The sequence below is a fragment of the Perca fluviatilis genome, chromosome 9, assembly GCF_010015445.1.
Source record: "Perca fluviatilis chromosome 9, GENO_Pfluv_1.0, whole genome shotgun sequence".
NCBI classification, from domain to species: domain Eukaryota; kingdom Metazoa; phylum Chordata; class Actinopteri; order Perciformes; family Percidae; genus Perca; species Perca fluviatilis.
Genome location: NC_053120.1, coordinates 6,231,670 through 6,302,776, shown reverse-complemented (window position 1 = coordinate 6,302,776; position 71,107 = coordinate 6,231,670). Strand labels below are relative to the sequence as shown.

Below are 71,107 nucleotides of genomic sequence, written 5' to 3'. Positions count from 1 at the left end.
AATTCACCCTTTAGCGTCTGCGTGGAACGCACCGGGCAGAGCAGCAGCTCGACCTTGGCGCTGTAAGAGGACGCAGTATTCACACAACGATAGAGAGAAGTATGAAAGACCGAAAATCTGCGTTAGGATTGGTTGGGGGGGTGGATGGGTCAAACAACACAGGACTTTCACCCAGGAAACCGGGGTTTGTGTCCTGTCTTGTCCTGTGTCACCGAAACGTACATTTTGTTATCCCACCGAACATCTTTTCCTAAACCTCACTGTCCCGTTCTTGTGCCGCATGTCAGTTAAACGTACGTCCCGACCTAGAGCGTCAAAAAGTGACGCCAAGAGTCCCGACAAAGCTCGTCTAAATATGACGCCCAAGGGTTAGACGCGAGTCCCGACAGCGTCAAATAGTGACGCCAAGGGTCCCGACCCACAGAGTCAAAAAGTGACGCCAAAGGAGACTTTTTGCCAAAGGCACCTGACCAAGCGTCGCTTTTTGACTGGTGTGTGACAAGTTGGAATGTCCAGTGTGAGAAATAAGATATTGAAACCTCTGATCTTAAATGTAAGCACAGTAACATTTATAGCTTTAAGGACTATTTTCTGTTTCCATCCCATTTATTACACCTTAAATTACAAACGTGACTGTAAAGGGTTAAAGATATGCTGCAGGGACTATATTTTGGTGTTTTTGTCTGGTTTGCCAGCTGCCCTGTTGCCATGGACGATATTATCTGCAAAGCCGCCTCGCCCTGTCAGCGCCTGCTGCATCATATTGTGCGGCCTTTTGATGCAAAAAAAAAAGCAGGTCACTTTGAAAGCTACAGGCCCCCCCTGTCCACTGCAGAGGGGTCAGGAAAAAGCAATTTGCATTTTAACACGGGGAACAGTGTGAGTGGAGTGTCGCTGCTGCTCGAGCTCCCTGAAGGGTGGAGCAGAGCGCTCCTATCACGTTTGACACCTCCTTAATAGAGAGGCATGGCCGCGCTGCAGCCTGCCAAGGAGCGACTAGATTAATAATCCTGTACGGATACATGCATTTGATGTATTACATTTCGTTGTTTTTCTATTTATTTGTCCGGACAAGTCCCAACATACAGTCATTTTATCTTTTACATTTTGAACCTAGTTTTGACCAAAACACAGCACCGAATGAATACTTGAGGGATCTATTTCCACTTTGCGCTCCGGCGACCTCTGCAGCTTCCCTGAAGGCTCATTTCCTGCTGCATCAGATGATTTCTGTCCAGGTCAGGACCGAGATTGTAAATGGATGATGGCTGCCGCTTGTGAAGGATACACAAAAATGTTCTTTGAATAACTTATGTTGATGCTCAACCATCAATGCCTCCATTCATTTAGCATGTGATAGCAATATGAAAGATTGTATTGTTTAGAGGGTAGGAATAAACTTTCAGTGTTGTCGTATGGTTTGGAGGACTTATTTAATGACTTGTTGGCGTGGTAGCAAGCTAATAAGTTACAATTCTAAAGCTCAGTATGCTAACATTCAGTAGTTAGCATGTATGCTAACACGCAGGGTGCAATTTGTGAAAGAAACACCATGGATATGCACTTGAATATTCAATGGAAAATCATCTTTAAATGAAATAACACAGCATGGTGTCAACGTAAAACACAGCGCTTTCAAGCCGGAGAGCAGAGCTCACTTGGTGGTCATCTGGCGGTGCCTCTAGCCGGCTCGCACTCACCTATTGGCGGCTAAACAACTGCCGCTGGTAGCAGTCGTCCCGGAGCTCTGTAACAGCTAAATACAACCACCTTTTCATTTTTTTATTTTATCGTTTTATGGCACTATGTGTTCAGGTTACAGCGCTTTAGTTTAAAATACTTCTATTTTAGGAATATAACGGTCTATAGGTGAAGTAGCATTGATCACTTTGAGGGGGGGATGCATTATGTGTGTGTGTGTGTGTGTGTGTGTGTGTGTGTGTGTGTGTGTGTGTGTGTGTGTGTGTGTGTGTGTGTGTGTGTGTGTGTGTGTTTGTGTGTCCCGCACCCTGCTAACAAGTACACATTAACAAGTCAGCATTCAGCTCAAAAGTTCATGATGTCCACGAAAATGTCCACTGTACAGAAGATAAAAGTTTAAAATTGAGGTAACAACATGATGTGTACGCTGTCTCAGGAGAAACTTTACATTTCCTCCTCCACTAGTTGTAATGATTTAAAAACAACAAAGAAGTCTATGCATTTTTCATCCATCCAGCAAATGTGTTTTTTGAGGTGAAACGAGCATTGCAGCCTCCCAAGTTTGCACGTGTGGCTACAGATGTTCGGTATCCTTTGGCATTTCAAACATGTGTCCACTGGACTGTTGAAGGACATTATAATGTCACATATTTCCTGGGCAGGTATGTCGAGCAGAGGGCATTTATAAAAATGTTAAACGACAGTGCCATCTGAGCCAGAGGAGGGACCGGTGATGGATGGCTCGGAGCGCAGCAGGAGTGTTGGAGATCCTGGACGTGACGCTTTGATCAATGTGTCTCTCCACACGGCCAGTCAGGAGATGTAGTGCCTGCCATGTTCCGACCCCATTGGTTAATCCAACACATCATTTGCACGCAGGCGAAGGTTAACGAGACAGAGATAACCCATTAAATGACCAATTTATCATTTTATCGTTTTGCTAACATACACTCCTACACAGACAAACCTGGATATGCAGTCGCTTATAAGCACAAACGCTCCAAAACCTCTGATCAAATGAGACCGTCCTCCCCCGAAAAACGCTCCCAGAAGTCGTTTGAGCAAGCAATAATTACGACCAATATTTAGGTTTCTAGTGGCGGTGCCCTCTAGTGGCTGTGGTAATTATGACAGGAGCAAAGCAGGAAGTAAGGTGGATGGGTCAGTGGGGTTTGAGTCCACCGTTTGTTGAAATAGTTCTTATCACGGTCTCTCCTAGCTGTAGATAGGTGGGCCAATGCATTTTTTGTCTCAGTGCAAGTAATCAGGTTGTTTTTTTGTCTTTTGTTGGCTCACGTTTACTCACAACATGCTAACCAGCAACATAGGATTCCATTCACTACGCTAAGCTAACTAGCGGCGGCGCTGCCGGTGTTGCACCGGACTAAAACGATGCATGCACAAAAAATGCGTTGGCCCACCTATCTACAGCTAGGGGAGACCGTGATAAGCCCTATTTCAACAAATGGTGGCGTATCCCTTTAAGTTAACGAACGTCACATGCTAACCTTCAAGAAGTCAAGTAACCTCTGATTTTAACCCAAACCACAATCTTTTTCTAAACATGACAAAGTTTTGGTACCTAAACATAACCAAACTGAGACAGTGGCAAGTTTTTTTTTTACTTTCCAAATGTCACGTTCCGCGTCCCATGCGTAAACTGGAAGTAAAGTAACGTCTGATTTAAACCCAAACTACCCTGGAAATCCAGAGTTCTCGCGATAGCACAATTGGAATTCGCTCAGCGAGTCACTCTGGCATTCAGTAACGATGCTCATTAACTATGCCCTGGTAGCCGAGCCTCACCAATCACATCAGTGTATCTGATATAGGCGGGCCAGAGGAGAGCTAAACAGATGACGACAGCGCTGCAACGTCTAAGTCATTAGTAAACATTACAAGATGGATGAACACCAGTTGTTTGAAACGGCTTTGGCCGCAACAATAAACGAGTTAGACTTGGCTTTTAATGGCCGCAGAGTAAACCTCTATATATGGGCGCCCGCTCTACCAGGTGAGCTACCCACACGCCCTCTTTTTCAAAACTTAACCAAGTAGTGTTGGTGCCTAAAAAAAAGACAGGCAAGCAGGGACCCCTACTACATATATTGTATAACATTTTGTTACATATTAAACTTGGCCTACAGTAACGTGTATGGCTGCATAAAGCCTTTACACATACCTTTTTATGATGCGTACAATACTAAGCTTTTCAAATAAAAATTGTTGGCATATTCATATATTTACACATCATGTTTTAATTTTAAAATGTGGCACAGTAAATCCTTAAGCTTATCTTCCATTATGGCTAGCTGCAGGCCATGAAGCCTACCATCAATGTTGTGTAGCCTACATTAAAAACAATACTATTAATAATAACATTCATGTTAATGTATATTTTCAGACATTTAATGACGATTGATGGATTGATGGATGGATGGATATTTTTTTTTTTTTTTTAAACCATCTAACAATAATTTGCCAGCCCCCCTGCATTGACTCTGAGGACCCCCCTAGGGGTCCCGGACGCCCTGTTGAAGATCTCTGTATTAGAGGGTATAGGAACAAACGACCCATGTCGTCGGATGGTTTGGAGGACTTGTTGGATAAAACCCTTCAGGAGTTGCTCTGTTGTTTTTTTATTCCTTGTACTTTCCTCCTTGTGTCATTTGTCTGCTTTATCTCAGCTGAGGGATTGAGCTGGCTTTTGGGTGCGTGTTTAGATAGCCTGGACATCCATTATCAGTCCGAGGCAAACCCGATTTAGAACCTCGGTAAAAGAATTACTCAGGGCGAGAGGGGAGCGCCGTGATTCTGTCACCTTCTCTTCCAGCCTCGGCCCCCATCGCTGCTCTTTAATTGGGCTGCTAATCAATTAAGGCCTGTGTGCGAAAAGATCGTCTCAGCCAAGTGCATTAATGAGGCTGACAGTCAGAGCTGTGACACACACACGGAGGTGACTAAACAGGACACACTTTGCCTCAGTGTTTCATAGTCTGCTGGTCATAACTTCACTAAACAAACATGCACAGAAATCACTCTTTTCTAAACGACTGCAGCTGTTTATCCAAACCTGTCTCCTAAGAAATTTGTACGTACCCATACAACTAAACCGCATTTCCAATTACATTTCGTAACATGGTTAATGTTAGGAATTGCAACAAAAATATTTGGTTATGTTGACGCTACTGTAGTCCTGCACTGACCATGAGAGCCAATGAGAGTGAACCAAAACAGTATCTGACACTGTTATTATAAAAACATCAATTAAAAGCTTATGAGACGCCATAAACAATGGTTTATAATACTTACGGACAGGGTTTTACGACTGGAGAACGATCACGGCGGCAACTACGTTTTTCGTCCTACCGATCGTGAAGTAAACAGTAAAAACGAGGTGTTCAGTTACAAACTGATCTATAAGAGGTAACACTGCAAAAGGTGAATCGATTAGTAAACTATTAAATTCATCGCCAACTATTTTGATAATCAATTAATCGGTTTGAGTAATTTTTTAAGGAAAAAATTCAAACTTCTCTGATTCCAGCTTGTTAAATGTGAATATGTTCTAGTTTCCTCTCTCCTCTGAGACAGTAAACTGAATATCTTTTGAGTTGTGGACAAAACAAGACATTTGAGGACGTCGGATCTGTTTCAGAAAGCAGGTTTAGTGAAAACCTGAGATGAGGGAAACTCTGGGTTATCTGTTTCGGAAAGGGAGGTTAATCAAACCTGAGAGAGAGGGGTAGCTCCAGCCCGTTTCACCAGTAATATGATACTTATGATTAAATAGGATATTAATACACTATATTGGAACTTACGCATTGACTCTTGCAGCAATTTTCTCCAACACAAATTCTCTCTCTTTTGCAGCAGCTGCTGTGTTGCTTATTTAACGAAATATATGTTCAAACTCTCTGTATGTGCGCATGAGTATTTCCGCCGACCAGTTTGTTACCATGGTGAATCGTAGTATCATGGCTCCATTCATGCTGCCTTTTTATAGTCAACCTACTCTGAGTTGATTGAACCAACTCTAATCAGCTGTTCTGGAACCGAAAACTCAATTTCCCATCTCAGGGTAAATCAACTCAGAGATCAGGGTTAGACTAAGGGTTTGTTAAACCTCCTTCCTGAAACGGGGCCCAGGGATATTAATTCAAACGTAGTCTCGCATTGCCTGACCTTCCTCCGCAGCGTTGCGGAGGAGGGTCTGGCTAGTCCACACAGCATTCCAGGGATGGGAGAAAAACGTGCTCTGGTTTATTGACCAATCACAATAGTCTTGGGTGGCGCTAAACGCCAGACGGAGCAATGGTACCTCTGCAAAATAGCCTCGGGAAAGAACTTGTTTGGGTACGTTCAAAGGTTGTTTTAGTCGTCCAACAGAAAACTCAGATTGGACAGATAGTCTAGCTAGCTGTCTGGATTTACCCTGCAGAGAGGAGCAGTCCTCATAAATCCACCAGAAATGAAGAACATCCAGAGGAATTTCCGGCTATACCTGAGCAATCCCGGAACTGAAACGTCGTCGATATAGACTAATTCAAACCTGTCCTTAATAGAATAGCATTAATATATATAATATCCACTCAAATAATCACAGTAAAGTTTGTTTGCCAGTTGTACATTATGACAAATATTATATTTACTCCAAAATGCATTTTAAATATTGATGTGTACATTAAATAAAGACTGTTCATTGTACTTCTTGGTGCTCCTGCTTCCCTGGACTGCTGTTAATAAGACTAAGCAGCATGTGAGCGTGAACATGCGCACACGCACACACACACACTTTTGAGCATCCCACAGCTGTATCGTTGCTGCTCGTTTGATCACGAAGATCTAGACTTTGCGTTTGACTTTCACACTTCAGCCGCATCAGGACGTTGACGAGGGTCTGTGACGTGGAGACTGAAGAATCAGCGGCCATTTTCACAGTGATTAAGACCGTTTAATAACTTAATTCTTCCAAATCAAACGGAGAGACGCCGAGCTCCGGCGGCTGCGCTCTGGCAGTGTGCCAGACTCGGGATAAAGCTGTACAGCACTCCACCTTCCTGCTTTATTCTATGAAAAGATTAGAAGACTGCAGAACTTATTGACTCAGATTTCTCCTCCAGGTATAGAGTAATTAATGTAATTAGGCCCTCTATCTCTGCTCAGGCCTCTTATCAAAGCTGTGTCCTTATCGCTCCTGGAAATTTAATTAGAAATAATCTTTCCAATTAATGATTTTGCAAAATTAAAGTTAACTAAACCAGTTGATTCCCTTGTTAATTGTTGGCGAGAGTCATATAAAGAGGAGAGCCGGACACAGCTGGAAGTAATAACAGGATGTACATTAAATTAAGTGCTGTACTTAAAGCGCCAATAATCAATATAGTCTGCCCTGTGTGCAGTTCCAAGTACAGGATTCAGGTTATACTGGTTATAGGTACTTTGGTTTTCCTTTTTTGGGAGGCGTTCCACATTTCAGAGGGAAATAATGTACGTTTTATGAAAGCCTTTTATGGGCCAGGTCCAAAAGGGACCCATGGAAAACCTAAATGGACCAAATACAAATCCAAGTCCACCCTGTTACATTTACCAAGAACTGACCGCACCGTAAAGACCTCGACAGTTAACTTTGCTGCATTTCTTCGATGGCTGGCGTTATGAGTGACTTTGAAGAGTCCGATTTTACATTCAACATGAGGTCATAAAATATGGCTCTTGCCCAGTAAAAATCTTATATCTTGTAGCCGTGCTCTGCAGCATGACGCTGTGGATGGCAACGTTGATTTGTCCATCAGTCCTTCACTTTGATCCTGCAATTTGTCAACAACTACTGGATGGATTGTTATGAATTTTCCTTTAGGGATTCAAGGTCCCTAGAGAATAAATTATTACAACTTTGGCAATCCTCTGACTTTTCCTCTAGCCCAGGGGTCTTCAAGGTTAAGGACCCCTTAACTGAAAGAGAGACGGAGCAGGGACCCCCTACTATATATATTGTATAAAATGAAGTTGCGTATTAAACTGGGCCTACAATAACGTGTAGGACGGCCTAAAGCCTGTTTACATAACTTTTTAGTGCATAAGCTATTAAAAAAAAAATTATTTTCATTAATTTTCATTTTAAAACATACATGTGGCACAGTGAATCCTTATTAACTATCTATGGATGGCCAAAGTGACTAATTTACATATAGGCCACTATCAATATTGTTTATCTTTTCCACAAATAAGCTGATTTATATTTGCTAATATGGATTCATGTAAAGAGATTTAAATAATCAAAAAAACTATTCATTTGAACAATAATTTGGTGCTCAAACAGATGCAAAACAAACAAACACTCTCAGTGTGTGTGTGTGTGTGTGTGTGTGTGTGTGTGTGTGTGTGTGTTGAAGTAACTCCCAGTCCTCTGCAGAGTGCCGCAGAGTGTCAGGGGTGGAAACAGAGAGGTAACCATGGTGCAGAAAAAGAGCAAACAGAAAGCCAGACACCTCAGGAAACTGTTAAAAAAAAAAAAAAAAAAAACACCGCACAAGAAATAAGATCCACTCAGTCATGGAAAAGTAAACTGTAAAATGGAATAATTTTACATGTAAGTAAAGGATTAATGTAGCAATCTGAAAAGAACTTAGAGTATGTTTCATGCTTTATGTGCTTCCCTTTAATGGCTTCATCACTTTAATAAAGGTCGGAGCGGTGTGATTGATGCGTCTGCTGCTCTCAGTCTCCGTGTCTCGGTCTCCAGGGAATCCCGATCGCATCACCTGCATCATGGCTCAGAAAAACACATCTGGAGCAAATTCAATCCCCAGACTTGGTGTCAAGATCATAGGCAGCAAACGAGTCGAGCAGTTAATTGAGGAGGGACAATAGTGAGGATAAGCCCGAAAAGAGGGACATCTGGAGGAATTTCCGGCAGCACTGGAGCAATCCCGATGAATGCATCATGACTTTGCGTAAACATACACGCCACTTTCCTAAAGCCAAATGGCGTGTTATTGTACGCATTTTCAGCTATCCACGTGTATGTCTACGCTGTATACAGCAGATGTAAACACACCCACCACGTGGCCTCGCCACGTTGCGTGTTATCGCGAGAACGCGATGTACTATCGCGAGAACAACGTCACACGCCTGTTAAAAAATAAATAAATAAATGGTTGGGTTTAGGAAAATAACACAGGGAAAGGCTTTAGTAACAAAACCGTGACAAAAACACAGAAAATAACGACAAAAACACGCTTAGGAAAGAAACATTGGGTAAGGCTTAAAAAAAAAAAAAAAAACGGCTTGCGCAGTCGAGCGACTCCTTGCGCAGTCACTCGTTCCTTTATACTACTCGCTACGGCGGAAATTCACTCGCAATGTAACTCAATGGCGGCCGATTTGCGTTGATATACACGCTAAAATGCGATTACGCGTCTTGATAACACGCCAAAACGGCATACAAATTGGCATGTCATACATACGCCAATTCATGAGATCAGTCTGACTGTCATATAGACTTATACACTGACTATGGAGAGGTAGGTCATATAACACCACTTCAAAAGATCTGAACTACCCCTTTTAAGGCCCAGACACACCGACCAGACGGCCAACCGTAGACAGAAAAGGCAGCTGGACTGATCAGTCTCCCCGAGTTGGTCAAAAAAGTGCCTCAGAACACACCGAAGTGATGAGACGTAATACGTCTCCATAACAGCAGGCGCCGCTAATCTGTATTGTCGCCCAAAAATGAAAACCGGCAGCTGATTGGACGAACGCGTCACGTGGGTCTGGTTTCTCCAGAAATTCAAAGCCAGACTGTCATGGTGGCTCGTTCAGAATACGATCTCATATTGGACTAAAATACTTCACTGAAACATGTTTCTGAAAACATTTTAAGCGAGAAATAGACCGTGCAGTTGCTGAATCTGTCTTCATTTCAGATCAACAAAGGTCAGTTTAAAAGATTTTCGTCAGATTTTGAGAGACTCTAGTCACGCTCATCCCGCTCCCCGTTTCCGGGTTAGCACTCTACCAATCAGATGGGTCATTTGAGTCCGACTGCCGGCAGTTTCCGCCCCGCCGATTATACATGTCAAATCGGTCAAAATGAAGGCCGACGGCCCCTCGGACGGACGACGGCACGGGACACCGACCTCGCCAGACTGTCCCACGGCCGATTAGCGGCTTGGTGTGTCTCGGCCTTAACAGATAAAATCCCACTGAGGTCTACTCTATATGGGAGTTGTTCCTTGTTAAAACGGAATCGTTTGTTGTGTATTTTTGTTCATTGTGTCATTTTGAAGCCCTTTGATGCTGTGATTGTGGGACAAAAAGTCTCATTTGTTGTTTTTCAAACTCCTTGCAGAAATACTAAATGTATTGTACTGTCTCAGAAGAGAGAAAAAAAGATGTTTTGACCATACAAGCCATTTTCATCTCGTTTTACATGTAAATGTAAATCTTTAGAGTAAGCAGATACATGTAGTTGAGAAAGAAAGCACAATATTTGTCTCTGAAATGTAGAGAAAGACAAGTCTCTGAAAATGGAAATATTCAAGTAAAGCAACACAACTATGGTAGTGAAGTACATAAAATACAAAAAATATTTGCCCAGTATTTGTCTGAATTATTGAGATAATTACCTTCAGATATTCTGAAATAATTTCATGAAATGAATTTTCTGACAGAAATGTACTTCATCTTACCCGTGTTGCCTTCAGGTCACTTCCAGGAGAGTGTTAACACAGCAGACTTACATCACTGATGGTGCATGGGTTTTCTCTTCATGTTCCTGACGGGCTGTGTGTGACAGCGCCCTCTGGTGATCGCTCCAGGTCCTACACCCACCCAAAGACTCACCCCAGCTCTGATCCTAGAGCAGCCAAAGGACTGCGGACAAACGCAACGGGTTCTTTTGTAAAATATGAACCTAAAAATACGGCTTTCAAATAACACTTTGTTACAGTGAAATGGTCACGAGTGACTCATCGTGAGAAATAAGCTGATACAACCTACCTCACATGCAGATTCTGACCCTCTGTAGCTCCCACACCAAGCAGAAGTAGATATTTTATCTATCGGTTTCTTTATTGGGACATCAGCAGTGGAGGAAGCGCTGTGGAGGAAGGTCTGGCAATGCAAGACTAAAAGTGTTGAGCAAAAAGGAATTGTTCATTTTGGTACAGACTCTAGATGTGCTCCTAATGGGATTCGTCCTGGTAGACGCTCTGATGGAACCCGGGAGAACTTATAAAAATAAATTCCAACTGATAGAAGAGTCTTCTATGAACAGTGTTGTGGAAGTTACCTTTAAAAAGTAGTGTTTGCTCGTTACTTCTTAAAAAAATAATCCGTTACTTTACTTAGTAGAAACTTTTTACTTTACTCATTACTTTTACGTTACTTTAAAAAGCAATTAAAAAAATAATTTGTCTTTCCCCCTTCGCTACAGTTTATATTTTTTCCCAGTTAAGGAAGGCGGTCCACCAGAAGGGCGGGACTTCGCCTCTCTATAATCAAAGATGGCGCAAAAAAAAAAACAAGTAAAAGGAAGATACAAAAACACCTGCCATTACTGCTTATCCCCATATGAGGCTCCAAAGAGAATGAAACAGAGATCTTGGAGACTGAAACTCTTAAGATAAGTGCCAGCATGTTAACATCTTGTAACATCTCATGTAAAAAGACCTGTGCAGTTGCTGTAGTGACTTGAGTGAATTTATTTTCAGAGCGACTGTTTCAGGAGTTTTAAATCTTCAAGAATCAAGGTTGTTTTAGTCGTGTCCAACAGAAAACTCAGATTGGACAGATAGTCTAGCTAGCTGTCTGGATTTACCCTGCAGAGATCTGAGGAGCAGTTAGACCAGAGTCCTCAGAAATAGTTTAGAACGCCAACACAAAGAAAGAGGAAGGTGGCGGCCATCCGGCTGAAAAGAGGGACATCCGGCGGAATTTCCGGCGGCACCGGAGCAATCCCGGAAGTGGATCATACATCTGGCAACACTGCTCAGCGACTGACGACTGACCAATCAAAGCTCTGCAGGCTAAAGAATGGAGACATCATGTCCCTACATAGCTAGCTAGCTAGCTACCTTGCTACATCCACGCAAAGGGGCAACAGAAACAACGCCAGCAAGCGTGGATGAGTTTGTCACAGGTGCACAGGTTGTGATGAGCAGACTTACAGAAATAACTTAAATTCACACCTCTCTTTTTCCTGAAAAACAAAGTTAACAGCGGTGGATATATTATGATTTCAAGATGGCTCCCATTTAACTGAATAAAAAATTGCCTTCGAGTCTACAGACTTTACAATGGGACGAGACCACACACCAAGAAAGGTTTTACAAATATAACCTTCCTGAAGGTTTTTGTGTGTTGTACTTTAAAGGTCCAACGTGTTTCTTCCATCTAGCGTTGAGATCACATATCACAATCAACTCTCTCGCGCCACGCAGTTCAAAGAGCGTATTACAGCTACGGTAGCCTTCACGCTTCAAAAAGAAGAATACGTGTGGTCCTCCAGGTTTCCTTCTTCAAACTTGCCGGGGCCGGGAAGCTACGATACCCAATAGCAGCATTAGCAGCACCTGGGAGTTTATCATGTGACAGCACTATGTCCTGTATGTCCCTTACCGGCTAACGTATTTCAAGATGGCGCATGAATATGGAACGTCTACCCCAGTGAGCAAACGCAAATGTAAAATTTCAAGCCAAAAGGAATACTTGGAATTGATGGTGGAGGTAAATATTCATAAAAAAGGACAAGTTTGTGAACGGGCAACACAGATTTTGATAACAACTAAACACTTTACACACTGGACCCGTGTATAAAAACCACACAGGATCATTCAGTAGTGTACACAAACATGAAACTGAACACATGAAAACACACGACACATTAAAATTGTTTGCTTTTTTTCTTTATTTTTTTTGTAGCCTTTTTTATATTTAAGATTTTTTCCCTTTTTTCTTGCTAACCCTGTTTTTTTGGCACTACATACTTAGGGTGACATGTTAGATTGTTTTTAAAACGTCTATTCAAAGCCTTCATCTTGTGGCAAGCAAAGTATGAATACAGCTAATAAAAATAAAGGTTTATATTTTTCCTTACTTTACACATGAAATAAAAACACTTTTTTGGACCCCCTCAAAAATGGGGGTATTAAAATATTTGACATTTGTATCACAAATCAATGTAATGAGACAGGAAATAAAAACATAAAAACTGTACAAACATGAGAAACAAATTCATTTTTAAAAAATCCTTGTGATCAAATGATGCAAAGAGTACATAATTTTGCTGTGTTAGGTTACTGACCATAGATCTAATTAAAAGAGATGCAGGTTCACTTCTTCTGTTGGATGAAATTTAGATTGACTTGATGTCGGACGTGGGGGACCAGTGGGAAGTTTGGATTCGGATGCACCACAGACCCTAATGAAAGAAGCAAAAAAAGTCAAGGTCAGTGCAAACGAACTTTCTCCGCAGCAATAAAAAGAAGAAGAAAATGTTTATCATGTCTGACCTGGGCCCACGAAGGGTTTGCCAGGCTGGTAGCGACCGTTGCCTTGCTGGATGAAGTTCTGGGGCATCCGGTAGGGCCAGGATGGAGACAGGGCGTACTGTGGGGTTTTATTGTGCTCCCATAACCGCGAGCCTTGGCTCATGCCTACAAACTGGGCCGGGTGGCCTGACTCTGTAGAGACGAGATCAAAGCACACTCAATAACTCGCAAAAGAAGGAGAGGCAAAGTTCAATAAAATCTAATAATAAAAAGGTCATATCGCAGTTTGTGAAGGATGGGGCATCGTGAACCGGTTCCAACTTGGAATCATCTAAAAAATAACCATTCCTATGGAATAGTTTGGAAAATTAGTTTTTCGAATCCGATCATCGTTCCAAATTTAACACACGCAACTTTATGGTTTCCGTAGCGGCCGCCGTACTTCCAGGCGCTTGTTGTGTTGCAGGATCACCGTAAGCGGCACTGTGAAGCATGGCTGTTGAGAAAGTCAGGTAAAAATAGGGCTGGGCAATATATTGATGCTATATCGATATACGAGGCTAGATATCGTCTTAAATTTTGGATATCGTAATATCCTGATATGACACAAGTTTAGTCTTTTCATGGTTTTAAAGGCTGCATTACAGTAAAGTGATGTAATTTTCCAAACACACCAGACTGTTCAAGCTGTTCTATTATTTGCCTTTACCCACATAGTTATTATAACACAACTGATGATTATTTATCAAAAATCTCATTGTGTGCATATTTTGTGAAAGCACCAATTGTCAACCCTACAATATTGCCACAATATTGATAGAGGTATTTGGTCGAAAATATCGGGATATTTGATTTTCTTCATATCGCCCAGCTCCAAGTAAAACCATTGAAAATAATCATTGATTCAAAATAAGTTTCCTCTTATCTGTGAAATAAGCATGAGACCCGTTTCAACTCCAGCCCTCAAGTAATTGGAATCGAGAATCGATAAGAACCGGAATCGAAAGGAAGAATCCCAATTGTTTAAATCAAAACGATGCCCGACCCTAAGTTTGTGTAAACCAACCAGTGTCCCTTCACCAGTGATGTGATGAACCGTGACCAAACATCACAATGCATCTTACTTTATTTAACCCTTTACTGTCTAAAATGATCATGTTTTATTCAATTTAAATAACAACACCTGTTTTAAGTTGATCATTTGCCCTTCACATTCTCCAAAAATGCATCAGGGCTGTCATGTCCAATCTGTTTTACAACAGTAAACAAGATCAACGTATGTAACTACAGTTGAAAAAACAACCATCGCTACGAGGTCAATTTAGTTGGTGTTCTGAAGCTTTCGCTCCAATTAACACCATCTTTCTCAGATGTAGTTTGCATGCCATTGCAGATGTCCAAATATCATTATTTGGAGCACCTTTAAATCTTGAGATTGACTATGAGATCGGGATGACTGCAGATGATGGTATGTAATGCAGGGTACCCCCAGGATTCTCCAACTTAAATGTAAGACTTTTTAAGACCTTTTTAATACCACTCAGGATTAAATTCAATGCCAACTTTATGACTTTGCAATGGAAAAAGCTGTGTGGATTTTAAGCCAGAGAAAATAAGTATTTACCAAGTAACTGAATTGGAATTTATAAAAAAAAATGTTTTTGTTATTTGTGTTTGTACTGTAATAACATAAAATGAATGAATACAATATTTGTTGCATTTAGAGCTCTTATGCTATGAAATTAAAAATAAATTTATTATGATGTTACGGCATTCATTTGTCCTACAAAAGGACACGTTAACAAAATGTAATACTTTTAAGGCCTTCTTTTTAGAATATTCAATTTAAGACATCTTTAATATTTTAAGAACCTGTGGGAACCCTTGAATACTTCTTAATTTCTAAGGAAAGATTAAACAAAACTCTCTAAACTGTGTGTATGACTTGATTTGGGGCCTGACCTAGATCACAGTGAATGTGATAGAGTCTGAGACCAAAATCATTTCATAGTCTAATTAAACGACAGGAAGACAGAATCACACACAGACGGTGCCACCAAAGTTCACCCAGTGAATACCTGACTTGACCACGGTGCCATTGCCCATGAGTGACCCAGGTTGTGCCAAGTGGTTGTGCCAGTGTCCTTCCCGACCCGGCCCGATGCCCATCTGTCTCCCCGCCGGCTGGGCGAAGATGATGCTGGGGTCGTTCAGGTTCATGGGGCTGGGGCTGCCCCCTGAGCCTGTGGGACTCCCGTTCCCCGACGCCGAACGCAGGGCAAATTTCAGGCCGGGCGGGGAGGGGGCGTTGGGAGAGGACGTAGTGAGGACTGGTCCGTGTATGGGCCAGGAGGTGGAAGGGATGTGGACCGGGTGGTGAGGCTGCCCCTGGGACTGGTGAGATGGAAGAAGCCCCAGTGCGGTGAGCGCCCCTGGGTGGTACTGGCCTGGAGGGAAGCTGAAGAGAGACAGGGGGACCTGGGGGTGAACTGGTTGCTTTGGGGGACCCGCGGAGCTGGTCTTAATGTGGGAGGGCTGAGGGGAACTGGAGGACTGGGAGGAACTCTGAGGGACAGCTGCAGGCTGCGGGGAGTAGGGCGGAGTCTGCCGACTGTCGGACTGTTGAGAAGAAGAAAGAAAAGTGGTAGAATTCAGATCAAAGTCACTTTTATTTATATATTCAAATAATTCATTCAACTCTGAAAATTGTATTTCATGAAAAGTTTTGCAGCATCAACAGGATTTTAACAAGGGCCAGTTCACCCAAATTAGTTTTGATTTTAGTTGCCCACATTTCCAGCTAGCAGTAATGAACAGTCTAATTTAGGGATAAACTCCTTTTTTGGGCTCCCACATTCAAAATGAAAAAATATTAAAAACAAAATACTTATGAGTTGCTGCTAAAAAAAAAAAAAAAAAAAACAATAACAAAGAAATGGCTTAAGCCAGACACCCGATCTGTAGAGGGCTGGTGTGATATAATCTATGAAATCTTCAAAAAATGAAATGTGAGGAAATTTGCAAGAAGTGGAAAATGTATATTTCCTCAAACAAAACACCCTTCCTTTGTTATGTTGTGTTCTATAATTACATTGTTAAAAATCTGAAAAGATGGATCATTCCATAAAAGTGTCTAGTCTACCTAAGGATGACTGTTGTTAAGTGATTTGCAAATAAAGGGAAAAAAAGAAGTGTGGACTAAAGAAACCAAACATTCTGCACACTGTCAATCACTTTATTATATTATAATCACTGTCATCAGTTTATTTATATAGCACTTTTCACAAATAAATTTTTTTTAAAAATTTTAAAAAAATCACATTCACAATAAAAGAGAAATACAACTCAACTAACGGTCTTGCATTTTTCAATGTAACCTTTAACTTTTAGGTGCCCAACAAATAAATTCTATTCACTTCCTTTGTATTAGGGTGAACCGACCCCAGTGTAAGCTCACATAGCCAGACCTTCCTTTGCAGCGCTGCGGAGGAGGGTCTGGCTAGTCCCCACAGCATTTTGGGATAGGAGAAAAACATGCTCTGGTTTATTCAGGATTCATACGCATTTTAACCAATACTTTTCCATGACTTTTTGGCAAATTTCCATGACTATGTGTTCCTGAAAATGTCAGTCGACATTATACAATAAGAATACTAATCTGTGTTAAAGTTTACCCTCAGAGGTTTAACTATAAAATGAATGATAATTCATGTGGTTCATAGTGAGATTCATAATATCGCTCCCTGAATAGAATGTTGAGGTTAAGACGACGTGAAAATACATTTAATAATGATATATTATTATGCTGTGTTAAAAAAAAATTCCATGACTTTTCCAAAACCTTTCCAGGCCTGGAATTTGCATTTTTCAAATTCCATAACTTTTCTTTTTTCAAAATGTATAAATCCTGCTTATTGCCATTTCTTGCAGTCGTCTTGGACGGCGCTAAGCGGCAGACAGAGCCACGGTGCCTCTGGGGAAGGAACTTGTTTTGGTGGAACATGTGTACGTTTAAAGGTCATTTTAGTCAGAAAACTCAGATTGGACAGATAGTCTAGCTAGCTGTCTGGATTTACCCTGCAGAGATCTGAGGAGCAGTTAACCATAGTCCTCACAAATCCACCGGAGGTTAGAACGCCAACACAGAAAAGAAAGCGGAAGGTGACGGACATCGGGCGGAATTTTCCAGCGGTACCTGAACTTTCCCGGAAAGTTAACATTGTGGATATAGACTAACCCCAGTGTAATGTCTGTTGTACTCACACATTCAGAGGGCTGTCTGGTCCGTCCGGGACAGTCTGTAGCGGTCTGGGGAATGGGGATGGACTGGGAGCTCACCATAGTTCGTACCATGTGAGGAGCTGGGGAAGAAGACATATAAGCAATTTCATCAATCTCCAATTTACAAAGCCCCTCTAAATTATTTCTATATATGTAAATATCATAAATAAATATGGTGTGTGGTTGTCGACACTCTGGGAGACAGATTTTGTGGATACCTGGTGCTCCGGCGGTCCTCTGTTTGAGGTGGCGGTACTCAGGACAGTCCCTCCGTACGTGACCCATGTCCCCACACTGGAAACAACGTCTGTCCTTCGGCTCCCGATCCTCCTCTTTAACGTCCTCGTCTTTGTCGTTTTCCTTCTTCTTCATCCTGGCAGAAGAAAATGGGAAAAAAGTTCAGGACACGACAAGAAGGGTTGTATAAAACACACATTCAGTACAAATGCATTAATGAGGAAAATAAGAATGGTTCTCACTCTCCTATACATACAGTAACCCTTCTTTTTTTCCCCCGAAATGATAAAGAGGTTAACAATATTCTTATACAACCGAAGACTTTTTTTAAAGTTACATAATAATGCCTTCAGTAAAAATCTGTCAGTATTAATCTTGCAATAAAGATTTAGCCAAAAGTTGAAAAACAAAGTGTACCTTTACAAACAGCTTAACATTACTACAGTATGTTAGCCTAACTTAACCTACGTTAGTCAGTTGGAGCTTCAGGAAAAAGCAAATCTCTCCTGCTGGTGCTGCTCTACTCCTTTCTGAAGTCTTTTCTTCTCAATCACAGATTAACACCGGGAACACACCGCAGGCTCAAGTGTCGCGTAGCGTAGATACGAGCCTGATCTTGTGAGCCTGGCCTTACACACCAGACGCATATTTCTACGTCACAAAGCGATCCTACTCCTCGCGGCGTGTAGCGTGCGTGTGTCTCTCTCCGTGTGCCTGATCGCTGTGAGAAGTCAAGAACCTAAATCACCGTGAACCTAGGTGTTTCATTTTTGTAAAAAAATAAATAAATCCAGCTGCACTGTGGTCCAGTAAAAATAGAGGAGACGCAGAAACTATCGCTGCAGCTCGCGGGCATACGCGGACGCTATGCGCCCAGTGTGGCCGGACAGATCGGATAACATGTGTGCCAATATAAAAGCGCTATATGCTGCTATACGTGACGCTTACGCCTGAGGGGTCTCTCCACTGTCGTCTTTGATAGTTGTGAAATGGTGTATTTCTCTTTCCGTATCCCTCTGTCTCTATTTTTGGGTCGTTGTGTTGCTGTTTGTTGGAAGTTATAATCCTAACAGCTCAAATAAAAAGTCACAGAAGTTAATTTGAGCTGGCGTTAATGTATAAAAATGTATGAACCTAAAAATAAATAGCACATTTTATATTATGCAATTGAGTATAAAAGCCTAATTATTTTATATGAAAAAGAAGAAAGGAAAATCAACTAATAACTTGTTTTCTTCATCACTAACTTCACTTCACAGCTACTGTATGATGGAAATGACAATCTCTATCGTTAGAAAATCCACCAAAAACCTCTTAGACTTGAAAACCTAACTGGAAAGCTACAACAGTGCGGTACACTTTAAATACAGATAAATAAAAGGTACTTTTTCTTAAGTAACTCTTTGGTAATGACACTTATTGAGCTTACTCTTTGGTCAGGAGCCATCCATCTAAACATTACATATATTTCTGCACATCAAAATGTAACACACTTTTACCTTCTCATTTTTATGGCTACATCAAAATTGTATTGCTCCCTAATATGTTTAGTGTATGAAACAGCAGAACTCTGGTCAGTGATGCTTTAAAAAACAGTGTATAATAATGGGTTTTTTTAATAGAAATTATATGAACTCATAACATATTACTTCTCAGTAGTTTCTTTAATTTTTTCTCGGTATTCTACCGGCGCAAGAGAAACAGTTCCATGAACAAACGGGGGACAACCTGCGTCTCTTTGGACAGTCCTTCATGTAATGCCCGATCTTCCCGCAGATCCGGCAGCACCTGTCGTTGGGCGCCAACTCGCCGTCGGTCAACACCTTCGAGTCAAAGAAGTAGTCCTGCAGCAGAACACAAACGGAAACAGCAGATAGCTTAGAAAGGTTCCTCAAGACGCAGAGCAGGCAGCATTCATATTTGTAACCTTTTCAATTCACGAGAGTCAAAAGGGACGTACCACTTCAGTGCCTGGGATGGGGTAGAACGGAGTCCAATCAAACAACAATCTTCCCATTTATAAAAGCCTTTATAATAAAATTTTTTACAAAAAAAAAAAAAAAAAAAAAAAAATCTTTTTTTTAAAAAAAAAAAAAAAAAAAAAAAAAAAAAAAAAAAAAAAAAAAAAAAAAAAAAAAAATATAAAAAAAAAAAAAAAAAAAAAAAAAAAAAAAAAAAAAAAAAATTTTTTTTTTTTTTTTTTTTTTTAAAAAAAAAAAAAAAAAAAAAAAAAAAAATATTAAAAAAAAAACACAAAAACAAAAATTATGATTCAGATCAAAGGGATCTGAGGAGAAAGAACAGATGAGTGAGTAGAAAGGAAGATCCCGTTGTGTAACGTTAAGGAGCAGTTAAAGACGGAACGGATACGCAGCGAGCACCTTCAATAGCGATGCATTTACTGGTCCACTGTTTCTCAAAGGTGGTGAGGCGTTTCCTTTGGCGGATGCTGATGACGTGCTCTTTGAAGTCAAATTCTTCCGTGTAGAAGCGCAGGAGTCCCAACCACAGCTCTCCCACCGACTCGGTGTTCGGCTGCAGCTCTGAGAGAAGCCGACGCTGTGCAGAAGAAACACACTTACATATAACATCTATTGAATGCTGAAATAGCAGAACGTGTGAGAGGAGCAACAGCAGATTTGGACTACAGTCGGATAATGCCAAATGATGCAATTCCATCCCTAGTTTAGGAGACCCTGAAGAATGTAAGTTAAGTCCTTTTTTTTTTTTTTATATTAAACTCACCAGATCATCAAGATCATCACAAAAGAAAGCATTCCAGCCATCTACCATCCGCTGGGGGACAGTGTTCCCATCAAAGATCTAAAAGACATACAGACATAGCTCATTTCATTCAAAGCTAAGCAGCTAAGCACTTCAACTTCCAGGTGGATTTCATTTCTTTTGAGTTTTAAAAGGCCATGGCCATTAATGAGAGACTGGTACCTCCTGCAGGACGGGAATGACTGGCGGCTGCCTCTGCTGCAGGAAGTAAAGCACCATGAGGATGTAAGCATACGATGAGAGGCTTCCTCTGGACGCATCCCCAATGTCGCAGCGCTGAGAGCACAGAGAGACGTGAGTTACACAAAACAATATATTTCCTGCTAAAGGCCGATTTACGCTTCCATGTTGGATTGACGCCGTGGCTACGCAAGTAGGTACATGGAGATACGGACCCTACGCCGTAGCCTGACAGGCACCTCAAAAAATACACTACACGTTAAGGTGACGCACGTCGCTCGGCCGTGGCTTGGTAACGTTGCATTCCCCGACTCATTTCCTCCATAAACAACGTGAAATCAAGGAGAGGGTTAACTTGGTTCTGACCGTGGTCAGAAAGAACAGGGGAGACACTTTGTTTCTCTCACTGTGACTTAGGGCTGCTCGATTATGGAAAAAAATATAATCACGATTATTTCGGTCAATATTGAAATCACGATAATTTAACACGATTAGTCGTTGAGTTCTGGAAAGATGTTGCAATTATTGAACTTAAAAAAAACAGTGGTAAAAGTTTAATAAATCAACAGTAAAAAAAAACACAACTGTGAAATTTGCGTTAATACTTTTCCTATTTAAACTTTATTTTTTTCATTTCAGAACACACACAGAAAATAAGAGTTTACTTGCAAAATGTAATGACCTAAATAATTGTTTTTCTCGATTATTCTGTTTTTGTGATCATTGGGAGCCAAAATCATAATCACGATTAAATTTCGATTAATTGCACAGCCCTACTATGACTCTAGAGTTGCTACTCCCTCCCAAGCTAATCACAGTCACTCTCTCACACACACACACACACACACACACACACACACACACACACACACACACACACACACACACACACACACACACCCTTAAAGAGATCGACACACACACACACACACCAATGCACATCTCGTAAAGCTACGAGCTAAACAATTGAGTATTAATGGTGCACACGCATTTAGTATAAACCACTCGTTTAGTTAACAAGAACTTTACACATGCATTTAGTAATAAGTTTAAAATTATTATTGTTATTGGATATTTCCAGGCAGCGCTCTTGAAAGTCAATTAATTTCGGACAGACGAGCTTCTAACAAACCCCTTGAAGGAAGAACTAGAACAGAGGACTGCAAACTGGACCGTCCAAACGCAATCAGCAAAGGGTTACTGTTATCAGTTCGTCAACTTTCCCATACCTTAGCAAAGACCTTCATCGTGTATCCCAGAAATTGCACGCGTGGATCCAGGGCTGCATACGTAGCCAGCATTCTGGTGTTGTGTTGAGCCTACAGGGATGACCCGTCCAAATTAATTTATACAGCACTTTTAATAAAAAGGCATGTCTAAGCACTTTGTATAACACCGAAGGAAGGTCTTGGTTCACTCACCAGCGTGTTATAAAGGCTAATATCTCCCTCTAAACCACTCTGTCTGTGTTCAAACTTCACAATAGGCACTTTAGCTGTTGTGATAGGCAAGATGTTCCTCAAACCTGTGATGTTCGGAAAATGGGAGATCCCAACCAGTCAGATTCAGTCCTTGACACATTGAAATATCACTGAGTTATACAGAGATCATTAACTCACCTGTATGCTTCTTTAGCACTTTTGCAAGGCCTTCAATGATCTCTTTGCAGTTCAGCCTCTGTTCAGACAGATCACAACTTACATGTAACAGTGGAAGAATATGAGGGTCACATCTCTAACCCCGCTGAAGAAGCGTGAGTTGCATTAAACGTGTGTGTGTGTGTGTGTGTGTATGTGTGTGTGTGTGTGGTTTTTTTTTTAGTCTGACTACCTCTGCAGTCTCATGGCCCTCCAGAGTCATGCAGATGTCAAGGTCACTGTCTCGGAAGCCGAAGCCATTCTTGGAAGAGCCAAACAAGCAGAGCTGAGCTTTATCTGTGGATCCAGACACAGAAGGGATTCTAATTTCCATCCAAATGGAAAACACACATTCTGTATCATCAGACAGTCTCATATAAAAAAGTAGTTTCTCAAATAGTAGCCAGTCTGTTTCAAATCTATGTAAAGCTGCAGTCGGTAGAATGCAAAAAAAAAAAGAAAACTCAGAATTTGATCTTCCTGTAGCTCTCCCTCTCCTCTCTCTGTTGCATGTGCAGAATAGCCAATAGGAACGCTCTCTCGCTTTCTGGAGTGATTGACCAAAGTCTCCAATCACAGGCTAGATTTATCAAAACCTCAAAATAGAGCCCAGAGGAAGTGCAGAAGTCTAGTTTTCTGTCAGACCACTTGAATTACAATATGCTAAGAGATTATCATGAATTCTTTGCCCAACGATGCCACAAAAAAAAAGCAGAAATTGTTCTTACCATCTGATTTATTCATTCTGATCAATTCTACTTTACTGAACTCTTGTGGTGTTCAGCTGCTGTTAAAAATAAATGCAACAATTCCCAAAAAGGTTTCACAATAAAGGCCTTCCAGCGAGGACATTATGTCTCATGAACTGCTGGGTGGCTTTTAACATGAAAAGGCAAAGCATTTTGCGTCAACAGCAACAACTTAACAGAACAGAAAGAGAGTAAACAGAAGGCTTGCCAATTAAATAAGTCAATAAATAAATAGCGGACATTAGAAAAAAGGCCTGGTTCTCTCTTCAGTGGAAGAACATACATAAAGGCTCCTGTCAATACTTGAGAACTTGTTGTCCGTAGTAGTTCACGCTTAATGCTCACCGTTGTACTCCTTCCTTATGAACCTCTCCAGGCTGCAGAGGATCTGCTCCCTCTTCTGCTGCTCAGCATGTGTAGGTGACAATTCAACTACAAACAGCAGAACAGAAATCCAATCACACACAGTTGCGGTAATTAATCGTCCAGGCCAATCAAAAAATAAAATCAATCCGTAATCATTTACTGCTTCCAGTGTTCAGCTTCATGTGAGAATGTGCTGCTTTTATTGTTCTCAATTATATGTGTTTGTTTTTAACATTGGTCAGACAAAACAAGACATTTTTAATGTGGATAAATAAAAACTATGACTAGTTGGAGCCTAGTCTGGCATTACGGATGTACATTGCTGGGATAAAGCCTGGGACATCAGGCCTCTTCAGCCATCTCCGCTAGCGATTTTGCAAGGGAACTGTTGCTGCATCCGCTCTGCCCAGGACGGTTGTAATTGGTTTAAAGAAATACAAACAAGCCATAACTTTTTTCCCCCATGTCCAAGAATAGATAAGAGGTGTAGCCAGACACTTCTCCAGCACTGATAAGGCGCTGTGCTAGACTGGTTGCAGCCCTGCAATCATAGAACATTGATTGTCTAATACTGATCCACTAATATAAAGCAGGTTTACTAGGAGTGGATAAGTGTAAACCTACAAAATTATTTCCTATTCATATTATAGTTGGGAGTAAATGTAATGCAGTTTACTTTTTTATGATTTAATGATAGGACAGCTCAGACATGAAAGGGGAGAGAGATAGGGGGAAGACATGAAGGAAGCCGTCACAGGTCGGACTTGAACCCTGGACCTTCTGCATCGAGGAATAAACCTCTATATATGTGTGCCTGCTCTACCAACTGAGCTAACCGGGCACCAGTTTACTTTTTAATGGTATCACCATAACGCACAAAATCTGTATTTTTTTTTTAAAGTATTTCATGCCAACTCTTCACTTAGTGTGATACCTCAATGCAATTATCAAAAAAATCCACTGTACCTTCAAATTTATATATATTTGTATTGTTTGTATAAACCGTTAAATTCACCTGCCTCATGTATATAAAAGTCTATTTTGTATGTACATTAAGGGCAACCAATCCAAAAAAGATTTAAGTGAAAGAAAGTGCACTATTGACTACATACAGTAGCACAATCTGCAGAGCCCATCAAGGATATCTCTGAAGCGGTCGTTCATCGGAGGCAGAGGCTTCAGCTCAATCTTCTTGAAGTCTTCAGGACACTCGTCCTTCAAGTGACCATCTCGCTTGCAGATGCTGCACACAACCGTTGGAGGCTGGAATGAAACGGCCGATTACACATGACAGCCTTCAATAACACAGAGTAATCGCAAGTATAAAATAGCATGAATTCCAAATTGTTGCAGCCATCCTGCATTAGTTACAGAACATCCTGTGACCAAACATTTGTGTGGGGCAATGTCCCATGTTGCACAGCTTATAAATAAAAAGGTCTTAAGGGTTGCAGTATGCTCTCCAACAACCACTGAAGCCAATGCATGGACTAAGTCCACGTGTGTCAATCAACCAATAAAGACCCTCCCTAAATGTAAACATCTCACCCAAGTGACCTGAACCCATCAATGCTGACAGGTGAGATTATGCTTCTTCTACACTGCAGCGGTAAAAGTGGGAAAGCTTGAAAGGTAAAAAAAATGTCTTCTTTTTTTCAAATTAGCTCTCTATCACAAACAGTTCAGGAGCTATATTAAATAGTAGGGGCGGTACGGTTCATGAAAAAACATCCGAACCGTTCGGTCCGCTTGTCTCGGTTCGGAACGTGTGTGTGCCGCACGATTCGACGCATGCGCAATGTAGCCTCGTGCCCGTATGTGACCTCTTTCCCTTTCGCACGAAAGAAGGGGTGTGGACAAGTTGCCAACAAAACGTACAGCGAAAGACCGTGCAAAACATTTCAGACCGTCCTGCCAACCTGTATACATTTTAACATCAATGTACGCTGTAATGTTTTTTTCACTCTAAAGTCGCTGAAGCGGCTGCAGTTTCAATCCTGTCAGGTCTCTGCAGCGGGCGGGGCTGCTCAGTTCTCCCCGTGACTGACACGCGCGCACACACAAACAAAACACACACACACACACACACACACACACACACACACACACACACACACACACACACACACAAACAGTAGATGCAGGAAAACGGAGATGAGACGTATATAGGAGGACCTGACAGCTACGCTCGTTATTGCAAGTGCAATGATAAGTTAAAGTCCAATAAGTACTTTATCAAACCGTATGACTGTGTGTCCCAGCCCAGGCCAGGATAGGAAATTAACTAACAATGTAAACTGCTTTTATGTTTAACATACTCTGACTTATTCAAAAGATGGAGCTTTAAGAGTTCCTCTCTTTTTCTTTTAAAAGGATACACTTTCTTGTAAGAGCTACACTGAAGTTGGCAGTTTGATAAATGCAAGTTATTTCAATTGATATTCTGTAATATTTCAATCTTCAGTTCCTGTAGATGGCAATACACATTCTCCTTTTTTTGCCAAATAAATGAAAAGCTTGTTGAAATCATCAATGTCTTACCTCTGGCTGTATCAAAATCTCACCTAGCTTTCCTCAGAGATGTTACACAGAGTGTTAAAGATTAAAAGAAAAAATAACAAGAACCGTACAGAACCGAAAACCGTGACCCTAAAACCGTGATACGAACCGTGGGTTTTGTGAACCGTACCACCCCTATTAAATAGTATTGCAGAATTTTATATTTTTGTTAAAACTACAATTATTAATATCTCGAGTAAATCAATGCTTGATTTGATGCTACTGACTTTATAAAAACAACATGTGTACAAAGGGTGAATGATGTTTATCATAATTACCTTCCCACCAGTGAAAATCATCTTGTCAAACACATAGTGCAGATCCTCTGATGGTACTGGTCCGTCCTTATCTGAAACACTGCTTTCCACTTCTTCTCTTCTTCTTCTTCTTCTTCTTCTTCCTCTTCCTCTTCTTCTTCATCATCATCATCATCCTCCTCCTCCTCCTCCTCCTCTTCTTCTTCTTCTTCTTCTTCTTCTTCTTCCCCCTCCTTGTCACTGTCCAGCAGGCCGTTGGGGGAAAAGGAAGGTATGTTGCCCTCATTGAGAACCATGTCCATGAGGCTGGCGTCTAAAGTCTTCTCATCCTTCTTTCTGAACGAATCTGATCCATCTTCATCTTTGCTGTCCGGCTCCTCGTCCTCCTTAAACCCCCGGTGCCCCCTCGGAGCGCACGGACTTCCTTCACCTGTCCCGTCGTCTTCTTCCTTCTTGTCGACCTTTTTCAATTTTGCACGTTGCTTTTCTGCCTTCTTGCCTCTCCGGCGCCCCCCAGTGCCCCTTCTCTGAGGGCAAGCAAAGTATTTGTAAGCCGTACGGAAGCGCTCCTGGATGTACTCAAACACCATTTGGCTGTTCAAGCTGCGTGCAACATTTCGCTTCAGGGCAAAGGGATCTAAAAGAAGAAGAAAAGAAAAAAAGACGTACAGAGTGAATTTCGGAAATTTCTTTAGAACTGTAAGATGAGTTTTCCCAACATTGTTGGCTCTCACACCTTCAATAGCCAGCCTGCGGCGAGGCCAGTTCTTGCCTTCCCTAGAGAGGAGCTCCTTTAGGCGGATGCTGATGATGTGGTCTTCAAGAGCAAACTCCAGTGTGTAGAAACGTAAAAGCTCCAACCACAACTGGCCCAGCGACACATCTTTACCCAGGTTCAAGGTTAGGCGGGTCTTTAAAAGGACAGCGACAGAGGGATAGTTAAAAGCAGGCCGACAAAGCAAGAAAATCAACACTGCCCTCCATAAACATATGCCTGGAAATCGGAATCACAGTCAACTGTTCTCTTACGATATGACTGTGTGCTGTAGTGAGACTCACCAAGCCTTCTGAGTAATGAGTATCATCGGGCTTTTTCTGCTCTGGTTTGGGTCTGCCTTCTCCTCTGGCCTCGTTTCGGTTCTCCGTGGAGGTCGGAGGTCTGCGCTCCCACCGGACAAACATGTCCAAAGCGATTCCAGTTAGGTGATACTCGTCCACGCGTTTCACATCAAAGCCTTCGATCTGAAAGAGGAAAATTAAGTCAAACATAGTCTTGATTTGCCAGATCTTCCTCCACAACGCTGCGGAGGAAGGTCTGGCTAATCCACACAACATTCCTGGATGGGAAAAAAAAAACGTGCTCTGGTTTATTGGCATTTCTTTAAACCAATCACAATCGTCCTGGGCGGCGCTAAGTGCCGAGCAGAGCCACGGTGCCTCTGCAAAATAGCCTCGGGAAGGAACTTGTTTTGGTGGAACGTGTGTACGTTCAAAAGTAGTTTTAGTCGTGCAACAGAAAACTCAGATTGGACAGATAGTCTAGCTAGCTGTCTGGATTTACCCTGCAGAGATCTGAGGAGCAGTTAACCATTATTCTTCATAAATCCACCGCAGTTTAGAACGCCAACACTAAGAAAGTGGAAGGTGACGGACATCCAGCCGAAATGAGGAACATCCGGTGGAATTTCCATGCCGGAAATAAAACGCTGTCCATACAGACAAATAAAAAAATAACCGTTAAGCAAAGGTCTTTCTATGTGGACCTGTTGATGTAACTTTTGGGTATGGTTACAGGTTCAAGAGCACATACCAATGACACAAAGCAGTGATTCTGGCTGTGGAATGCTTGGAATGAAGGCTTAAAACTTTTAAATAGAAAGAGCAGCAAAACACAGTTTTTCACCTTGGTACCGATACCCTTTAAAGATGCAGTAGGTAAGTCTTATAAAACTAACTTTCTGTCATATTTGCTGAAACTGACCCTATGTTCCAGTAGAACTACATGAATTATGTAAAATAAAAAACAGCTCCTCTGCCCCCACCTACAGCCTGTAGTGCCATTGGCAAAATTCCACCGCTCCCGGTTGATTTTCTCCAATCAGGGCCACAGGGGGGGGTCTATCTGCCTGTCAATCACTGCTCAGGCACGTACACGCATATAAGAGCGTTCTCCCCTCCCCCCTCCCCGCGCACGAGCTGCAGAAAGGTTTCCACAAACTCCGGTGAATATTGGAGTGGCTTTTCAGAGGTGGCGTGAGCTGCAGGATTTTAAAGATCTGAAGAACGATGCAGATGTAGCCACATTTCTTCTCGACCGGTAACATAATTACCATGAATGATTTATCTTTCACTTGGTTATTAGTAGTCAAAAGTTCACAAAGCTACGTTGGTGAGGATGATAGTAACGTTAGCACAGTGGTCGGTCAGATGTGATGCTGAAATGGCTAACGCTAGCCTGCTAGTTAGCATCGTTTTACTGTTGGTGAGTAAAGTTAACGTTGTGTTAGTGTTTAGTTATTGAACATGTTGTCTGACATGCCGGCCGGCAGTTCTGTCAAACTCCGTTGTGTGGGCGGGGCTTAGGAGACGTTCTGGGCTGCAGCAGAAAGGGGGGAGGGACTGAGAAGTTGTCGATGTTCAAATTTGTTAGCAAAGTCCTGGCTCTTCACAATCTTACCTACTGCATCTTTAACATGCAACTTCAGGAAACCTTTGTTAAGTGTAATTACATCTTTCCACACAGCATCTTATATTTGTGATCATCCCTCTGTGAGCACCTCATGGCACAAATAGACTGGAGGTCCTCTGTTGCTAAACAAATTAATGGGTTGTAGCACCTTCAAATCGGTTTTCCTCAGTATTTTGCAAATGAAAGGAGGATTTTTCAGCCATGCATTTTTCTTGAGAAAAATGGGCCTGCTCACAATAACACCCACACTTTTATTACATCAACATTTTGTGTTCAACCTGTGTTTTGCAACACAGACCTGCGCCGTTTTCATGACAACATGACACAAGATGCAGACGAAGAATGCAACTCATCCTCTTAAATTCCCATTAAAAGGGCAGACACTGTCTGATTTACATCAGGATGTGATAAGTTTTAAATTTCAGCCTTTTTTGGAGAAGGATAGGATTTTTGTCAGGATAGCACTGACAAATAACATGCGGAGGGGATTTTTAAACTTCCATAGAGTTAATTGAGAATTAAAAAAATTTTAATTTATGAGGAAAATGTTATAAAGTATAAACAAATTAAGTATACTACTACAGCAGATATATGATAAATGGGCAAATCATTAGTTATAGGAGATGAAAATAAGCAGTTTTGGGGTATCTTATTTAGAAGAATATTTTAGAAAGAAGATTCAGAGTCTGTGTACCAGGGTTCAGGTGTGTATTTGTCGGAAGGAAACGGGATTTTACAGGTTCAAGTGTACAGGCTATATGTATGATAATGATTGAGATCATCGTAAAACAAGTTCGATCAAAACAGGTCTGTTCTCCATGGCCAACCGTTGACATCTCGCTACTGTAGCATATAATGCCCAAAAAGAGATTTAAAAGAAAGAAAAAGGTTGAACGATTTTTTTTCTATTTTGTTTAAACGGAGATTGGACATTTTTCCAGTGAAAGTGGACAAGACTAAGACAACAGAAAACCTTCACCTACCCAGCGGCCCAGGTAGACGGGGAGGATGGGCTCTTTCCTCTGCTGCAGGAAGAAGATGACCATGAGGGCGAAGGAGTACGAGGGGATGCCACCTTCAGCCTGGCAGTCAATGTGACACAGCTGCAGAGATAAACAAAATGCTTTCTGTTAATCTGCACTTAGGCCTTAATCCAAATTTTGTATTTTTGGCATTTTGGACCTAGAAGTAATATAGCTGGTTTGTGCAGAGATAGAGGTGCTTAATTTTAAAAAGAAAAAAAATTACACGAGCATTGCGATCCGTCTGCTTTAAAATCCAACGTGTCGGATATCAGGATATACTTTCTAGACAGTGGGACTGGTATATTGGGTGTGTCATTTAATAAACATACTAATTAGTAAAAGTAAAAACTATTTTTGAAAATACAAACCTGCTGACAGACACATGCTTTTGTACTACAAAAGGGATATCAGTATGCGGAGCAACGTGCACAGAAAAAACAAGCTGTTTATTGTTTCTTCTTTCAGCTGAGGATTTAGTGTCAGCCTTACCCTTGCCCAGTAGCGAAAGGCCAGCACCAGCGGGACCAATCTGGGTTCCAGTTTAGAGAGGGCTGCCAGGTGATTGGTGGTGAGACAAGCAACGTCATTACCAGCACTCACTTTACACAACAGGCCGCTGCACAGGAACAGAGGCGAGGGAAGACGACAGAGAAAAGGTGGATTAAATTCTTACATTTATATTGAACAGAACCTCCTGCTGCAAGGGCTCATTGAGGGATACCATATGGAATATGTTGTGTTTAACGTGTAAAACACTGGAGGTAGTGAGGAATTGCTGTTTCTTTTTAGAGGGATTTTTTTTTGGGAGGCACTAAAGTTGATGACAGGCTCTAAATTAGTGCTGCAACTGCATGCCTCAGATGTCAGGAGAGGGGGAGATGATTTGAACTGTAACAATGTGCAGTTACATAAGGACACTGAAATAAGATCCTCTGAAGCAGCTGACTCTTGAGGTGCCAAGTTGCACTTGTATAAAGATTTCCTTGTTCTAGTCATACGTGTAAAGTCACAAACAAATGTTTAAAAAAATATGAAAACTACATCCTATACTATCACTACTGTTATCTTAAACTCCCTTTCTAAACCTGTATGACAAATAATTTGAACATCAATAAGAGTAAACAAATATAATATACATATAAAAAAAATCGGCAAAACAAACTGCATTGATGCATTTAAGGTAGCACTCACTTGCTAACGTCCCGACAGAACACAGCAGGAACTTTGGCATGAAAATCGGACTCAACCTCAGAATATTCGGCTAGAGAAGAAAGACAGAACAAAAAAACTAAAACAGCGAATGACCTTCAAGAGGGCTGCACAAACACAAATTCATTGCAGGACTTTTACATAAAAGTGGAACCGCACACAAAGAAGCAGTAACAATCCAAACCACGTGACGTGGATGAGGTCCTCAAGGAGAAACATTTTATTCAAATTCAAGACCAAAGCAGATCAGGAAATTTCTGAGCAATGTGCTTCTTGAAAAATGAAAAACGTGAACAGACATGAACCTACAAGATACACCTGATAATTCCAGACAAACCCGGATCAGTAGGTCTATGCACCTTAGTAACAATTGATCATGTCTCAACTCATGGAAAATTGAACATGCACCGAGCACTTTAGTGTATAGGACAATAAACTAAACTTACGGCTCTTCTTAAGGATTTCCAGGACTTGAATCAAGACCTCAGGTTGTGTCATCTGAACAGACAAAGGTAATGAGAGGAAGTCAACTATAAGGAATGTCGTGTGTAGTTAGTCTTTTGTAAATAAATTAAAAATAAAAATAGCAGAAGCAGACTTACTGAGGAGGGGTGGGTGACATCAATGTTGATATCACTCTTCTTGAAGGCAAATCGGGTTAGACATGAGCCATAGAGACGGAGAGCACAAGCTGGAAAACCAAAGACAAGACATTGGAAAATACATACAGAATATTTAACACTCAGAAACACTTTTAAAAAATAAATAAATAAATAAATAAAAAACAGTGGTGGAATGTAAGTAAGTACATTTACTCAAGTACTGTACCTAAGTAGAAATTTCAGGTACATCCCACATTCTTCTTCTACTCCGCTACATTTCAGAGAGAAATCTTGTATTTTTTACTCCACTACATAAATCTGACAGCTTTAGTTACTTAACAAATTAAGATTTTTGCACACGAAACACATGTAGTTTATAAAATATGTTTTATTATAAATTGAACTAGCCAACAATATAACGGCCTACAAGTCCAGCTGAGATGATGAGACCATTAAACACTTAGTTGATTATCAGAACGGTTTTGATTGTTTTTAAGTTTCTAAAATGTGAGGATTGTTCTGCACTGAGTACTTTAAATACTTTAAGTACAATATTACTGATGATACTTACATACTTAAGTAACATTTTGAATGCAGCACTTTTACTTGTAACAGACTATTTTTATACAGTGTGGTATTAGCACTTTTACTTAAGTAAAGGATTTGAATACTTCTTCCACAACTGACAAAAACAGAAAAATGATAGCTGCTGGTCGGGGTCGAGCATTTTAAAGTTGCAAGGAAGGTGTCCAAAGGACAATGGCTGATTTTCTATAAGACGTGGCATTGCGACCAATGGGCTTTGAACTCACAATCTTCTGGTCCAAAGGCAAACGCTGATCTCAGTGAGCCATTTGGGCTATATTTTATTATTTTTATTATAACATGACTTTCCTTAACTGGACCGAATCAGGTGTGTTAATGCAGATACACATTTAAAATATGCAGGGGGGTCGTCCACAGCACAATGCCCGATTAGATACGTGTATGCTCATCTTGCAACACCATGGGCTCGAACTCGGAACCATTGAGGCTGTAGGCAGGTTCTGATCTCAGGGAGCTATTATCTGGGTGATGGCACAAGTGGCATCGCAGGAAAGGCTTGCGTGAAAATGCAGAATTTGAAGCTGCTGTAAAAAAATTAATTTCTAATTAGAAAATTCTGAGAATTTGTGTACTTTGTTAAGACAACATAGAGATGCCTGTAATTTATTTTCAAAAAGATGACTAAATGCCAAACTGATGTTTAAAGATACTCTATTTCGCATTGACTGCAATGCTTGGATGGGGACACAATTCAAACATGAATTCTGAAATTTTGCACACCAAATCTACAGTGATCTTCCAATGTTGTAAATTTTTTCCATGAACGTCAAAGATTTAGTTTGGAAGAAATTGCAGTATTTGTTTACACTACTATATGTAGTCAAACATTTTAATGCATTGTGGGCTAAATTTTTGATAAATAAAAAATTTGAATGGTAAGGACAGTCTGAAGATGAAGTTGCCCAAATGTGGTGTCGATTGAAACAAACATGTGGGAGGAGATAAGTTTAAGAAGTTTTGCAGTTTTTGCAAAAAGTAGAGTGATGGACTTCAAACTTGCTACAAGGTAACAGCAGTTACAGTTTGGCATAAGTTGCGACGTTGTAGCATGTACGGCTGATTTGTTATACATTTTTAAAGTTTAGAATTTTAGATGGCTGTTGTAGCGCCACCATCAGGACAATTAGCACACAAATAACACTTAAGTTTAGCATAGGACTGGACTTATGTGCAAAGTTGGTTTTGTGCATGGGAACATGGATTTCTGAAGAAGAAGAACACAATAAAAAAAAGGCTGAGTGGCATCACAGCATACAACCTGAGAGGTGCTTCTTTATGATCTCTTCCATCCTGATGACCACGGCCTTCCGAACCTCAAAGTCCTCCTCCGAGATGCCGTGCTGCCTGGCTGTTTCTAGGACCGCCGCGTCCACGGCCCTCAGCTGGGCAGCGGAGGCGCGCGGCAGGGCACGCAGCTCATTCTCCTCCTGTTTCTCCTGATACAACAGACAGACAACAGAGGATGCAAAATACTTTCATTTAGAACAGCATGAAAAACCAAAGGCACCTTTTGTTGAAGAAAATATTAAAAATCCTTTATTGATGCGGCTAATGCATAGCAAAATGTAAAAAAATACGCACACGGTTGGGGAACACAGGCCTTCTTCAGGGTGTAGAGGGGGCAACGCGTATTTCTTACCTTTACCTATGCATTAGCCGCATCAATAAAAGGCTTATTAATATTTTCTTCAACAAGAGTGCCTTGGTTTTTCATGCTGTTCTGATACTATTGCACCAAAGAGCACCTAGTTAGACTTTTTTTCAACCACCCCCAAAAAGCAGCACTCCTTTTCTCTGTCTTCCCACATGCACATACTTTATGCCCAAGTGCTGGGATGAGTGACAATACAGACTTAAAGTTCCCGTACCATTATGTTCTTCTTGTGTCTCTTCTCCTTGATGTGTTTGTGGGCTCCTTGAATGTTCTCGATGTGCACAGAACACAGCTTGCATAAGTACTGATAGTTTGGGTACTCAGGGGACTGCTGTGGAAACAGGAAGAGAGGCAAAAGCAAATCGGTTTATGCAGGTTCTCTCGCAGTTCTTCGGTTGAAAATCTGGGGATTTGTAATTTTTACATGATCATAATCACATTCTTTAATCCCACCTGCTCATGCTAGGTGGAGATACAAACACGCAAAATCAGTAGCACAGGAAAAACACAGGTTGACCAGGACTCCATGAGCAAACGTGAAAGGGTAAAAATGGGAGGAATGGGTTTGCATTATTATTTTGAATTTATCAAAATAAGCCCAACGTCTCCTTCAGTGCATCAGCCTTTCATTTTGTCTCTACACAAAACAGCTGTGCAACAACTTTGGCTCTAAATATTCTCATTTGGGTAGTTACCAAATAAGTATTACCATTCAACACATCATACAGAATGGACCTGTCAGTATTTTAGACATAACTCGTTTATCTCAACTAGGGCTGCAACTAACGATTATTTTCATAGTCGATTAATCAGCCGATTAATCAATTAGTTTTTTGATCTAGAAAAATGTCAAAGCATGGTGAAAAATGTGGATCAGTGTTTCCCAAAGCCTAAGATGACGTCCTCAAATGTCTTGTTTTGTCCAAAACTCAAAAAGATATTCAGTTTACTGTCACAAAGGAGAGAAGAAACTAGAACATATTCACATTTAAGAAGCTGAAATCAGAGAAATCTTCATCAACTAAACACCAAGAACTTAATCAGTGATCCGCTCGTGTGCAGTTATTGTTCCGCCAAAACATATTAGATCTCAGTTGTTGTTTTTTGGTGTGCAGTTGATGTTAACTAAGCACCGTTTTGGGCTAAGCTTTATAGTTAACTTCATACAAGAAACAAAGTGGAAAACAAGAACACAGTGTTTCCTCTATGTTGATTTGCAAGTGGCGGTCCGCCACGGTTAGATTTCTCCCGCCACAGTTACAGAAATGTAAAAAAATGCGTCTATCAGCAGTGAATGTTAGAGAGTCGGAGAATAGAGCGGACACGCGCTTCACAACGCTGAGTGCCACTCAGAGAAAAGGGAGAAAGAAAAAAGAGACAGGCTGTCCGGAGGACCTGGTTGAGATGGCACTTGTGCATCCTTGAGAACTGTAAGTCGTATAGCCTAACTTATATTGTCAGGTCATTTAAGCCTGTATTAGTCTATAGTTCTTGAACATTTTTAGTTTCACCTTCACCTGCTAGCTAAATAGCACGTGGCTGTTAATTCACTACAACGCCCTTGATATCATAGCATAGTAGAAACCGTGATTATTTCATACATGTCCCGAAACATATTGGGGGAAATTCATTCAACATAATTCACAGCCAAATAACAATTAAAGTATGTTATTTGAACATTTATAACCTAACCTAACCTGCACTGCCTCCGTTTTGGTGTCTGCTGCGGTGCGCAGCGCTGCTCGGACCGTGTGCCTCTGCCCTTTTTTCCTCCATAAACTCCGCTCTCAGCTCCTCTGCCAGTTGCTGCATGAACTTCCTCCGGACAATTTTACTACTGGTGCGCTTCTTGGAGAGGATGTGTGCAATGATTCCAGCCAGTTCGAGGATGTATAAAGTTTATGAACATGTAAACAGCCATACGTGTACCGCGCCTTTCACAGAGTGAGCGCCCGGTGCTTTTCTTCTGATTCAGAGAGTCAAGAGAGTCCATCCACGCCGTAGTAGCCTACATTACCGACTCTGGCTTTGCCTTCACTCCATCGGTGATGTCCACACTTGTTACTCGCGACCGCGAGTTACGTTTCTCTGACAGAGACTATGGTAGTTACTAAGCAACCAAGATGCATCTTCAACCATGCAAAAGATTAAAAACAAAACCGCGAGTGTATGACCAAAATAGGTAAAAGTGATTGTATTTGCTTTGACTTTCGTGTAATGTATATAGCCAAAAAATAATATACAGGCTCTTTTAGGAAATGTCAGGTACCAGCAGGATTGTATTTTTTTATTTAGCAAAGTTATTACACATATAAATTTCAAAACAGTCAAAATGACCATCCTGGCCGTTCTAGTGTTAAGGAACAGGCCACAGGGGGACCAACTAGCAGCATATATGCTACTCAGCATTAATGGGCCACCCTTTCTGAATTCCCCTATAACCGAGCCTTGGAGTTATTTTTCCAAAAGCCAAGAAAACGCACAGCAAGGCTGCTAACTTTGCCACTGAGGCAAATATGCAATTAGTTTCATTATGAATGGTTTCATACTATAGCTTACTTTCGGTTCCGACAGATCTGCCCCCACTGCTAAAAAAAATCCTAGAGGAAACACTGAGAACATATTGTTTCGCTCTCAATTAACTCGACGGAAGTTTAAAAAAATCCCCTCCAGGCATGTTTTATGAAATATAAAAATACTCTGCTGGGAATAGCAATGTGTGTCGGATTTAGTTTTTCCACAAGTTAAATTACCTCGTTCAAAATTCTTAAACAATTACATCTACTCCTTTACCCTCATTAAAAAGCACAGAAACTTGGCTGTTTAGTTCAGTTGGTAGAGTGGAGAGGTTGATTCCTCGATGCAGAAGGTCCATGGTTCAAATCCGACCTGTAACGGTTTTCCTGCATGTCTTCCCCCCTCTCCCTCCCCTTTCATATATCTCTGCTTTAGGGTCCAATAAAGGCAGAAATGCCGAAAAATAAAAATAAAAAGCACAGAAACTATGAATTTACAATATGAGGGTCCGTGGTTTTAGTATACATAGAGTAGGTAGACTTCCATCCATTGTTGAATTCTGATCACATTTAAAACTATCTTGTCAATGGACAAGAACAATAGATGATGTTTGATCAAAGAATGTGTTTATCCATGGATCTATTTATCAACCTATCTATTACAGATGTAGCAGACCCATAATGCAGCATATAGATGAGCGGAGCCCTACATTTATTGTATGTCAGGCGAGACTGGATTGTTTCCTTACTTTCAGCAGTCGGTGGATGTAGTCTCTGTAGAGGCGCTCCTCTGCCTGTCGGAGGCCCAGCTGTTGCTCTGTCAGGGGCCCTTCCTCCACAGTGGGCCTCACCTCTTTGACGGACTGATGCATCAATGCAGCAGCTTTCACCCCTACAAACAACAGAGACAAAGCACTGTTTACCAGAGCTACATTTGGTGAAGAAGACAGAATCATCTCAGGAAAAAAAAAACATGGTGCAAACCCACCATGAGACTTTTCCTTTGCAGGAGCTACAGTGGAGCTCTTGGCTGGCTCTGTGGGGCCTTTCGCAGGTGTACCGGGCACTACACGAGAGCTGGTCCCTCGGTTTGCTGAGAGGCTGTTGTCTGGAGAAATAGACACCCTGGAGTCAGGAGCCTGTGCCACCGGCTTCTGTTGTGAGCTTGTTGCTTTTCCTTTCCCTCGCTCCCCAGAACTTGTTCTTCCAGTCAGTCTAGTCAGCCTGGAGGACCGTCCTCTCCTCTTGTCCTGGGGGACGTCTGTGAAAGTCTTGCCTGGCCCGCGGCTTCCCTGACTGCCTATATTATGGTCATCCTTTGCAGCAGTGAGGTTGTCTTTGCTGCGGGCTGCAGACTTGGTGCCCTCTCCTCCTTTACTTAACTTCTCACTGGACAAAGGTTTGGCTCCTCTGGGTTGAGACTGTTTGACTGATTTCACTGGACTTTTGGACTCCTCCATCCCTCTCGCTCTTGTCCCTGGTGGAGTCAACACCACGCTGAGGATGACCAGGGAGGCAGGCCACCTAAAGTCTAGGTAAAAAAAAAAAGAGAAGAAACCAATATTAGGTGAAGCTACCTGACCAAATATGTGCAGACAAACTTTGAATGTAACTTACATATATTTTTTAAAGTACAGAACTTTAGTATGTGACAAATTTATATGGCGTCAGGATTATGTCCTATCTCACGTGCGCAATAAAACATGCTCACGATCATTTCACACGCGCAGATATTACATTTTGCGTGCCAATTCAACAAGAGACTTGTAGAGGCAGCTGCGAGCGTGAAACAAAACACAGGGAGAGGGAAAAGAATGGCACCTGCGTGTATAGAACAAACATCACACGCCTGCGAAAATCTATACTGTGAGCGCTGGAGGGCATACACGCTCTCGCTGGTAAACCTGCCCTCCAGCGCTTGCAAAGCAGACACTCGCGGGCACGTTGTGTATGCTCTGTGCTCATGCTGCTAAGTTTCGTACGCGCAGGTGCCTTTCTTTTTCCTCTCCCTATTTTTTCTTTCATGCTCGCAGTTGCCTGTACAGGGGAAGGTCAGCACCAGCTGCAGTCTGTCAGCGTGTACAGAGAAATTAATCTTTTTAGATAAAACAGAAGTTGACAAAGTTTTCCTTTGGGGGCATAATTTGAAGCTGATAATGTGTAATAAATTGCAGTATATCGCAAAATATCGTAATAATATCCTATCGTGACATAGGTATTGTGATATTTTCGTATAATGGGGCCTCTGGTGATTCCCAACCCTAATAATGAGTACTTTAAAGGAATATGCCACAGTTTGTTGAAATAGGGCTTATCACGGTCTCTCCTAGCTGTAGATAGGTGGGCCAATGCATTTTTTGTCTCAGTGCAAGTAATTAGGTTGTTTTTTTTGTCTTTTGTTGGCTCACTTTTGCTCACAACATGCTAACTGGCAACATAGGATTCCATTCACTACGCTAAGCTAAGTAGCGGTGGCGCTGCCGGTGTTGCACCGGACTAAAACAATGCATGCACAAAAAATGCATTGGTCCACCTATCTACAGCTAGGGGAGACCGTGATAAGCCCTATTTCAACAAACGGTGGCGTATCACTTTAATGTTGGTACTTTAAGTATATTTTGATTCTAAAATGTTTGTAATTTTAAAAAAGATTTTGAATGCAGGACTTTTACTTGTAACACAGTATTTTTACACTCTGGTATTGCTACTTTTAACTTAAAGGTCCCATCTTGTAAAAAGTGAGATTCCCATGTCTATTTTGATTATAAAGCAGGTCAAGGTGCTGTATAATTACTGTGAAAATATCAAAATGCTCAATCCACAGAGAAATGCACACTGCCCGTATTCAGAAACGGTGCCTTTAAACAAGCCGTCAGGACTTCAGCACGGTTGTGATGTCAAAACTATACTTTATAGTTAGAAAGTGCCGCTACGGTGGCATTACAGTCCTCCCCGGGTGCAATGACTGAGACCCACAAATGTTGAAAGACCAGGAAACGCTGAACAGACTGGGCTTTTTTTCGGCAGGGGGGCTTAAAGAGACAGGCGCTAAAACAGAGCGTTTCAGACAGAGGGTGAATACAGGTGTATTCAGACAGCCAGTATGAGAAAAAAAAATTTGGCATGTAAACATGTTCTAGTAAAACCCCAAACATGGAGTAGGCTAGGAACCTGAACATTGGCATAACGTTAATTAGGTTATAGGACCTTTATGTAAAAGATCTGAGTTCTAAATACTTCTTCCACCACTGTTCACATGTACAGAGCCAGAACAGACAGAGCAAGTGATGCCGATGTTGTGTCAAAATCGGTTGCCCCTTGGTATTCCGTACCGCCCCCCTCCGTAGTCGGTGTTATTTGGGAAATACCGTTAGTTAGCTAGAGTTAGGTTTTGGTTTAGGCGCCGCAGCAATGACTGATTGGGAATGAACTACCGTTTGTTCCAGGTAGCTAGTTCAGGGGAATCGAAACTGATGGGAAAACAAGACTTCGACACAACACTGGGACTTCATGTTAGCTCAACTTTCAATACAGAACCGAACAGATTGGGTCATCATCACAGATATTATCGACTAAAAGAAATGCTCACCATTAAAAAAAAAATGGTTTTTTTTTTTAAAAAAAAAAAAAAAAAAAAATGCCCCCCTTTAAAACCAAAAAACCGTCCCCCCTTTCGCGTTGACTTCCTGCCGTTAAGCTAGCTAGCTAACTAACGTTAGCTGCTGTGCCCCCCGGTCGTCCGGCTGAGCTAGCTAACGGGAAATAAATAATACTGGCACCCAGTTGCCACACAGCAGCAGCAAGTCATTAAAAACAACGGCTTCAACCATTACAACACAGAAGAGCGCGTATTAACTTACATTCGAGCTCTAAAGTTGATTCCAAATTATTGTTTAGCTGTCTCCATGATACTGTACTAAATATTTTTCAAATCCCACGGCCCTGGTCAAAACAGCAACCATTGACGCCATGTTAATACGTTACCCCGCTGCATTGTGGGAGCGCCAGTAATGATGAGATGAAGAGGGGCGTGAAAGGTGCTGCGATCAAATACCGTTTGAGAACTCTTTTACTGTATTTACAGTATTTTAATTTATTCAAAATATAAATATCACGACAGTAGTACGGTGACACATAATCTAAATGATAATAATAATTGCAGATATATTTAAAAAAGGGGATACGAAATAAAATATTTTGAGAAAAGGGTATAGCCTATATAATGTTACAATTAGCGTTATTTTGCATTGGTATCATATATATATATAATATTTATATTTATATAGAGATTGTACTCTATATAAATTAATAATGTTACAATTAGGGTTATTTTGCATGGGTTTCTATTCATATATATAATATTTATATTTATATAGAGATTGTACTCTATATAAATTGCCTTGGCCAGACAATGCATTTTTGCTCGTTTATCTGTCTTAGTTAAGTAAAATGTTTTCAATGCTCCCTCATAATTAGGCTATAGTGTTAAAGTTACTCCCAAGGTTTATGCAAAGCAAGGCAATTCAAAATATATTATAATCTCAGAGCTGTCGTCTCTTCTCTTCATAATCCTGTTGTATAATTGCCTGATGTAGATGTAGAAGATCTGATGTAAACTTGAAAGATTGGAAATGTAGCAGATGTACTTTTACAGAGTTGAAACAACATTGTATCCACAGATACAAAACAAACGAAATATTGTTTTATATCTATGATTGTATCTTGCACCGAGAAGCATCTGTCCTTTTACTCAAAGATTAACACAGCCAGTTGTTGAAAAGGTCCCCACCCCCCACCCCCCTCAGATACTGAGTAGTGCAATGCACAAATTAATAAATATAGAGTAGGCCATTCATTTAAACCAAAACTAAATTTCAGACCACAGGATAAAACAAAAACATTCCTGTCTGAAATATGTGTAGTTATCCTAACGTGGCGAAGCATAAATACCCTACATTTGTGAAAACTTTTCTTGCAGAGGAACATGCCTGTAATTAATATGCAGATTTTAGGTTTTGTTTTATATTTTTTGGCATGTGTTCATTTGTTTTCCTCCAGATTAAAAAGTAGGCCATGGTGTGCATGCCTTAATTTCCTTAATGAGCTGAGAGTGAGAGGTGGACAAGTTTTTGTTTATGTTCCAGCTCTACTGTATTCAATGTGCCTTCAATATAAAAGCCTGAGACACCTCATGTCCAATGTCCTGCACTGGTTGAGATGAAAAGGACTTTTACAACTTTTTACAGGGTTTTTGTTTAAGTAACAACAAACGAAATGAAAAAAAAAAAAATTGTAGTGCTTTTAAAACAAAAAAAAAACTAAAGATAACGTTAGTCGAAATTAGAATTGTAGTTTACTATTTCATGATTTTCCACTTAATAGGGCTTTGTCACATTTTTTGAAGTATTTTGTGGTAAAATTTAAAGGAAACATATATTCATAATTTTGATTTACTCAAGTTTTAATTTTTTATTTCATTTTTATAACGAAATGTATGACAACAGATAGACAAACTCGTCAACAAGACTTTTATTTTGTAAGTGACGGCCGGACCAGGAAGTGTCGTCCTTCTCTGTTGTAACTTGACCGCCGGACCGGAGAGGAGATCCCCAGGAGTTTGAGAAGTTTCCCAGCTGTTGCGTTGGCTGTTTGACTGTAAAGATGCTTCCCAGAGCGCTCGCCGTGTTAATTACTTTATTCAGCCTCACGGAGGGCAAACAGAAAGACTTATATACTTTTAAAGTAGTGAACAGCAGGGGGAAGTTAGTGTCCCTGGAAAAATACCGGGGTTCGGTAAGTCTGGATCTGAACAGATGAATATTACAGCGGTATAACGTTATATATGCTAGGTGATGTTAGAGTCTTCACTGTAACCGGAGTCTCTTTGCATGTCACCCGGTCGCATGAATAAATGTCGCATGGGAATGTTTATTTGTTTCTACTTCTCCAACTTAGCATTTTGTTAGTAGCCTGTAACTAACACAGTAGCCTAGTATACTGCAGCGGATCACTTTGACTGTAGCCTGCTCGGGATGTCCCATCATGTAGCCCCGCTAGCCTACGTGGCAAGAGGCCTGCAGAGCCCCCTGCAGCTGCAGGAGCGTATAGGGTTTTCATTCAAACCAGGTACGGATCAGTAGACCGGATTAATCTGCTGCAGTATTTGTATTTTCAAACATTTTGATATAAAGTTCACTGTTGTTTTAAGAAAAGTTGCCATTGTGTTTGTGAAAGATCCGGTTTGTGGATAGGATCTATTATGCACTAATGCTGCACGATATGAGGAAAATATCTAATGGCGATTATTTTGACTGATATTGCGACTGCGATATGATTCACGATATTGGAGGGAATGATCGTTTTTGTATCATTATTCTCATTGAGGTGTGATTTTTTTGCGAGGATCTGTACCAAACAAATATTTTTTTCTTTAATCTGTAGGATACAATTTGTAGGCCCAGGACATCTGTGCAGCACCACAGTACTTTATTTTAGAATGGTTTGACACATATTTTGCCTTTAACAAATATTGCGCCCCCCCCCCCCCGCGATTTGGATATTGCAGTAGTTCATATTGCGATTTCAATAAAATCGCGATTAATTGTGCAGCCCTATTATGCCCATAACTCCATGATTTTTGAAAATTATTTTTAGATTCATCACAATTGAATTTCTTGATGGTGACACTAGATGTCAGCACTAGTCTGTCATCTAACTCTAAGAAAGCATGCGCTTATCTTTCCAGTGATGAGCTGCTCTCCCGCCCTTTGCAGAGACTCTTCCTGATTGACTGTGAGATGAAGCACCAAGCTGTAATAACCTGCACTAACAACTGTTTCTGTGCTGTGTATCTGTACAGGTGCATGCATGTGACCACTTCACTAACACTTAACATGAAAAGGTAAACAACAAAAGCATTGATCTCAGCAGACATGCAACATCTCATTTGGTAGAGAAGTATTTAGAATCAGAAAAGGATTTATTGCCAAGTAAGTAAGACATACAAGGAATTTGCCTTGGTTGTTGGTGCATATATAAAGATATTAAACATGAATATGAAATAAACAAACAATAATTACAGAAACAAATATGTACATATAACTGTTGCACATACAGGAAAAATAGGCTGTATGGATGAGTGCAGGATGTGCAAAAAGGTTGAGGGATGTGCAAAAGTTCAGCATATATAGAATGTGCATGATAAAACTTTTCGTCTGGACTCGTGTTAAGTCACTCTTAAAGACTAGTCTCGCATTGCCAGACCTGTCTGCACAGCGCTGTGGAGTAAGGTCTGGCTACAGCACAGATGCATTCTGGGTTGTGTGCTTTTCTTTAAACCAATCACAACCGTCTTGGGCGGCACTGAACTCCGGACGCAGCGACGGCGGCTCTGCTAAATAGTCTCGGGAAGGAACTTGTTTGGTTTTGGTGGAACATTTGCACCCCGCAAAAGAAAATGCCACATGCAATATTAAATGAAGTTAACTGTTGACACAATACAGGAACGTGAGCTATTTAAATTAGCTGGATACATGGTTAAACCTCATTTGCGCTTATCAGTGTATCGCTGTGTGTACTTCGTCCACAGCAATCCCACCAATCGCTCCAAAAACGTCTCAGTTAGAGAGGAATTGACCTAAACATATTCTTTGTAAATGTTTACAACAATTCCTCGACAGAACCAAGCAGGCCTGCCTTATTGCATGATCCAAATTGTTTCTTAAGTTGGCATTTTCAGTGTGTAACTTACTAGGGAAGGGATTTTAAGATTGGCAACACATAGAGAGTTTTATCATGAAAATATAATTCCTTTGATCCAGGCTACTTTTACATAGATAAATCATATCATCATATTGAACATGTTAAAAAACTATCTTTTTAAGCTCCATCCGTCGTGTACGTGTTGTTAAATTAAGATCGACCCTGGTATGAAAATATATTCTGTCCTTCCTTTCATGGCAGTATCTGAGGCTACATTTACATTGCTACTTTTTCGTTTTTGAAGCAGAGTTTTGAGCCAAAAGCGATCACCGTGCACACAAGTGTTTTTAGCTCCAGTAGAAGAACTAATCTACGTTTAAACTAACACGCCCAAACCTCAGATCTCATCAAAATGCTCGTATATACCGGGCATGCGCATGCCGGAGTAAAGAGGAGGCAACATGTATACTCTGCCCATTGTTGGTAGTTGCCATGGTAACTTAGTAGCTTCGTCTCAGAGAACAAGGCGTCATAATCCAATAAGGCGGTGAAACATTGGCGTCAGTGTCGATGGTGCCAACAGGCTCCGTTTGCAGAGAGTCCAAATCAAAACGGGGCCAGAAGGGTTTTCGAATTTCTCCACTATAGGGGCTCTGAAACGCCAGAGCAGCATGAATGCGAGGTGTGAATTTAGAAAATGATATACGTTTTTAAACCAAAACGTAGCAATGTCACTGTAGCCTGAGATAAACACAAGCTAACAAAACTAACAGATGATGTGCACACAGAGCATGTTCTGTACATCTGCTCTCATTCAGCTACAGTATGTGAACAGCTGTCTACAGTCTCCCATTTGCTGCTGATCACTGTTTTGTGACTGCCGGGGCTGCTACAGTGTGATCCTGTGGTTGTTTAGGTGTCCCTGGTGGTGAATGTAGCCAGTGAATGTGGCTTCACCGAGGAGCACTACAAAGACCTGCAGCAGCTCCAGCGGGACTTTGGGCCATATCACTTCAACGTGCTGGCCTTCCCCTGCAACCAGTTTGGGCAGCAGGAGCCCGGCAGCGACAAGGAGATCGACAGCTTTGTGCGCAGAGTCTACGGGGTCTCCTTCCCTCTGTTCAGTAAAATCGCTGTCGTCGGAACCGGAGCCAACAACGTCTACAAGTACCTTGTTGGTGAGTGAGATGCAATGGTGTTGGTGTGAGTTTGTTCTTGCAATCACATGAAGATGTTTTCTTTATTAAGCAAAAGAGTCCGAAATGATCATTTATTAATTCAATTACAAATTAAAACATTGGATCACATCATTAGGGGAAAATGTTAAAGAAAGGAGAACATCAGCTTATTGGGCCTCCACGATTATCACGAATTTCATAAACTTCATATTCTCCTCGCGTGTTGTCGTAACTCTGTCTGACGCACCCACCGCTAGCCTAGCTTAGCACAGATCCTGGAGGTAACGGGCTCCATCTAGCCTAGCTTAGCACAGATCCTGGAGGTAACCGGCTTTACGCATTGCTAGCTTAGCAAAGATACTGGAGGTAACCGGCTCCATCTAGCCTACTGCTACCAATAAGTCACAAAATAACGCCAACATGTTCCTACTTACATGTTGTGATTTGTATAGTCACAGCGTGTACGAATAACAAGGTCACATGACACACAGCCATCTTCTAACTCTCCAGGCGAACTCTCTGCTCCTCACCACGGGGCTTCTAAGGTGCTGCAAGCAAATCACTCCGCCCAAGTAGCAGAAGTAGCAGTGCTTCGCCTTTCTGAGAATATAGTTCCCAGTATGTATATGGTTAGAAGATGGCTGTGTCTCATGTGACCTTGTTATTTGTACACGCTGTGACTATACAAATCGCAACATGTAAATAGGAAAATGTTATGATGGCGTAGGATGGTGTTATTTTGTCACTTATTGGGAGCAGTAGGCTAGTTGGAGCCAGTTACCTCCAGGATCTTTGCTAAGCTAGGCTAGCGGTGGGGGCATCAGACAGAGTTACAACACGCACGGAGATGAGAAGGGTATGTATGGACTTATCTAACTCTGGGGGATACGGTGAATAAGCTAAAGTCCCGATAAGTCGGCGTGTTCCTTTAAATATTCAGAAATGCCATTGGTAACAGCAATCTGATGGTGGGAAGGCAGAACGCTCAATGCATTTCCACGTGATTCAATAGAATAGATTGAAAAGCTGTGTTATTGCAAAGTCAGCTGTACAACCTGTAAAATTAGCAGCAGCAGGAGGAATCGTAGCAGTAGGAGGAGTGTTAAAAGTATAATAAGAGGAAAAATAAATAAAGGGAAGAAAGAACAATAGAAGGGAAGAATAGCAGGGAGGAAAGCGGAGAAGAAAAACTGATTTCAAGGAGAAGAGACTCAAGAAAGGAGTAAGTGAAAAGAAATGAAATAAGGAAAGTATAAAATGAGAATAATAAGAATGAAGGTAAAAATGTAAGGGAGGATAAATGAAAGTGGGTAGAAATGAAATAAAGGTATAAAGGAAGAGACCAATTAATGAAGTGAAAAAGTAGGAAAGAAGGGAAGCAACAAGGTAAGCATAAAGACCCACTGACACAAAGAAGATCTCCATGTGGGACACGACTCGATCACTTCTCAAGGCATTGTGGGACAGCAAGGGGAGCGGGACTGACCAGAGATGCAGAAAAAAAGGATGGATCAAAGTTTTAAGTTCTAAAATTGTAATTGTTGGCAATTAGGGGCAACATTTGCCTGGAAGCTCTGTGGAGATTTGTAAAAGAAAAAATAATGTCATTAAAACAAAAACAACGAAAAGAAACAAGTTAGGAAGAAGAGGAAGAAGAGAATTCAGAAGTGTTTCTGGGTGGGATCTTAAATGGAAAACACTGTAATGTACCCCTGAAATAATGTTTTTAAATTGTGAAGGCTTTCACTTCTTTTTCTTCTTTCATACTTTGCAGAGTCTGCTGGAAAGGAGCCTGACTGGAATTTCTGGAAGTATCTCATTGATGTAAACGGCAAAGTGGTGGATGCATGGGGGCCAAAGGTTTCTGTCAAAGAAATCCGACCCAAAATAGCTGAAATGGTGCGGCAGATCATCCTAAAGAAGAAAGAAGAGCTTTAACCTCCTGTTTAAAAGACCTCTTAGTGTTAGGGTTAGATTTAAATTCCCTGGTACATAACCCAATGAAGAGATAAACTGAACACATTTATTTTGCTTAGACAATCAGACTTTGTTAGAATAAACCATTAAATTCACGTCACATAGCGAAAGCAAGTTCCACTTGCTCTCTGAAAGCAGTGATGAAACACCACTAGGTTTTTAAATTCAATGTCAAATTTTATATCAGGTGGATGACATTTGACGCTGCGGCTTTAAGCCAAAGAGCTCCGGTTTACCGTCATGTGGGTTATGAGTTTGTTTTTTACGACAGAGCATTAGGGCCACATGAAGGGAAAAAAAATTAAGGAGGAAGATTTATTTATTTATTTTGCATTGTGAGAATAAAGTCGAAATGTCTAGAATAAAGTCAACGTGACAATAAAGTTGAAATACTTTTTCGAAAAATAAAGTAGAAATGTCGAGAATAAAGTCGAAAATACCATTTTGAGAATAAAGTCGACATGTCGAGAAAAAAACTTGATATTTCAAGAATGATGTCGGACTTTTGAGAATACACCAAACTTCTAGCTTTACCTATAGTCTTCTACTAAATGTATTGTGAAGGCCTATATGAACTCGTGAAATTAAATAACAAGGAAATTCTTTCTCTTTTAGCGCATTAACACAGTATGGTGATCAGTAATAGGACTTTGAAGAGATTGTGCCAAATATTGCGTCTGTTAAGAAGGAGAAACCACACAAACTTGGAAGAGGTGGCCGTATTCCTGCAAACTGAAATAGCTTGTAATGGACAGATGCATTTATTCTTGTCATTTCGACTTTTTTTTCGAAATGGTATTTCGACATTATTCTTGTCATGTTGACTTTATTCTCGAAATGCAAAATAAATAAAAAATCTTCCTCCTTAATTTTTTTCCCCTTGATGTGGCCCTAATGTTCCGTCGTAGGTTTTTTATTCATTGTGATTTGTGGAATAAACTTTTACTGTGATGAGAGTGATATCTTGCTATACTGTGTTTGTTACACTGTTTTAATTAGTAGACATTTTCAGAACACTTTTTTGTGTACTTTTACTTAAGGCACACAGACCTGTGTGATTTCACTACATCTATTTACTATATAAAAAGGGTTTTTAACGCACTATAATGTAGTTATAAGCATATTGAAGTTTTTTTTAAGTTTATAGGTGTAGTTGTCAACAACCTGTGAAATATCCAAAACTTGATGATGTTAAATAAATATAGAATGAATATATACACTCACCTGAAGGATTATTAGGAACACCCTGCTAACACCGTGTTTGACCCCCTTTCGCCTTCAGAACTGCCTTAATTCTTCATGGCATTGATTCAACAAGGTGCTGGAAGCATTCTTTAGAAATGTTGAGAGGATAGCATCTTGCAGTTGATGGAGATTTGTGGGATGCACATCCAAGGCACGAAGCTCCCGTTCCACCACATCCCAAATATGTTCTATTGGGTTGAGATCTGGTGACTGTGGGGGCCATTTTAGTACAGTGAACTCATTGTCATGTTCAAGAAACCAATTTGAAATGATTCAAGCTTTGTGACATGGTGCATTATCCTGCTGGAAGTAGCCATCAGAGGATGGGTACATGGTGGTCATAAAGGGATGGACATGGTCAGAAACAATGCTCAGGTAGGCTGTGGCATTTAAATGATGCCCAATTGGTACTAAAGGGCCTAAAGTTTGCCAAGAAAACATCCCCCACATCATAACACCACCACCACCAGCCTGCACAGTGGTAACAAGGCATGATGGATCCATGTTCTCATTCTGTTTACGCCAAATTCTTGTTAGGTGTAGCAGGGAGGAGTAGGGAATAGTGGACCCAAAATGCAGAGGCAGGCAGGCAGGAGAATGTAGAGGTGGAGGGTTTAACAGTCCATAAAAAACAAGAGCAAAAAACCGGACACCGGGAGACGCGACAGGAACACACAAACACAAACAATGATCTGACACTGGACAAGGGGAACACCAAGACTAAATACACAGACTAAAGAGATAACACAAGACAGGTGACACAAGGGCTGGGAAACAGGTGAAACACATTAGGCAGGGCAGAGCAATCAACAAAAGGAGGGAAACACAAGACAGGAAGTAAAGTGGACAAGACAAGACAGAAAACCAGAGACTTCAAAATAAAACAGGAAACAGAGCACAAAACAGACAACCAAAATAAGACAAGACACCAAAACCATAACAATTCTGAGTTTACTATCTGACTGTCTCAACAGAAATTGAGACTCATCAGACCAGGCAACATTTTTACAGTCTTCAACCGTCCAATTTTGGTGAGCTTGTGCAAATTGTAGCCTCATGTTCCTATTTTTAGTGGAGATGAGTGGTACTATGTGTAGCCCATCCGCCTCAAGCTTGTGCGTGTTGTGGCTTTACAAATGCTTTGCTGCATCTCTCGGTTGTAACGAGTGGTTATTTGAGTCAAAGTTGATCTTCTATCAGCTGGAATCACTTGGCCCATTCTCCTCTGACTTCTAGCATCAACAAGGCATTTTGGCCCCCCAGGACTGCAGCATACTGGAGGTTTTTACTTTTTCAGACCATTCTTTGTAAACCCTCTGACATTCAGTTTGGAATTCAGGAGATTGTCTAGACCTGGACAACACCCCTAAATGCATTGAAGCAGCTGCAATGGTATTGGTTGATTAGATAATTGCATTAATGAGAAATATCACAGGTGTTCCTAATAATCTTTAAGGTGAGTGTATATTATAACAATAAAACAGTAATACTAATAATGTACACAATGTCTTCATAGGAGAAGTTTTAATTGTTGATTTTATACATATATCAATAAATACTTAAAATATCCTTATATCCACTTTTAACCACATTTTAATGTGTTAAAACTATTATAATTATTAAAGTCAATGACACTTAAACAGTAAATTTGTAAGTCATTTTTATTTTTTTTAAAACATCTCGTGCCATAACTACCTATGTTTTAGATATCTTGACTCACAGCTCTCAATTTGCCTGTAAAGTTGAACATTTAAAAAACATTACTGATACAGATATGCCTTCATATTAGTGTGTGCTCCAGTAAATCTGTGTTAACCCTTTAGATTTGCTCCAGGACTGTTAGAACATTGCCACAACTTTAATTATTTATTATTAGCACAATAATGGTCCTCTGAAAACAAAAACACGATTCAACAAGTAAAGCCAGTATGCCGGGTATAACCATTGACTGTAAAAAATAATGAGATAAGGCCTTCCAGTCTGAAAAGCAGAATTGGAAATGCTGGAGTGCCTTAAAGCTGCATTCTCTGTAACTTCCAGCAGGGGGAGTCTCCTTCATCTCTCTCTCTCTCATCTCTGTTTCTACCAAAGTCTATGAGAAAATGAGCCTACTTCTCACTTGCTTTATTACCTCAGTAAACATTTTCGTAACTTTATGGTCTCAATAGTTTTGAGTCTTCTTCAATACAGCATGGTGTTCATTTAGTAAATTATGATCCCATTTATTTTAAAATCTTTGATATAGCAGGGGATGCTTTAGGGGCATGGCTACAAGCCAACCTGTCAATCATGATAGAGGCATAGCAATGCTAACCATGGCCATTTAATGTACACAGTGTACATTAAAATAGAATGAAATGAACTTGTTTTTGGGTGTTGTCCGTGCTTTCGTCTTAAACTTTGACCCTCTCAGTTAGTAAGCCTAAGACGTAAGTAAAACAGGACAAGAATTTCCTTGATGCAATAACCCATTATTAAATTGTGATTGTCCTGACAGGGAGAACAAATCGGTCATGCTGCATTAAAGAATGACTTTGAAATTATACTTCAGAATCAGTTTTAATAACAAGGCAATTCTTTCTCTTTTAGCACATAAACACTAGCCTGGATGCCAGCCGAACTTAGCCCCGCCCACAACATTCAAGGTCGGGAAGTTCACATTCTGACTACATTCTTAGTATGACTATGTCAGGCTACATAAACACAGTGTAAAGGCCAACAGGGTAGTTAAGCACTTACGTTGGTTGATGACACGGACGGCAATAAAAGTCATTTAACCATCAGTTCTGGCCTTCTCAATATTGACTGGATGCTACACACAGTATGGTGATAAGTATTTGGACTTTGAAGAGATTGTGCCAAAAAGTGCATCTGTTCAGTACACTGTTGTACACAGTGTACATTAAAATAGAATGAAATGAACTGGTTTTTGGGTGTTGTCCGTGCTTTCGTGTTAAACTTTGACCCTCTCAGTGTTTGTTTTCACTTCATCAAAGTTAATTGGAACATTTTGGTTGCCTAAAAATGTCTTGTTCAGCGTTCTGCCAACCAAGCTAACTTAAGGTAACTTAAGTGGTTAGAGCTGCAGTTGTTGTCGGGGTGACAGTGGTTAGGGCAGCAGTTGTTGGGCCAGCAGTAGTTGTCTGGGCGGCAGTTGTTACCAGGGTGGCAGTTGTCAAGGTGGCAGTATATATAAGTTGTTGTTGGAGCAGCAGTTGTTGTCGTTGGGGGAACAGCAGTTGTTGTCGGGGTGGCAGTTGTTGTCGGGGTGCCAGTTGTCGGGGTAGCAGTTGTTGTCGAGGCAACAGTTATTGTCTGGGTGACAGTTGGAGTGATCTGTTGTTGGGGCAGCAGTTGTCTGGGCGACAGTTGTTAGGACAGCAGTTGTTGTCAGGGCTGCAGTTGTTGTCGGGGCAGCAATTGTTGCCTAATCAGAAGAACAATCAGACTGCTGATGAGGTTTTGTTCCCAGAGTGAGATGTATATAGCTTTGTATGGGTACAGGTGTACAGACCATGTGTTTTGTCATTTTTGGCACTCTGCTATCCTCAGCCTACTGCAAAACACAAATGTCATTTTGCATATTTTGCATTATTTCCTGCTCTCAGTGAAGATTGATGAAAGTTTGATAACCGGTTTGTGGTTTTAAGACATGCGTTAGTAAGCCCAAGACGTAAGTAAAACAGGACAAGAATTTCCTTGATGCAATAACCCATTATTGAATTGTGATTGTCCTGACAGGGAGAACAAATGTGTCATGCAGCATAAAAGAATGACTTCGGGGAAAGGTTACCTCCCCTTTCTCTGCTTTGCCCGCCCAGAGAATTTGGCCCACCCATGAGAGAGAGAGAGACATCAAGGCTTTCAAACGAGAAAAGTGGCAGTTGGTCAAGGCCACACCCCCACCCTCCACCTTGCCCTCCCCCCCCCCAATAGCTACAGTCACAGAAATGGCACATCCTAAGGAAAGCTCATTGTGGGACTGTCTCTAGTGGCTGTAATTCTGCACCAAGCTGAATTTCGGGAAAGAGACTTCAGATACAGTATTAGGGGACCACTAAGGTCTAAAAGAGACTTCAGATACAGTATTAGTGGACCACTAAGGTCTATATAAAAGAGACTTCAGATACAGTATTAGGGGACCACTAAGGTCTATATAAAAGAGACTTCAGATACAGTATTAGGGGACCACTAAGGTCTATATAAAAGAGACTTCAGATACAGTATTAGGGGACCACTAAGGCCTATATAAAAGAGACTTCAGATACATTATAAGGGGACCACTAAGGTCTATATAAAAGCATCCAAAGAGCACCATGTCATGGGACCTTTAACTGTGTAGCCTTTACTGAGACTAAATTTAAGCAATAGGTTTTAGTAAGCATTTTTAAGTAATTAGAAGGACAATCAGATTGTTGCAGGTTTTTTTCACAGAGTGAGATGTATATAACTTTGTATAGGTACATGTGTACATATAGACCATTTGTTTTGTCATTTTTGGCACATTGCTATCCTCAGTCTACTGCACAAGTCATTTAGCATATTTTGTTGAAATACAGAGCTGTGTGCAGTGGTGCGATGCCAACCATCTCATTCAACCATTTCAAAAATGGAGGAAATGGGGTGCACAGTTTTGAGACGCTATAAACATATATATTAAAAAAAATGTAAAAGTAGATATGGTTTTATATACAGTGTGATATGCAGTGAAGTGAAGTAATGATATTGCACAGTAATGAAATTGCAAAGAATTGTAAATATTATCAAAAGTATTAAATATTAAACTAAACTATTTAGGGCCAAAATACTTTTCTGATCTGCTGCTATACATTATGAACCACCCAGACCTCTCAGGTCGCCGGGGACCCAACAGGGGGAAGCAGCGTTCAGTTTTTATGCTCCACATATCTGGAACAAACTGCCAGAAAACTGCAGGTCCGCCGCAACTCTTTTCTTTTAAATCAAGGCTGAAGGCCTTTCTTTTTGATGCTGCCTTACTTTCAATAATTGTTCATTTCTTATACTGTACTGTAAATTTTATTCTTGCATTCTAAGTTTTTAATTTAATTGTTTTTAACTGCTCTTTAAAAGGTACAATATGTAACATTTCTGCTTTAAAATGTCTAAAAATGACCATACCTATGTTATATATTTTTATGAGTTGTGTTCTTACACTATCCCAAATGTTTCCACCAAATGTCAAACCCAGAGAAATCTGTTATTTTATTTTCAAACACGGCACGTTTGATTTTTTTTAATCGCCGTCAGTGGCGTCATATAACCTTTCACCCTCCAGTTACTCTAACTTCCGTCAGAACACTGGCACCAAGATGATACGTTCAGGAGTAATTGTAAATCATACAATGTCACAGAAAAAAAATACTTGTAAGAGTAATACTGCTTTTTTTTGCCTTACAGCATCATTTTGTGATTAATTACATCCCACTTTTTATCACAGTAATACAACAGAGACCTTATCTATTTTGAAAGTTCAATATCGATACCAGCTTGACGTTACTACAATGTGCTAATGTTGATGCTAAAGCTTTGTGGGTAACATTATGAGGTTACAACATCGTTCAACACGCTAATAAAGTTATTTTTAGTATGACTGTTTCGACCACAGCTAACAGGACTGAGCTAACCCACGAATAACTTCACTAGTAACGTTAACGTTAGCTGTTAAGATAGACGATTAATCTAATGCTAATTTAGTCAAAGTAGCCGTTGTTGGCGTCCCCCAGAGACATGGGCTCGTTTCCCGCGAATTACGTTTGCTTTCCCCGTTATGCTTTCCTTAACCCAGCGGCGGAGTGGAACCAAAACATCTACCGGAAAATTATGTAGGCCACCGGCCGGCAGACAGTGTCCGTCCGCGGGCAGATAGCGTCTGTCCGCGGGCAGCCAGCGTCCGTCCGCGGGAAGCCAGCCGGCAGCCAGCGTCCGTTCGCGGGCAGCCAGCGTCCGTTCGCGGGCAGCCAGCAGCCAGCGTCTGTTCGCAGGCAGCCAGCGTCCGTCCGCGGGCAGCCAGCATCCGTTCGCGGGCAGCCAGCGTCCGTCCGCGGGCAGCCAGCCGGCAGCCAGCGTCCGTTCGCGGGCAGCCAGCGTCCGTTCGCGGGCAGCCAGCGTCCGTTCGCGGGCAGGCAGCCGGCAGGTTAGTCCGTCCAGACTTTCCCGATTGCCACTCCGCCTCTGCCTTAACAACCGTCAGTTGTTGTCTGGCGTTCCCCAGAGACCAGGGCTCATTTCCCGGGAGTCATGTTTGCTTTCCCCGTTCTTCTTTTCCTAAACCCAACCCCTTTCTTTTTTCCTTTTTACAATTCAAATATCGTTGTTTATTATAATCTATATATCTATAATATATGTTATAAAGGTGTTGCATTGACGTTTGAGAATGTGCTGCCTGATGTCCGCCACCAGATGGCGCGCCCACGGAGTCAAACGTTTAGCTCCGCCCACATTTGGCCCAACCCCGATCTGCGTACTGCAGTCAGGTGCAATTGCGTGGAGAGCAGCCAAGTTGTAGTTATGGTCAGACATGGTTCCAAGAAACGAAGAAACCCCCCCCCCAGAATGCTGTAATAGCTTACTTTTGACACTTAATTTTGACCATACATTTAGTAGAGGGGTTGTTACAGTAGTTTATCACATTTCCAGGACTAAAAAGAAACTTTTTACCGGAGCCTGCAAAAAGTGCTGCCACTCACTCCGCCATCTTGAAACACTTACGGACTATCCATCCATCCATCCATCTTCGTCCGCTTATCCGGTGTCGGGTCGCGGGGGGAGCAGCTCCAGCAGGGGACCCCAAACTTCCCTTTCCCGAGCAACATTAACCAGCTCCGACTGGGGGATCCCGAGGCGTTCCCAGGCCAGGTTGGAGATATAATCCCTCCACCTAGTCCTGGGTCTTCCCCGAGGCCTCCTCCCAGCTGGACGTGCCTGGAACACCTCCCTAGGGAGGCGCCCATGGGGCATCCTTACCAGATGCCCGAACCACCTCAACTGGCTCCTTTCGACGCAAAGGAGCAGCGGCTCTACTCCGAGCTCCTCACGGATGACTGAGCTTCTCACCCTATCTCTAAGGGAGACGCCAGCCACCCTCCTGAGGAAACCCATTTCGGCCGCTTGTATCCTGGATCTCGTTCTTTCGGTCATGACCCAGCCTTCATGACCATAGGTGAGGGTAGGAACGAAAACTGACCGGTAGATCGAGAGCTTTGCCTTCTGGCTCAGCTCTCTTTTCGTCACAACGGTGCGATAGATGGAATGTAATACCGCACCCGCTGCGCCGATTCTCCGACCAATCTCCCGCTCCATTGTCCCCTCACTCGCGAACAAAACCCCAAGGTACTTGAACTCCTTCACTTGGGGTAAGGACTCATTCCCTACCTGGAGAAGGCATTCCATCGGTTTCCTGCTGAGAACCATGGCCTCCGATTTAGAGGTGCTGATCCTCATCCCAACCGCTTCACACTCGGCTGCAAACCGATCCAGTGAGTGCTGAAGGTCGCAGGCCGATGATGCCATCAGGACCACATCATCTGCAAAAAGCAGCGATGAGATCCCCAGCCCACCGAACTGCAACCCCTCCCCACCCTGACTACGCCTCGATATCCTGTCCATAAATATTACAAACAGGATTGGTGACAAAGCGCAGCCCTGGCGGAGGCCAACCCTCACCTGAAACGAGTCCGACTTACTGCCGAGAACCCGGACACAGCTCTCACTTTGGTCGTACAGAGATTGGATGGCCCTGAGTAGAGACCCCCTCACCCCATACCTCCGCAGCACCTCCCACAGTATTCTCCGGGGACCCGGTAACGCCTTCTCCAAATCCACAAAACACATGTAGACCGGTTGGGCATACTCCCAGGCCCCTCCAGGATCCTTTGAGAGTGAAGAGCTGGTCCGTTGTTCCACCGACCAGGACGGAATCCGCATTGTTCCTCCTCAACCTGAGGTTCGACTATCGGCCAACCCCTCCTTTCCAGCACCTTGGAGTAGACTTTACCAGGGAGGCTGAGAAGTGTGATACCCCTGTAATTGGCACACACCCTCTGGTCCCCTTTTTAAAAAGGGGAACCACCACCCCAGTCTGCCACTCCTTTGGCACTGTTCCAGACTTCCACGCAATGTTGAAGAGACGTGTCAACCAGGACAGCCCCTCCAGACCCAGAGCCTTGAGCATTTCTGGACGGATCTCATCAATCCCCGGGGCTTAGCCACTGTGGAGTTGTTTGACTACATCAGTGACTTCCGCCCGGGAAATCGACGACAATCCCCCGTCATCCTCCAGCTCTGCCTCTAACATAGAGGGCGTATTAGTTGGATTCAGGAGTTCCTCAAAATGCTCCTTCCACCGCCCTATTACCTCCTCAGTTGAGGTCAACAGTGTCCCATCCTTACTGTACACAACTTGGATGGTTCCCCACTTCCCCCTCCTGAGGTGGCGAACAGTTTTCCAGAAGCACTTTGGTGCCGACCGAAAGTCCTTCTCCATGTCTTCTCCAAACTTCTCCCACACCCGCTGCTTTGCCTCTTTCACGGCAGAGGCTGCAGCCCTTCGGGCCCTTCGGTACCCTGCAACTGCCTCCGGAGTCCTCTGGGATAACATATCCCGGAAAGACTCCTTCTTCAGTCGGACGGCTTCCCTGACCACCGGTGTCCACCACGGTGTTCGTGGGTTACCGCCCCTTGAGGCACCTAAGACCCTAAGACCACAGCTCCTCGCCGCAGCTTCAGCAATGGAAACTTTGAACATTGTCCACTCGGGTTCAATGCCCCCAGCCTCCACAGGGATGCACGAAAAGCTCTGCCGGAGGTGCGAGTTGAAAGTCCGCGTTGGACAGGGCCTCCTCCAGACGTTCCCAATTTACCCGCACACACGTTTGGGCTTACCAGGTCTGTCCAGAGTCTTCCCCACCCCTGACCCAACTCACCACCAGATGGTGATCGGTTGACAGCTCTGGCCCTCTCTTCACCCGAGTGTTCAAACATACGGCCTCAGATCAGATGAAACGATTATAAAATCGATCATTGACCTTCGGCCTAGGGTGCTCTGGTACCAGGTACACTTATGAGCATCCCTATGTTGAACATGTTGTTCGTGTTATAGACAATCCATGACTAGCACAGAAGTCCAACAACAAACAACCACTCTGGTTTCGATCAGGGAGGCCGTTCCTCCCAATCACGCCTCTCCAGGTGTCTCCATCATTGCCCACGTGCGTTGAAGTCCCCCAGCAGAACAATGGATTCCCCCACTGGCCCTACGCAGGACTCCACTCAAGGTCTCCAAGAAGGCCGAATACTCCGAACTCCTGTTTGGTGCATATGCACAAACAACAGTCAGAGTTTTCCCCCACAACCCGCAGGCGTAGGGAGGCGACTCTCCGTCCACCGGGGTAAACTCCAACGTAAGCGCGCTCAGCCGGGGGCTTGTTAGTATCCCCACACCCGCCCGGCGCCGCACACCCTGAGCAACTTCGGAGAAGAAAAGAGTCCAACCCCTATCCAGGAGTACGGTTCCAGAACCGAGACTGTGCGTAGAGGTAAGCCCCACCAGATCTAACCGGTAGCGCTCCACCTCCCGCACCAGTTCCGGCTCCTTCCCCCACAGAGAGGTGACGTTCCACGTCCCCAGAGCCAGCGTCTGCTGCCCGGGTCTGGTCCGTCGAGGCCCCTGACCTTCACTGCCACCCATGTGGCAGCGCACCCGACCCCAGCGGTTCCTCCCACAGGTGGTGGGCCCATGGGCTGGAGAGATGGGAGCCACGTAGCTTGTTTGGGCTGTGCCGGCCCGGCGGGCTCGTGGCAAACCCGCCACCAGGCCGCCGGGCCGACGCGCCCGTCTGGGCCTGGCTCCAGACGGGGGCCCCGGGCTTCCTCCGGGCAGGGTCACTCCATTTCTACCTTGTTTTTCCATTGGGGTTTTTGAACCATTCTTTGTCTGGCCCCTCACCTGAGACCACTTTGCCTTGGGAGACCCTACCAGGAGCACAAAGCTCCAGACAACACAGCCCTCAGGTTCACAGAGACACACAAACCTCTCCACCACGATAAGGTGATGGTTCACGGACTAGAGGAATATAAATAAGCCAGGAATGGACGCGGATTGAGTGTTTAGGACAGCATACAGGTAGGGAAGCGTCATAATAATTTTTTTTTTTTTTCAAATAGCATGAGCACTAAGATCATGAATAATGCTTTGGTGCTTATGATTTCAGTAAAATGAACTAAATGATTCAATTGCAGAGAATTTTACCAATCAAACGATATACAGCATGTCCATATTGACAAAAGTATTGAACTTTTGTGGTTAAATACTATTATGTAACACATCAGAACACGTCTGTTAACCCCCACCGGCCCGGTGGGGGTTAACAGGTTAAAGGAGAATTCCGGTCGATTTCAACCCGTAGCTCTGTTGTTTGTAAATCAGGAGTACTGTCAGTAGCGAGAAAAAACGAAAACAAACGGTGCCGCCCGCCTACACCGAGTTATCCTCCTGCTAGATTTTGCACCCAACAGTCTTAAACAAGGCTTAAACAGGGCAAGTTTTAAACGTGTTTTTAGCCTCTAAACATGTTCGAAATCATTACTAGTGCTTAGCCATGTGCAGTTATTCCTTCCGAGGGAACACAGCGAATTTGACTGCAGTAGATGTGACAGAAAGGCATGAAAGTTGTGTTAATCCTTACCTCTGTTTATGTACTGCTTTCCGGTCGAGTCCCCACCAATCGAGTGCCGATCTCATACAATCCAATATTCCAAAATGTATTTTTTCCACAAAAAACGATTTGCCGAGGTCCTGTCCATAGTAATGAGTATGTATCAACAGGCTGTAACCTGACACAGTGACGCAGAGCTGACCTGCAGCAGTTCAAGAGTTCAGCAGCTCATTTGCATAGGTAACCTAGCAACGGCGGAGCCTGTCTGTTGGCAGAAGCAGGAAGGAGCTCACAGAGCTGACAGACGGAGCTTGGAGTTAGATCAGGTCTAATATGAGAAAATGGTTCGAGTTTGTGCCTTTCCAAATTTCGGCAACCAAATGAAGAGATATTTGAGCTTGAGCTTTCACCGTCTACAACCTCCGCAGCCGGGAGATTTTACCGTTATGGCTGGTTGCACTTGATGTGTGGTGCTCGTGTGGATACTGTATCGCAATGACCACGAGGAAGAAAGCCTGTGCTGTAAGGAATGGGATCTCATCCAGCCTGGTCTGGATGGGTCAACGGACATTGTTTCGCCCATACAAAGAGGTTTCCCCATCTGATCTATAAGGATGATCTAACCGGACACACCTGATGGCCAGCTGTCTAATGAGTGAGTACAACAGGCTTTCGTGACTCTGTCTAGCTTAGGAACATTTGTTTTTAGTTGTAAATACACATTCAAAACACTAATCAAAACACACCTCTTCAGATTAGCTTTCCACATACAAATAATCTTACATTTCTCACCTGATAGTTACTGTTTTTATTGTTTTTAATTGCTTCTAAATATCCTTGTTGTATGTGTTTGTTTTATTGCTTATGTTTTTAATGTGATATATGTTCTGGTTTTTACTGTAAAGTGTCTTTGAGTACGATGAAAAGCCCTCTATAAATGAAATGTATTATTATTTATTATAAATAAATGCCTCACTTCTTTAGTGAAATAACCAAAGCTCTAGTAATACTTGGTATTGCCATTACTAGGAATAAACAAAGCAATTGCACAGTTCTATTAGGAAAACATAAGAATATGTATATTGTACAAGTAAAGTTGAATAAGTAAATTGTAAGAATAAATAAATTGTAAGAATAAGTACATTGTACAGTTCTATAATATATTTCTGCACCTGTCTGTTACAGTGGTTTTATAATAATACACATTACATTTTTGTGCTTTTGTGTCTTTACTTCAACAACAAAAAGGAAATTACAATATCACAATCTAGACACAATCAATATAAAGTATGTACAGTACAGTGTGTGGTTTTATATATAATCATGCTGCAGCATAGTCTGAAGTGTACAAAGAAAAAATAGTTCAGTAATCTTTTCCTAGGCCTAGAACATGCTCTTATAATGTGACCTGGCTTGAGCAACCAGTCCACTCTTATCCAGCAGAGGAGCTGGGGCTATGTTACAAAGCAGTCGCCTTCTTCTCTGTCCATGACGGGGTAAGGGTTTTTTTCTTCTGTGGACTTGAAAGAACTATTTTGAAACTGGCTGGATGACCAGCTTGACGCCTTCTTGGGAGTTGACTGTGGCACTGCAGCTAATTCTGTCTCTACGTCACTGGATGGTGTCCCCTAAATAAGTAAGAAGGAGAAAGAGCATTGTAGTCAGACTTAATGGCCAAAACAGTAACATTGAGGATGCATATATCATAATCAGTGTCGGGTGTAAGGCAATTACAGTAATATATTATTTTTTGCTGTAACGCAGTAATATAACTCATTACTAATTACATGTCGGTAATATCATACATGGGTCTCAGTAACGGGAGTTACAACATTTAGTTTTTTTCAAGAATTCACCAACACCGTGAAACATTTCTTCACAGAAAAAAAAGTGAGAATTACAATAGCCTTGGAAAGTATAAATCATGAAGACGTTACCTCCAATTTGTCTCAAGCTGGTCTTTTCGCTTTAGGAATGGCATTTTCCTTCAGATACCGGGATTTGACGCTCTTTTCGGTGAAGTCAATGTTCGGTGCAAACACGGTAATCTCTCTCATGTAGCTAATGTTATCAAGGGAGCTGAAGTGCAACCAGCCATAACGGTAAAATCTCCCGGCTGCGGAGGTTGTAGACGGTGAAAGCTCAAGCTCAAATATCTCTTCATTTGGTTGCCGAAATTTGGAAAGGCACAAACTGGAACCATTTTCTCATATTAGTCCTGATCTAACTCCAAGCTCCGTCTGTCAGCTCTGTGAGCTCCTCCCTGCTTCTGCCGACAGGCAGGCTCCGCCGTTGCTAGGTTACCTATGCAAATGAGCTGCTGAACTCTTGAACTGCTGCAGGTCAGCCCTGCTTCACTGCGGTGTCAGGTTACAGCCTGTTGATAAATGCTCATTACCAAAGAATTTCTAATATAGGAAGAAGTTCCACTCCCTCGGTACTTCCGGCTTCTGAACTGGTTGCAGTTCCACCAGAAATCCATATAGGGGGCGCTCACAGGCCAGTGCAGAATGAATGGGACTCTATGGAGCTATACCCCTCAAAACTCACTTTTCTCAGGATATCATTTTTTGTCTAGTAATTTGAATGTTGCATTCGAAAGGGGAGGCAAAGAAAATACACACTGCTGGGTTTTAGATTTTTTTAAAGTAGCTTTTCTGTTCTAAAAAGCCTTTTAAAATGTCAATGACGTCATACACATATACGGCCGGAGATACTGCTTTACGGCAAGCTCTGAGTCGCTTCCTTTGTTCTCTCGAGGCATCGACAACACAGCTGACAGGTTAGACTCTCCCTGTTAATACACATGCTAGAAAGAGGTTTGCTAATGTTTTAAAAGACCACACCGAAATATTCACTCTGACATTCAGGCTCTGCTTCGGATGCCGTCAAGCGGGATCTCCGATCGTAATCAGTCCTTCACTGACCAATCAGCATTCATTAGCAGAATGCTAGCGTGTTATGGGCTACAACGACTCACCCTGTAAGAAATCAAAAGGCCATAGGTACTCGTTCATTCAACTTTCGACCTATAACCCATGTTGAACTTGCAAAATCTACAATCAAATCTGAGGTTTCTCAACGACAATCGGGCGAAAAAGACACATTTAGCCGTCTAGCTCCATAGGGTTCCATTCATTTTGCACTGGACCGCGATCACCCCCAGTGGAACTCTGGTGGAACTGCAACCAAATCAGGTACAATGGGGCTGGATAGGGAGTGGAACGGCTTTCCGTAGACCGGCTTTGTCATTACTATGGACAGGACCTCGGCAAATCGTTTTTTTGTGGAAAAAATACATTTTGGAATATTGGATTGTATGAGATCGGCACTCGATTGGTGGGGACTTGACCGGAAAGCAGTACATAAACAGAGGTAAGGATTAACACAACTTTTATGCCTTTCTGTCACATCTACTGCCGTCAAATTCGCTGTGTTCCCTCGTAAGGAATAACTGCACATGGCTAAGCACTAGTAATGGCATTTCGAGGCTAAAAACACGTTTAAAACGTGCCCTGTTTAAGACTGTTGGGTGCAGAATCTAGCAGGAGGATAACTCGGTGTAGGCGGCACCGTTTGTTTTCGTTTTTCTCGCTACTGACAGTACTCCTGATTTACAAACAACAGAGCTACGGGTTGAAATCGACCGGAATTCTCCTTTTTAATGTTTTATGTTAAGCACTTTGAATTGGCCTGTTCCTGAAATGTGCTGTACAAATAAAGCTGCCTTGCCTTACCAAAAAGGCCTGCACAAACAAATGTTAAAAAAAATACTGCAACACTCGCAGCACTATCACCAGGGTGGGGTAATTATGTTGTTTGGATCCAAACCTGCAGGTAAAACAATAATTTGGTGAGTGACTTGTCAAGAACATTCAAATATATGGCTACATTTAGCACCTGCAACCCATTTGCTTTGTCAAGACTATGTGCAGTGTTGGCCATCTTACTTTAAAAAAGTAATTAGTTACAGTTACAAATTACTTCTCTCAAAAAGTAATTAAGTTAGTAACTCAGTTACCACATTGTAAAAGTAATTAGTTACTCAGCAAAGTAACTGTAGCTAAGTTTCCATCCACTTGTCAATCGAATTATCTGAAGTTCGGTAAAAAAACTCATGCAAATAAAGCTGGTGAAAGTGTGTTTCCATCCAACAGCTTTAAAGCAAATAAAAACCTGTGCGTAATGACGTCACATGCTGTTTTGCGATTAAATTGGTATATCGAATTGATTTGAGACATTTTAAGGTGTTTCCATTCATTTTTTTCACGTTAAGCGTTTTAGAATGTCCCTGTCGTAACTGTTAGTCATTTCCTTCGCGAGCTCCTGATAAATGATGGCGTTTCTTAGATTTTTGCTATCTAAAATAGACCGAACGTATTTCATTTGAGTCGATATTCATGAAATTCAGTCGGATTTGACTGTTTCCATAAGGCATTTTTCATTCAATATCACTTAAAGTGATGTTTCGGAGTAATTTCACCCTAGAGTCCTTTGCACCATGACCTTGAGCCAAACAACCCCCCAGAAGCTTTTTTCAGCTGGGTCTAGCATTGGGAGAGTTAGCGTAGCAGCGTTATCAGCTGAATAGCTTAGCGCAGGGGCTAATGGACCCACGTTTGTATCTCGTAAATGACCCCACTAATAATGCCCGAAATGATACCAAACGTCTACAGTAGTACATATAGGTTATGTACTCATAAAACAATCTACTCTAAGGTGCTGGAAAGGAGGGTTCGGCCATTAGTCGAACCTCGGGTTGAGGAGGAACAATGCGGATTCCTTCCTGGTCGTGGAACAACGGACCAGCTCTTCACTCTCGCAAGGATCCTGGAGGGAGCCTGGGAGTATGCCCAACCGGTCTACATGTGTTTTGTGGATTTGGAGAAGGCGTATGACCGGGTCCCCCGGGAGATAATGTGGGAGGTGCTGCGGGAGTATGGGGTGAGGGGGTCTCTACTCAGGGCCATCCAATCTCTGTACGACCAAAGTGAGAGCTGTGTCCGGGTTCTCGGCAGTAAGTCGGACTCGTTTCAGGTGAGGGTTGGCCTCCGCCAGGGCTGCGCTTTGTCACCAATCCTGTTTGTAATATTTATGGACAGGATATCAAGGCGAATTCAGGGTGGGGAGGGGTTGCAGTTCGGTGGGCTGGGGATCTCATCGCTGCTCTTTGCAGATGATGTGGTCCTGATGGCATCATCGGCCTGTGACCTTCAGCACTCACTGGATCGGTTCGCAGCCGAGTGTGAAGCGGTTGGGATGAGGATCAGCACCTCTAAATCGGAGGCCATGGTTCTCAGCAGGAAACTGATGGAATGTCTTCTCCAGGTAGGGAATGAGTCCTTACCCTAAGTGAAGGAGTTCAAGTACCTTGGGGTTTTGTTCGCGAGTGAGGGGACAATGGAGCGGGAGATTGGTCGGAGAATCTGCGCAGCGGGTGCGGTATTACATTCAATCTATCGCACCGTTGTGACGAAAAGAGAGCTGAGCCAGAAAGGCAAAGCTTCGATCTACCGGTCAGTTTTCGTTCCTACCCTCACCTATGGTCATGAAGGCTGGGTCATGACCGAAAGAACGAGATCCAGGGTACAAGCGGCCGAAATGGGTTTCCTCAGGAGGGTGGCTGGCGTCTCCCTTAGAGATAGGGTGAGAAGCTCAGTCATCCGTGAGGAGCTCGGAGTAGAGCCGCTGCTCCTTCGCGTCGAAAGGAGCCAGGTGAGGTGGTTCGGGCATCTGGTAAGGATGCCCCCTGGGCGCCTCCCTAGGGAGGTGTTCCAGGCACGTCCAGCTGGGAGGAGGCCTCGGGGAAGACCCAGGACTAGGTGGAGGGATTATATCTCAAACCTGGCCTGGGAACGCCTCGGGATCCCCCAGTCGGAGCTGGTTAATGTTGCTCGGGAAAGGGAAGTTTGGGGTCCCCTGCTGGAGCTGCTCCCCCCGCGACCCGACACCGGATAAGCAGACGAAGATGGATGGATGGATGGATGGATGGAAGTAATTATTTGGATGAATACTTGTTACTTTTACTTGAGTCATATTATTCTAAAGTAACAGTACTTTATTCTACAATTTTTGGCTACTCTACCCACCTCTGCTTACGCCACCTTCACACTGGCAGTTGAAATCAGCTCTGTAATTATGGGATTAGTTTTGTGACTTTAATTCCAAGCAAACCTTCTCAACTATCAAACAAAAAACACTAACTCAAGCAAAAAAACTATAAAGATGAACCAGTTAAGCAGTGCTAACATTGCATTTGTACTGTACAGTATGTGTCGACCTCTAGATATAATACATTATATTCACAGCTTCTACATTGTACAACTTAACCAATACCCTAGCACTGTGTATTATCAACCACAACAATTAGTAGTTAGCTGGATAATAATTTTTCCTAATAGACTAATAATATAGCTACGTTACTAACCTAAGGTTACATGGGAGAGCATCGTAGCTCTGCTCGGGTCCTGCAGGTCTCAACAGAGAGAAGATGATAATTAATACAGCTCCATTGAGTAAGGCCTCACGAAAAATACATGATTCCCATGGTAAATTATCTCAGTAAGGTAGCCGGTGGCTACAAGTTTTAGATAACGTTAGCAGTATAGCTAACGTTAAATGCTAACTTAAAAAAGCTTTACTAGCTAGCTAGCTAGTAACTTAACACAACGAAACAACAAATGTCTAGTAGCCATGCTTGCAATGTAGATCACAGATAATATATATATGATCAATACTTACACTTTATTTTCTTGTAGTAATCCCCTGTGGAGTGGCTTGTGTGTCCTCCAGACCAGACTCTGAGTCTCTAACGTTAGTTTACCTGCACTGAGGCTGAGCTGTCACTCAAACTTTCCCCTTAACACTCATTAGCCAATGGGGACGCACCCCTGTAAGACCCGCCCACGCGAGATGTTTGTCTCAGAATCGCAAGCAAAAACTCAGGGAGCGCAAAGGAGAAAGCTGGGAGCATGACTGCAAATGTGATGGAGAGAGCAAAAGACTGATCATTGAGAAAGAAGCAGAGGGAACTGTAAACAAAAGGACATAATATCAAACAAATAAAAAACCAATAGTTTACAACTACACAAATGTTTTGTTTGCAAGTTTTAAGTTTTACCATTGAGGTGAAAATTCTTTTGCTTGAGTTAGTGTTTTTTGTTTGATAGTTGAGAAGTTTTGCTTGGAATTAAAGTCACAAAACTAATCCCATACGTAATACGCGATACGGCCCCAGCTAACTGGCCATCACCTCCTGTTAGCATTCCGCTGACCGCTATTTTTTTTTACGTCACTTGGCTGCGAATAACTTTACATCAGAAATGTTTGAAGACTCTATTTGTCCGTTGTTTAGTTCCAAAGAAACACGACAATGTATAAAAGGCTCCATTATCTTGTACCTCACGTTATGGCTCCGTAACAGACGTTTTTGAAAAAATAGGCAAACGATTGGGTCATAACCAAGTGACTTACTGTCGCACAGTAGAGGAATTACCGTATAGTACAGGAGAAGCTTGCAGGCAGTTTCGACTTACATTAGCTGTTTAGGTTTAATTACTAATGTTAACTAGCATGTTAGTTAGCAATAATTGTTATCTCCTTACATATACCTACGCTCTCCGTCTCTGTAAGATTGGAAATGATTGAAATTTCTCTTGGCACAGCTACCAGAAGACTTACAACTTTCAGACACGTTGCTCACGTCACATTTACGTTGTCTCTGTCAGTTGGAGGCTGCGCAGTAAAGCAAGAGATCACCGGAAAAGTGATTCTAATAGCCTTCACTGGTCTCCATCCAGAGCAACGGGGTCTATTGGTCCATTATATATATGTCAATGACTACACCGCTGAAAAGTGTCGGAAACAAGTAGAACCAAAATGGCGGAGAGACTAGAATGACTGATAAGCGTCTGAATATACGATTCTGTATGACCTCTCTGATGAGGGTTATAGAGATATAAATAGAAAGGCTGCTGCGTGGAGAAAAGTTGCCCAGGACGTTGACATGTCAGGTCGGTTAAATGTAATATAGCGTCAATAGTTCGATGTTTGTTGCTAGCTAACCAATTAGCATTAGCAGGTTTGTTTATCAATACCATAGCAACGCTAACTTCCGCTGGAATTGTCGGATAGGAAACGTCCGTGGCCTGTCGCAAGAGTTACATTTTTTGAATGCATCCGGATGACCAATTGACTTTTTTTTGCACCGCACTCGTTCGGACCCGGAATTAATTGTCGCTCCCATCCCATCATGAGCTCACAAAAATACTCCCGTCATATCCCGATCATGTGACTTCCCCCTGCAAAATCCAGAGAGAAAGACTCTCGAATCCCGTCCCGCTCCCGTTTTGGTCCCTTGTCTAAAGTCATCAGACTCTGTGTGTGTGTGCGTGTGTGTGCTCTGCTGCGCTGATCTTGTTGTGTGAATGCAGCGCTGCAGAGCAGTTTGTCTCTCACTGCTGGGTGGGTTAGGGTTAGGTAGTGACAATTTTTCGAGACTCCCGCGGGTCACGGTATTCCCAATCAGCAAACGTATTGTGAGTTGTAAGTGGTTCTCTTTTCTAAAACAAAATGCCTCACATTTTGGGCGCACTCACCACATTGCAGCGTCATTTTTTATTTAATTTCCGGCTCCATCCCGCTCCCGCCTGCTCCCGTTGATTTCTATGCTCTATCCATCCCTATCACGTTACCGACTCCCATACCCTTTAACTACCCTTTTTCAGAAGGGTAGTTACCCTTTTTCAGAAGGGTAACGAACCCTTTTCAAAAAGGGTAACTACCCTTCTGAAAAAGGGTAACTACCCTTTTCAAAAAGGGTAACTACCCTTCTGAAAAAGGGTAACTACCCTTTCAAAAACAGTAACTAATCATTAACTACCTATTTTTTTGTGTACCTTATTGTAAAGTGTTACCGTCAACGTCAAAAGTTTGAATTAATGCAAAACTATGAGGAACTTGGAATGAGCCAATGTGGTGACCAGGAATATCAAAAGCTCACACAAGCATTTTTTCAAGAGATTTTTCATGAATTTAATTCAATTCAATTCAATTTAATTTCATTTATAGCATCAAATCATAGCAAGAGTTATCTCGAGACACTTTACAGATAGAGTAGGTCTACACTAGGGTGACCAGACGTCCCGGTTTGACCGGGAGAGTCCCGATTTGACCGGGAGAGTCCAGATTTTGAAATGAATGTCCAGAGTCTCGACAAAAGCCTGTCGGGACGCTAAAATGTCCAGGAGCAACGTGAGCCGATTTTGCCGGGGCTTCAGCTCCGAATGTTTTGAGTGTAGCCCCGAATGTAACTTTGTCCAGTTTATTCTTCCGAGGCGAATACAACGGGCAGCTATGTGCGGGGTCTGACCATGCTGTATTTGTTGCTATTACCTGGCAACCGTCTCTACGTGACAAAGTTTTTGGAGGAATCATAGCCAAATCAGTGTAATATGTTGATGCCATCAACACAAAGTTTAGGAGCGCAATACTAATGATTTAGTTTGATGTTCCTGTGACGTGACGTTTCAGTCTACGGTTAAGACTCAAACATACAACGGAGCTCTGAAGAAGACCTGTGCGTCTCTTAGGGTCCACTCTCTCTGTAAAATGCAGCGCAGCCTCATGTTATAATGGATGCGCTCAGCTGTGGACATGCTGCGGCAGATGTGTTGTGTTTGTGCTCCGTGTATTTCTGCAGTAGTTTCGGGTTTCCACCTCCGATGTAGAGCAGCGTTCAGCCACTTCTCTAGCTAAACTCTTTGTCTTATTCAGACACCCAAACGGGGCTCTCTGTCTGTCAGAAGGTCTGAGATCTACCCTATCAGCAGAGTAATCATGTAATGCACAGCAGACTATGGTGCAGGTAGCCTATATTTTATTTTCTGAAATATAGTGACTTTATTCTTGTAATAGCCTATTATAACTTTTATTTTTCTCAAAATATCACGACTCCAGGGGTTTATTAATACATTAACAACAAAAGATGCCAAACAGGAGGGAGGAGTAAATTATGCTAGGCTAAATCTGTGCTTACTCAGATATAATTAGAAAAGTCGATCTACAGGAGAATACATAGTTGAAAGCAATACAGAATGCCTGAGAGCCTTACTTCAATATATTCCATTATGTTTTTATATTTGGATTGTAATCTGTGTTTCTCTTCACATAAAAATATTTGCAGCATACATTGATTCAGAAAAAGGTAGAAATAGGTGCATACAAATTCACCAGAATGCAGGAAATGAAGTATTTATTTATGCTCAAAATTTCCAATAAATCATTTTAGTTCTTTTGGAATAAATAACACTTCAAAAATCTTTTTTAGAAAAAATCTCAACATAAATCTCAATATGAACTGGAAAAGGCTGTTGTTGCAATTTTGTTCATTTTAATGGAAAAAAAACACTTATTATTAGATGAGGAGCCTACGATCAAAATAATGAAGTACTGTAACTGTCTGTGTATATGTCTGACCTGGGCTGGCACATGTTCATGTGTGTGCGTGCACAAGCAGTACGGTCACGCGCAAAGTGTCCCGGTTTTAGCTCCGGGAAATCTGGTCACCCTAGTCTCGACCACACTCTAAAATTTACAAAGCCCCAACAATTCCAGTAAGTCCCCCAAGAGCAAGCATTAGCAGTGGCTAATGCGATAGTGGTGAGGAAAAACTCCCTTTTTAGGAAGAAACCTTGGCAGACCCAGACTCTTGGTAGGCGGTGTCTGATGGTGCCGGTTGGGGGTGTGATGAATAGTGGCAATAATAGTTACAATAAAGATAATGGAACAGTGACCGTAAATGGTAGTCGTAGTAGTTCATGTCATAGCAGGGCACTGCAGGGCATTACAGGATGTAGCGTGGCACAGCAGAGCATGGATGGACGTAGTAGGACGCAGCCGGACACTGCAGGGCATCACAGAGCGTAGCAGGGTGTAGCAGGACCACAGTGACAGCTGCAACCAAGATCTTGGTGCCATCCTAATCCAAGGAAATATGCTGGGCGAAAAAAGAAACATAAGGACTCCGGGGAGTAAACTCCCCAGAGCTAGGTTAGTAACAAGCATTTCTGGGACAAGGATGCACACAAATAGAAACAAATGGAAAGAGAGAGAAGAGAAAAGCTCAGTGTGTCACAGGAAGGAATGAACTTCCCTGGCAATCTAGAACTATAACATTTAGCTGTTTGGCATTGGCAGAGAAGATTTGGCAAATTTTTCATGGGCTCAACCCACATACTCAGCTCTGTTTCTCATCCCACAAATGCATGTTTCTTCCAAATGGGGAACCATTTGGAAGGGAACTAAACAGGCTTTCCAACAGAATAAGATTTATTGCCAAAAAGCATTGTTACCACAGAGAAATAATCTACCAAACACAAATTTCCTTACTTTTTGTTTTAAGTTTATCAAGGCTTTAGGCCACCCTACACGTTACTGTAGGACTAGTTTGTTATGCAACTTAATTTTATACAATATATGTAGTAGGGGGTCTCTGTTCTATCTCTCTCAGTTAAGGGGTCCTTGGCTTAAAAATCTTTGAAGACCCCTGATTTAAGTAAAGAAACAATTTATGAGAAATTTGCATCAATAATGACATTTATAAGCTGTTAGCAAAACAACATATAATTTGCACCAATTTTGAGTTTCCTGTACCTATAAAGCTTTACAAAAAATAATGAGGAGTGGAGCCTGTTTAACTGAACAATGCAAATTCTGTGATGCTGTAGTTCCCTCACTTTGAAAGTCAAAGTACTGTATGTGCAGTTAGCAGTTCCTATTTGTAT

The 71,107-nt window shown here is 42.0% G+C and overlaps 2 protein-coding genes across 2 annotated transcripts; one reads left to right on the top strand and one right to left on the bottom strand.

The window, feature by feature from the left end:
• Nucleotides 1-12,657: 12,657 nt before the first annotated feature.
• Nucleotides 12,658-40,557, bottom strand: tut4 (terminal uridylyl transferase 4). The gene is given in 32 exon segments (XM_039811499.1): nucleotides 12,658-13,129; nucleotides 13,221-13,391; nucleotides 15,278-15,818; nucleotides 17,463-17,560; nucleotides 17,699-17,853; nucleotides 19,446-19,561; nucleotides 19,678-19,731; nucleotides 19,733-19,791; nucleotides 19,978-20,004; nucleotides 20,099-20,276; nucleotides 20,463-20,540; nucleotides 20,664-20,777; nucleotides 21,911-22,000; nucleotides 22,103-22,206; nucleotides 22,301-22,358; nucleotides 22,512-22,615; nucleotides 23,413-23,499; nucleotides 24,546-24,696; nucleotides 26,271-26,387; nucleotides 26,390-26,886; nucleotides 26,986-27,160; nucleotides 27,309-27,491; nucleotides 29,922-30,041; nucleotides 30,453-30,579; nucleotides 31,155-31,224; nucleotides 31,619-31,670; nucleotides 31,775-31,863; nucleotides 33,639-33,816; nucleotides 34,249-34,365; nucleotides 37,300-37,442; nucleotides 37,539-38,081; nucleotides 40,411-40,557. Coding segments are annotated over 31 exon segments (4,614 nt in total). The 5' UTR covers nucleotides 38,011-38,081; nucleotides 40,411-40,557; the 3' UTR covers nucleotides 12,658-13,040.
• Nucleotides 40,558-42,143: 1,586 nt separating this feature from the next.
• Nucleotides 42,144-48,366, top strand: gpx7 (glutathione peroxidase 7). Its single transcript, XM_039810248.1, has 3 exons — nucleotides 42,144-42,343; nucleotides 45,168-45,429; nucleotides 47,204-48,366. The coding sequence occupies exons 1-3, from the start codon at nucleotides 42,212-42,214 to the stop codon at nucleotides 47,365-47,367; spliced, it is 558 nt and encodes a 185-aa protein (XP_039666182.1). The 5' UTR covers nucleotides 42,144-42,211; the 3' UTR covers nucleotides 47,368-48,366.
• The last annotated feature ends 22,741 nt before the right edge of the window (nucleotides 48,367-71,107 follow it).

Bases quoted from the DNA above. Each gene is read 5' to 3' on its own strand.
- gpx7 (XM_039810248.1), top strand. From the start codon at position 42,212: ATGCTTCCCAGAGCGCTCGCCGTGTTAATTACTTTATTCAGCCTCACG. The intron at 42,344-45,167 runs GTAAGTCTGGAT...GTGGTTGTTTAG, and splicing joins TGGAAAAATACCGGGGTTCG to GTGTCCCTGGTGGTGAATGT. The intron at 45,430-47,203 runs GTGAGTGAGATG...CATACTTTGCAG, and splicing joins CGTCTACAAGTACCTTGTTG to AGTCTGCTGGAAAGGAGCCT.